At 33.0% G+C, this 70,700-nt stretch overlaps 8 protein-coding genes and 2 pseudogenes across 16 annotated transcripts in view; 5 read left to right on the top strand and 5 right to left on the bottom strand.

Moving 5' to 3' along the window:
* The window catches only part of LOC129313488 (beta-amylase-like), a 3,754-nt gene extending 787 nt beyond the window's left edge, over positions 1-2,967 (bottom strand). Inside the window, exons 1-6 of one of the 2 annotated variants that reach the window (XM_054956649.1) lie at positions 2,370-2,967; positions 1,595-1,663; positions 1,080-1,478; positions 700-864; positions 335-598; positions 49-258 (exon numbers count right to left, since the gene is read on the bottom strand). In XM_054956649.1, the coding sequence (XP_054812624.1) occupies positions 49-258; positions 335-598; positions 700-864; positions 1,080-1,478; positions 1,595-1,663; positions 2,370-2,594 (1,332 nt within the window). In that variant the 5' untranslated portion in view covers positions 2,595-2,967. Of the gene's footprint in view, positions 1-48; positions 259-334; positions 599-699; positions 865-1,079; positions 1,479-1,594; positions 1,664-1,998; positions 2,257-2,369 lie in introns of those variants that run through there. The other variant, XM_054956650.1, reaches the window with a different exon arrangement.
* Positions 2,968-6,893: 3,926 nt separating this feature from the next.
* On the top strand, positions 6,894-7,370 carry LOC129313229 (vegetative cell wall protein gp1). Its single transcript, XM_054956194.1, has one exon. The coding sequence runs from the start codon at positions 6,894-6,896 to the stop codon at positions 7,368-7,370; it is 477 nt and encodes a 158-aa protein (XP_054812169.1).
* Positions 7,371-9,778: 2,408 nt separating this feature from the next.
* LOC129314668 (cysteine-rich repeat secretory protein 38-like) lies at positions 9,779-10,785 on the bottom strand (annotated as a pseudogene).
* Positions 10,786-15,201: 4,416 nt separating this feature from the next.
* Positions 15,202-18,822, bottom strand: LOC129313428 (uncharacterized). Of its 2 annotated transcripts, XR_008593942.1 has the most exons (4): positions 16,995-18,822; positions 16,343-16,873; positions 15,904-16,205; positions 15,202-15,813 (listed from the first exon to the last, which is right to left on the bottom strand). XR_008593942.1 is itself a non-coding variant. In XM_054956513.1 (3 exons), exons 1-3 carry the CDS (start codon positions 17,763-17,765, stop codon positions 16,095-16,097), a joined length of 1,413 nt encoding a protein of 470 aa, XP_054812488.1. In that variant the 5' UTR covers positions 17,766-18,822; the 3' UTR covers positions 15,826-16,094. The 2 variants fall into 2 exon arrangements, 1 of the variants encoding a protein (XP_054812488.1); XM_054956513.1 differs by lacking the exon at positions 15,202-15,813 and having other exon boundaries at positions 15,826-16,205.
* Positions 18,823-18,920: 98 nt separating this feature from the next.
* LOC129313427 (uncharacterized) lies at positions 18,921-22,314 on the bottom strand. Of its 3 annotated transcripts, none has more exons than XR_008593940.1 (4): positions 21,316-22,313; positions 20,116-20,646; positions 19,814-20,019; positions 18,921-19,340 (listed from the first exon to the last, which is right to left on the bottom strand). XR_008593940.1 is itself a non-coding variant. In XM_054956511.1 (4 exons), the coding sequence occupies exons 1-3, from the start codon at positions 22,156-22,158 to the stop codon at positions 19,909-19,911; spliced, it is 1,485 nt and encodes a 494-aa protein (XP_054812486.1). In that variant the 5' UTR covers positions 22,159-22,314; the 3' UTR covers positions 18,921-19,340; positions 19,860-19,908. The 3 variants fall into 3 exon arrangements, 1 of the variants encoding a protein (XP_054812486.1); XR_008593941.1 differs by having other exon boundaries at positions 19,821-20,019; XM_054956511.1 differs by having other exon boundaries at positions 19,860-20,019; positions 21,316-22,314.
* Positions 22,315-35,077: 12,763 nt separating this feature from the next.
* Positions 35,078-35,392, top strand: LOC129313228 (B-box domain protein 31-like). Its single transcript, XM_054956192.1, has one exon. It carries the CDS (start codon positions 35,078-35,080, stop codon positions 35,390-35,392), a length of 315 nt encoding a protein of 104 aa, XP_054812167.1.
* Positions 35,393-37,096: 1,704 nt separating this feature from the next.
* Positions 37,097-40,245, bottom strand: LOC129313791 (zinc finger protein CONSTANS-LIKE 12-like). Of its 3 annotated transcripts, none has more exons than XM_054957181.1 (7): positions 39,901-40,245; positions 39,056-39,749; positions 38,625-38,852; positions 38,171-38,517; positions 37,715-37,891; positions 37,460-37,582; positions 37,097-37,358 (listed from the first exon to the last, which is right to left on the bottom strand). In XM_054957181.1, the coding sequence occupies exons 2-5, from the start codon at positions 39,653-39,655 to the stop codon at positions 37,765-37,767; spliced, it is 1,302 nt and encodes a 433-aa protein (XP_054813156.1). In that variant the 5' UTR covers positions 39,656-39,749; positions 39,901-40,245; the 3' UTR covers positions 37,097-37,358; positions 37,460-37,582; positions 37,715-37,764. The 3 variants fall into 3 exon arrangements, with proteins under 3 accessions (XP_054813156.1, XP_054813157.1, XP_054813154.1); XM_054957182.1 differs by having other exon boundaries at positions 37,694-37,891; positions 38,198-38,517; positions 39,901-40,244; XM_054957179.1 differs by having other exon boundaries at positions 37,694-37,891; positions 39,901-40,236.
* Positions 40,246-47,555: 7,310 nt separating this feature from the next.
* Positions 47,556-56,042, top strand: LOC129313349 (uncharacterized; annotated as a pseudogene).
* Positions 56,043-58,698: 2,656 nt separating this feature from the next.
* Positions 58,699-67,645, top strand: LOC129313640 (peroxisome biogenesis protein 22-like). 2 transcript variants are annotated; one of them, XM_054956912.1, is made up of 8 exons: positions 58,699-58,995; positions 60,443-60,679; positions 60,816-60,863; positions 61,301-61,357; positions 61,454-61,555; positions 62,162-62,227; positions 66,917-67,018; positions 67,143-67,645. In XM_054956912.1, the coding sequence occupies exons 1-8, from the start codon at positions 58,891-58,893 to the stop codon at positions 67,245-67,247; spliced, it is 822 nt and encodes a 273-aa protein (XP_054812887.1). In that variant the 5' UTR covers positions 58,699-58,890; the 3' UTR covers positions 67,248-67,645. The 2 variants fall into 2 exon arrangements, with proteins under 2 accessions (XP_054812887.1, XP_054812888.1); XM_054956913.1 differs by lacking the exon at positions 60,816-60,863.
* Positions 67,646-70,549: 2,904 nt separating this feature from the next.
* The window catches only part of LOC129314567 (uncharacterized), a 5,242-nt gene continuing 5,091 nt past the window's right edge, over positions 70,550-70,700 (top strand). For both annotated transcript variants that reach the window (XM_054958047.1, XM_054958046.1), the window contains exon 1: positions 70,550-70,700. This exon is cut by the window's right edge and continues 452 nt beyond it. In XM_054958047.1, the coding sequence (XP_054814022.1) occupies positions 70,676-70,700 (25 nt within the window). In that variant the 5' untranslated portion in view covers positions 70,550-70,675.

Raw genomic sequence — 70,700 nt, 5'->3', positions numbered from 1 at the left:
TGTTGCTGATTGGATATCAGATTAAGATTAGAAATTGGAATAAATTACCTGCTGAACAAGTTCCTGGGGGCCACTTTTTGCTTCAGAGGTTTGTTCCAAGTTCCTCATCTCAAGACATGTAAAATTCAATATGGCATTGTGTCGAGAGAGCATCCTTGCTATAGGACGGTATCCATCTCTATCATTTAAATTGTAATATCCTGTAGTAAGTTCAGCAGCATGACTTTCTGTTTTGTACCACCAGTGGATTCCAGCCACCTGTTTCGATGATATACTATCAGATGAATGAAGCAGAAAAAAGAATTGGTAATGAGATATATGTTACAGAATTTACTTTTGCAGCTAACTTCACTTTGCAGCCTACGAACGCTTTATTGGCTTCATCTAGGATCTCATCACCATGGTTCAGCAACTTGTTGGAATACCATGTCAGAAAAAATTTCCCCTTCTCTGTGAGGTAAGTCCCATTTGATCTGAAAAATTCTGTAGATTCTGGTTTGTCATTATATTCCCCTGCATTATCCGGTAGCTCCCATTCAGGATGACCAGCTTTTAAAGCAGCCTCTTTGAAATCAGCTCTAAGATATTTGTCATAGCACTGTAGTAATAAGATGTACACATTTTCTTCAGCACTATAATAAACTATGATGGCCCTATCCACATTTCATAAGCTGCTACTACAGTAAAACTCGTACTCACTTGAAATTCTCCAATACCAGGAAACTTCCATCCCTGACTTTCTGCATAAGAGGGGTATCTGAGTTCTCCAGCAGGACCAAGTCCTACTTCAATGTCAATAAAGAGTTCAGATTCCAAAAAGTCCGCCATATTCTCTCTAAAGCTCTTCAGGTAATCACTATAAAGCTGCATTAGATTTAGACCACCAATTTTAGTATCTGCAAGCATAAAAGTTAAAAATCCAAAACTGAGCTTGCGATCATCAATTTTTCCCACCCTCACTAGTTAGACTCCTGAGAAATTATGTCAGACAAAGCAAAGGCATATTCTGCAGTGAAACAAGACTCATAGGATATTTAAGACTACTGGTAAGATTTTGATTTGATTTCCAAAAGGCTAACCTCAATGGCTGTTCTTCCATGAAATAGAATCTTGTTATCCACACCAAGACTAAGATATTCCTTATTCCTGTTCCCTGTGCGATTGGTGTAAAAGATGTCAGGGTCTGATTCTCCAACTTCAAGTACCCATTTAGGGAGAGGGATATAAACAGAATCCCCTACATTCCCTCCACATTGGTGGAATGACATTATAGCTTGTAGCTTCAATCCACATTTTTGAACCAGTTCAAACAAGCTCCTATAACCAGACCAATCAAACTGCTTAGGTCCTTTGGATTCTACAATACCCCACCACACATCAACCATGACCCCATCAACTCCTGCTGCACGCAGCTCTTTGAGATGATTCTCGAGCCCATCTCTGTCTTCTAAGGCATTATCAGTTGTAATAATCCCAAGCTGGAAGGAGAAATCAGAGTCCAAAGGGAACACAAAGAAACAGATTAATGCGAGCTAATTTATTGTACTTGTGCTGAACTTGATATCCAGAGACAGAGACCAAGTTCATGACTTACTGGGAGCATAACGAATACTGGCACATAATTTGCAAGCATCGGATTGTTGGGAGTCGAAGTACTCGGAGCCTGCATATTTTTAGCAGAATTACAGAATGATTGTGAGAGGATAAAATTAGACCTTCGACTTCGCGCCCGCGTCAATTCTACGCGAGAAAAAGTTAGGGTTTCCACTCTGGCTTTTACTCTTCGTAAAAAAGAAAAAAGAAAGAATCTATATATATATATATATATATTTAATAGAATTATAAATAAGAGGGGTATCTGAAAATTAAATTATTTGAAGGCGGAAATAATTTAGAACTGGGTATGAATGAAATGAAAGGATTGCGACTTTTTGCTTCAGAAAAAAGAAACACTGAAAACAGGGTCGGGAGATCGATGGAATTGAATTGTCGACTTACTATTAATGCAAGATTATGCAAGAAACCCTGTCTAATCCGACTCTTCGCAAAAAGAAAACGTAAAGTTTTAAGAAAGAAAATAATGTGGATGAAGATGGCAGGTTCATAATAGAATATTGACTCTTCGGGAAGGGCCTTTCAGCTTAAAAGAAAGAGGGGCACAAATGATATTTAAGATGCTAGATCGGGTCATTATTGTATCTGTGTAATGATTTTATATTGACAAGAAAAGAAATGGAGGTGGATGCATAAAAATGTATCACGTGCGAGGATGACGAACCAAGTCTCACCGAGTCATTCTCGGCCACAGCTTAATGATACTGTGCCCTCACTGTCCAATGAGAGAAGTAGAATTGTTGGGATCTCCTTACCTCTGATTCTGCAACTGCTGCTTTGGGAGCCATCGTTTCTAATCTTGAAACTTGTCGGGAACCCCATGTGAGGCCATGTTTAGAGCTCCCGGAACCCGTAATTCGTGTAGCTTCCACACGTTTCACTGCTCTGAAGCCGTCCGTTTTGGGATGAAAATATCTTGCTTGAACCCCAATAATTCTTCTGCCCAGCCCACCTTCCACTGAAAGCGGGACGCTTTTCATGGTGATTTGGGTTGCGTACGAACGCTTCTACTACCAATGTCGTCCTTGTCGCAGATTATAGAAGGAGATTTTCTTCTTTTGGGTGGAGAGCGTTCTTTATTGCTATTTCTAGTTTTCTGCTTTGAAAATGGTGAGTCACTGATACACTATATATTATAGCTCGTTGAGAGTGAGCCGGTGGACGGTAGATGAAATAACAATCAAGAACAAGACGTTGGAAGTACGACTCAGAATCAACACACGAGTGGTGGGTGTTGTTCGTTCCAGCTTCTTGGACCGTTCTTGGAATCTCTTCTTCTTTTTTTCTGCACGTGCTTCGCATAAATCATCGTCTTCTTTTGCATTTGTATGGCTATGGAATCAGTGCAATTACGTGGCTTCCCGATGCGGTTATACCGTTTGGGTGGTCTCTGGGTATGGCGAAACTGAATTGAAGATGTCAAAATTTTTACTTTTTTTTTTATAAAACTTATCTAACATTAGAAATTAAAATTGTTAAAATATTTGAATATTTTTATTGAATAAATTATATTTTTTTAGGATAGTATTCAAATTAAAAATCTCATCAAAAACCTACAATAGCTTGTCAAATAAAAGCTAAAAGAAAAAAGAGTACAAATATTGCTAGCATAATATTTAAGAACTTGGTTATAAATACTATAATGAAAGAAGTATAGGAGTTTGAATCAGGTATTTGACCAAATAAGATTATCTAGTTCTCATACAACCTATCACTAAAATACCTTTAAGAGGGTAAGAAAGTGAAAAAGGCTTTTCATGAGATGAAAAATGAAAACTATTAACTCCACATGAGATCTGTAAATAAATGATTATCTGATAATAAGTAAAAAATATCTATCTCTCCACTAAACATAATGTATTAAACTCATAACTTATTAAATTTTTTTATAAGTGTCAACTTAAAAGTAAATTTCTTATCCCACACGGTAAAGAGATGATGAGAGAAGATATATTTTATATTATAAAAGGGTTATCATTAGAGATATTATTGTTTCTAATGCAAAAGTTTTTATAAAGGTGGAAAATGACTCGGCTTTGATCTGAGTGCGATTTCAATTATTAATATATGTAATTGAAAATAATCAATTAGGCTTGTGGGAAAATCTAGAAATGGAGGTCACAACATGATATTAGTAAATAGTCATGAAATAAAATTTGATATTCTAAAAATGATTCGTGTCCTTTAAAAATAATAAAGAAATCATGAAAAGATGGATATAAATGGAGCGATCGGACTTAGAACAGCTAGGGTGATGTGGCAGACATGCTTAGCTGTGGAGCGCGTTCCTCAATGCTATTTTGACTAGGGGTGTTTACAGGGATGAGACGGGACGGGACCCAAAAATCTTTATCCTGTGCTCCATCCTAAACCAAAAAAAAAAAAAAATTGTATATTTATCCCGTACTCCATTGGTTAAAAATCAGGATAAAATTAAAATGTCTCTTCATCTCAATAAATCAAATCATGTTAAAAAAATTTAAATAATAACATTTATTAAAATTTTAAATTATATAATTTATTAAATTTAAAATTAAAATAATATAAATATATAAATTATAATAATTTAAAGTTAGTTATTGAATTATATTAATCACAACTTTACATTATTATAACAATTATAAGTTATTTTTAAACTATAAAAACAGCAGCAACAGACAAGATAAGCACAATATTAAATTATTATTTTTATTAAATAGATAGATATAAAAATAAATTATATTAATATAATTAATATATTATAAAAAAGATATTATCCTATTTATTCTATGTGATTAAAATTATCAATAAAAATATTTTAAATAAGAATTGTGTATATTAAAATTATAATTGATATAATTGATATATTTAATATATAGTTTTTAAAATAAAAAATATTTATATAATATTTGAAATAAAATAGGATGTTCTGATGATAATTTTATATTTTATTCCATCTTGAATTTTTTTGTTATCTCATTCTGCAAAATTCTCTTTTGATTATTTTCAACTTGGGATGAAATCTGTCAATCGGAATGACAATAGATCAATTGAAATAGGTACATGTTGAATGTTCCTAATTTTGATACAACTCCCTCGCACTTTCACGATACACATTTACCACTTTGTGATTCATCCTCGTTCATCTCAGATTCTTCGGAGTCATCAGCCCCTGCGAATAATGAGCGTTCCTTTGTAGCCTGCGTTGTCCCCCCAAACTTTTTTTTTTTTTAGTACAAGATTACAGTAAAAACCGTACAAAAAAGATTAAAGTCTAGGCATATCAAAAGCTATAAAATTTATACAATTGATAGACAAATTGATGAAGATAAAAATATTAAAATTTTTATAAAGAATCTTATGAATCAAGAGATCAGCTCCGCTCGAACTTTGAAAAGTAACAACTAACAATGAAAGGACCGAATGAATGGTTAAAAAAAACTCAACTGAAGCTTGAACGGGCTTTTATATAGCAGGTCATTGTCTTCCGCCCAACCCACTGTTTCGACGGGTTACGGGATTAGACATGCCTAGCTAGCATGTCGCGCTCAGCCGATTTTCCTATTTTCCTCCACTCCAAGTCTCAAAGAATCATGTCCAGAGACCTCGCCTTCAGGTCTTCAACCCCGTATGTTATTTTTATAAAAAATATAACATAGTACTTAGTACTTTTTAGACAAGAAAAAACCTGTCATTTTTTTAATGAAAGTAAAAAAAATAATTATTTTTATTAATATATAAAATATAATTAAAAATATCTTACAATTTTAATTGAGACATGGATTAGACACAGCCACACAGGTATCAATATCATGAAGTACGTGTTGAGGGACAAGACCATAATATAGAGCGGTTCTAATAATAATTACTTAACACTTTTCAATAAAAATATAAAAGTTAGGTGATATTTTAATTTTTTTTAAATTTTTATATCTTTTCAATTATATTTTTATTAATTATTTTTTATATTAATTTATAAAATATTTTAAATAAAATTATATATATTAATAAAATTTATTAAAGACACTTTACATATTTATTTTTTAAAATAAAAATATAATTTTTTTAAAATATCTTTTATTTATTATTTCACTCAAAAAAAATGTAAAGGGAAGATAATATATAGGAAAGATAATATTAAAAGATATGATTAGTAGAATTTTATTTTTATTAAAATATTTTATATTTTAAAACGTTAATTTTTTTAAAATTGTTTTTTAATTTGAGATAAGAGAAGTACTTCATCTGTCTCTTTATATAAGAGGTTTTTTAAAATTTTTTTGTCTTTAAATATAAGAAATTGTTGACATATTTTTTAATGAATGGAAGACTATACCCTTATTAAATTAAAAAAATATAAGTATTCTCATTAATTTATTTTGAAAAAAAATATTTATTTTTTATTTACAATAATTAGCGACAAAATTAAAATATTACTGTATTTTTAATTAGATAATTAATTTTTATTAGTTTCATAATTCAGTTAAAAATATTTATATATAAAGATGAAGGGAGTATCTTATAACAGCGTTTCAATAATAACAAATGAAATTTCAATACATATTTTTTCCACAAAATTAATAAACAAAGCAGGGATATATAAATATAATTGAAAAAAATTATAAAAACTATCTAATAATAAGGAGCTGTGTTCTGGCTCACGAGGGAGCCTTTTATGGTGTTGGTGTAAAAATCAGTGAACCAACAAGTATTGGCCTAATGAATAAACATTTGACCTATAAACTATAAAATGGTATAATCAAAATTCGTTAACAACATGAAGATCTGGTAAATAATGTATAAATATCTCTACAGACATCTTTCAAGCATGAAGACATGTTTTATTCGTTATCAATTTATAAACCAGAACCCATCTAAACTTTTGTTACCTCTCAAATAAAGAGATGCAGGGAATGGAATGCAGAAAAGCCGCCTGATTTGGGAAACCAACCCATAAGTACAAGTTCACGTGGAATTGGCCTTCACGTGCTCCCAATAACTCCACCCAATCCCTTACTAGCCAGCCAAAACTACCACTCGTCCTCTCTTGATACGGTTCTGTTTGTACTTACTAGCACTTGTTATCGCCTTCTCTCCTTCCCTCCCTCTTCTCTTCTCCCCAGAACGCCATGGGAAAAAGACGAAAAAGAGCAAGCAAGACCCATCACCACAGTCATCTTCTCTCCTGATCCTTAACCGGCGTACGCCTAGCAGCTCTGCCAGGTACTGCTAACCAATCTTTCTCATTCACAACCCTCCCCCCTTCCCCACCGCCTGCCTTTTCAGACAGTACAGTTATTATGTGTTACGTGGGTAAGGCAACCAAGATCTTCATCTTCATTGTCACCGTCCTCGTCGTTCTCGGTCTTGTTTTGGGATTTGGCCTTCTTCGCCGTGCCCACCTCAAAAATGTCAAGTGCTCCGGCGATTCCTGCTTTTCTCCCCCTGCCACCACCTTCCCCGCCCCCAATTTTGCCTCTCCCACTCCCAACTTTGGCTTTACCCCCGCTCCTCCCACCCCTCCGAGTCCGATTCCGCCTTATTCGAACCCTAGCCCGCCTCCTCCGTCGGCACCGATGATGAATCCAAGCCCACCTGCGCCACCGGCACCGATTACGGATCCTAGTCCGCCTCCGCCTGACTCTAACCCCACTCCACCTCCAGCGCCTTTATTGCAGTCGCCGCCTCCGCCGTCGCCTTCGTCTCCGAGCGCAGCGGCTCCTCCTTTGAACCCGACCAGCTCGATGCAAATAGTCAAGGGTCCTGCTCATGCCTAGCTGCATTTTGCGAAATTGAGCAAGGGCGCTTGAGCTTTCTTGCTGGGAAATTAGTTTTGTTCGATTCAAGAGCTTTGCCGTTGATTAATTGGCATTTATTTGTTCTATGCGGTTTTTACGATCAGAGCAAACATTCATATGCTGTCTTGGTTAGATTATTGATTCCTGTTCTGTTCAACCAGCGATCGATGTGCATTTTCTTTTTCCTTTTGTTTTTTTTTTTTCTGACTTTGATTAATGAATAGCGAGAGTGAGGAATCTTTGCTGTCTCGGTTGGCCACGACCTCCGGTAATTGCTCAATTTACTGCCTCTACTTTCTTGTTCAATTCTTTTCGTGATCAGTGTTAATCAATTCGATAATTTTATAATTATGAATTTAACAATTTTGGTGGAAGTGAATTAAAATTCATGAAGTTTTTCTTTTGCAATGTATGGGCAAGGGAATCTGATCTAATGGATCGGCACTGTGCAGTTTTGTTTTTTTTTTTTATCCGCCATTCTCTGCTTTTAATAAATTATAGTTGTTCGTTAGTCTTTGGCTTCCATCAGAGGCAGCAATTTTGTTTCAAGTGGTTATAGCTTTCTTTCTTTCTAATCAGGCAATCCATGCCGCACCTTTTCATCTAAAGGGGATCACATCTCTGAAATTAACTATTATTAAATTAAGGTTTAAATTTTCCTTGTGTATAAAAAAAAAGCTTTAATAATAATTTACTGAACTTATGAATGAAAAGGGATCGTAAGAGTCAGGGAAAAAAAAAAAAAGTACAAAAGACAAGCTGAAGAATATTGGAAACAAAAGAGAAAAAAAAGTTGTATCTTTTGAAAATAAAAAAGAGTATTTTGCCAAAAAAAAAAAGCCATATCCGATATGATATATTAACCAACAAAAAACAAAAAAACAAAAAACAAAAAATGCTGGCCATGGTCCCCTTACTCCTTGGAATCCAAGATTTGCACAGGAATATTTGATTTGGAAAACTATTCTGTTAATAATCGTTAAATACTTAGATCCATGTTTATTACCAAGCATCTCTGGTATTCCATTTCCATTGAACCCTGTATTGACGATGTAGCGGGGTATTTCTGGATACTCAAGCAGTACTGATAATTACAAAATACTCCCATTGCAAAGCGGGTCAAGAAATTTTTCATTGCTGTTTGACCGTGGAGGAATCAGCTATTCTGCAAGGTGTCACAAGGGTCCCGCTATTTATTATCAATTACAGTAATTAACAATTAGTACTGCCTCCTGACAAAAATAAAATTTTATTAATAATACTTTTGTAATAAATTAAAATATATTTTTAATCCTCCATCTTCATATAGGATTTTATTTTGACCTCTTATTTATCATTTAACTTTAATATTATTAATTTCATCACATTAAATTTATATATTAAATTTTTAAATATTAATAAAATATTTTAAAATGTTAATAGATTAAGTTTAATTTTCTCCTAATAACAATGAATGGCACAAATTGTTAGAGGACAGAAAAAAATATTTTTTAATTAAATGATCAAATTAAAATTTTATATAAAATTAAAAAATTAAAAATATACTTTAACCTTTTCAATATTACTTTTTTCATTATATTTTTATCTTCTTACTATTCTTTTATGCATAAGTATTAATAAAAGCCAATTTTAAAAATTTATATTTTTATTTTAAAAAAATAAAATTATAAATTATATTTAATAAATTTTATTGATATATAAAATATTAAAAATGTCATATAAATTGAGACAAATTGAGACGGAGGAATAATAACCATTGATAATACTGATAATAATAATAGCAAACCATATATATAGCTGCTGTCTTCTGCGTCATTATTAGTAATTATTAGACACGCATGGCAGTGAAATGATTCGGATCCCATCGCTGTCACTGAACTTGGTTACTCCTCTAATCTTTTATATATATTATTCATATCAATTTCATTAACATCAATGTAATAAATTTAAAAAATAATATTATATTATTTTTTATAAAAAATAATTTTAAAAATATTTTTTAAATATTATATAAAAAGATATATCATGATTTATAAATAAAATAAAATAAATTTTTTAAAATGTAATTTATAAATGCGACTGAAGTAAGTAGTTGAGCATACTACTTCTGGAGGGTATATTCTGGTATATCATGTTGCTAGACAAGTTAATCGATTTGATATATAATCGATTTTTTTAAAAAATTCAACATACCGGACTGGGTCCAAAACTCACCCCCAGGCCGACGACAGTGAGGCCCAGATCATGGCCCTACCAAAATTAGGAGGCCATTACCCTTTTGCTTATTCATTTTGTACCATATTTTGGCTCTGCATTCTTGGAGCAGAGTTTGCTCATTTATTTGATTTGAAGAATAAAACGTGCCTATGAATATTTGCAAATAACAATAACCAACAAAATTAAGTTACATCGACATTTTATTCTTCAAATCAAATAAATGAGCAAACTTTATTCGATAACATCCACACGGGAATCAATGTTCATGAGTATACACTGCTGACGAAGATCGAAGCCTAGCGTCACAACAATAATGTTGATAGTAACCCTGCTAATCTTCGACCCACCCGACACGAAGTTCTACACTTTGAAGAAAGGGTAAGTCTCATATCGCACGTTGCAGCTTCCGCCTGCAACTCTGCCACCTTGTTTCCCATCACAACAATTGGGAAGTTCACTGATTGCATCATCAAGGCACTTCTTGCAATCCTCGCTAGAAAGGTCCCTGGTGCACTGAGTCAACCCATACACTGTCATGTTCTTCGATTCTTCAAGGTTTGCCTGTCCCGCTGCATACATCTTAGGGTTCGCATGAGCTTCCTCAGCAAGTCGGCTCAACAACTCCTTCGTCTTGTAGTTGAAAGCGTCAGGATCACTTACGTTTTGCACGTTCAACAAGTACAACTTGTTTGCGTTATCAATGCGGCCAAAAAAATCTTGGTCCGAATACTTGAACAAGCAGTTGTCGTACCAGATTATGGCACCCTTGTTGTAGGAACATCGTTTGAGGAGTCCGGCGGTTGCTTGGGAGATACAAGTTTTGCAGTCTAGGGGAGAGACATCCCCACGGCAAAGAGAGAGGCCGTAGGCTTGCTGGTTCTTGCATTGGCCAATGGATGCGAGACCGAAACCAGTGAGAGGGGTTTTGTAAGTAAGAATCGTAATGAGCGTTTTCAAGTTGGAATCGAAAGGCGTGTTGGCGGTGAAGTTTTGAGGGTTTGAGCAGACATAGGAAAGAGGGTCGGTTCCGAGAGATGTTCGGAGAAAGACAGCCCAGGTTAGGAGGAGGACGGTGGAGGAGAGCTTTGAAGAACAAGACATATTGGAATTAAGAGGTGATGATGAGCTTTTGATCGAGTGCTGAGAGATGATAATTATGTTGATGAAGAGCTTATTTATAGTGGAAATCTCTGGTTTTGTCTTCGGAGGAAGACGAGTTAAGCAAGTTGACATGTTTTACAGAGCATGCTGAGGCTCGTTTACCTGGCCAGTTTTACAAGGCAATGTCAAAAGTAATTGGCTGCGTGCTTGGTCTCCTGGATTATTTAATTCGCTGGCGTTCTCTATAAGTGTCTGTCTGATCAAGCAGCCCATTACCTGTTCATTACAAAAGTATGCCACCCTATTACTTTTATATATAATATGTAATTTTAAAAGATGCGAGACCCAGCTTATGTGTATTTTGTGTTTAACTTTCAAATTAAAGTTTGCGACGCATGTACGAGTCATTTGTGTGAAGATTTAAATAGTGAGCTTGTTAGGTTTTCTTGGATATGAATGTTTGGTCGTGCCCAAGAAAATTTCCATTTCTTTGAATTTGTCTGGTTATTATGGTTATTTTTTTTTTATGATATTGAATATGTTGGGCTTTGGGCTTGTATGTATGTATTTTTATCGGTGGAGTTAAGTCCATCGCATCTAAATCTGAGTCCTAAAACAAATCTTCAGAATCTTTGTATATCACAAATTAACGCATCCCCAACTTGCATCGCCGGTGTTACAAGAACCCGACCTGACTGGCTAGTTTAACTATTCACAAGTTCAGCCAGGCTATAGTTAAGAACCACCTAGTCAGAGAATCGATAAAAAATCAGTCGAAACAAACAGAACCGATAGGTAGATTGGTTGAACCGGTCCTATTATGTTTTTTTTAAAATCTCAACTCACATTTATAAACTACAATTTACACATATTTATACCTAATAAGCATTAATAAATGAAAAAAAGAACAAATATGCAAGAAATATGTATACATTTTAAAATTATAAATTATGAAATAAACATCTAAAATTTGGATTAAAATGATGAAATATTGATGGATATTGCCTTTTTTATTTTATATTATTTTGAATGAAATTTAAATGTTCATTTTTATTATATATCATTATTTGTTTTTATTTTAAGCTATATTATTTAAAATATATTAATTTAGAGCAGTTGAACCATGGATTATGGTCCAACTATTAAACCATGAACCAATACTTGTTGTGCCTGTTCAATAATCAATTTGGTTTTCTTAACATTGTACATAACCTCCAAAAATCTTGGTTTCATTATTCTCGGGGATTAAGCATATGATATACCTTATCAGTCAGAGAATTCTGTACATTCATGCAAGGGCGTTTACGGGTTCGATCCCACCTCTAATATTAAGCCATTAGTGTCCGCCTCTCTAATTAAAAGAATAAAATAATTAAATAAAAATACCACTAGATAGATGCTTCGTTGCAGCCACAGGGGACATAACTTAGCTGCTTGCATGCGCACTCAAGGATGAAATGTCATCAGAGAGCACAAGTTAAGCCCATAGAGCCCGACTAGGCCTTCCTCCTATGCTGTCCAAGGTCTTCTTTCACAATGCTCTTGGAAATGGAAGAAATTAAAGGAAATGAAAATAATTATGTTAGGTGTAATTTTTGAACAAAAATTATGTTAGGTGCAATTTAAAAATGGTAAAAGCGTGAAAATATCGAGCAATATGACAAAAATATCTTTTAACGAAGGTGTGATTTTTTACCATCCCATTACACCTAAGGGCCCCACAACACATGAAACATATTTTTATTATCATGTTATTAAAGCTGGTAATTTAAATTAAGTTAGACAGACTAACTTGATCATCTTAAAAAAATTTAAGGCCAAATTTAAAAAATATTTTTTTAATATTCAAGCTTATTCATATCAACTCGAATAAACTCAACAAAATTTGGAGCAAGCCCTAAATACCCTAATAAAAAATAATATTTTTAATATATATATAATATAATAAATATTAATTAATTTTTTAAGTTTTGTATTATTTTATACTAAAATACTATATGTATTTATTTGTGTGCTTTACTATAGTTATTTTCTAAAAAATTAAAAATATTTATATTTTCATATTTTTATTATTTTAATCAATAAAATATCTCAAAATAATATTTTAATTATATTTTAATATTAATTTTTATATTTTAAGACCCACTCATTTTTTTAAGCTTTGAGTACATCATTTGAATATTCAAAAAAATTATATTTTATATTTTTATAAAATAAGATAATAAATTTAAAGTAAAAAAATTGAATTAAAATAATTTAAAAATAAAATTTAGGCATGTACAAATTCTCGGCTCCACTATTAAATAAATATAATAAATAGAATAATATATTTAAATAATTATTTGGTTATCTTCCAAACTAAACTTAGTTAAAAATTAAAAATAAATGGGAGTAAATACCCCTTCTATATAGGCGTTAAATAATATTAAAAAAATTACAAAAATATTATTTTATTCATAATTAAATAAATTATTTTAGTTAAATTAATGGTGAATATCATTCTCATATTCTTAAAAAAAGTACACTTTATCCAAAAATTATTGAAAGTTTTGAACTGATTGAGGTAATAATTTTAAATTAGTGGTCTAATCATAATTAAATTAAAGTCAACTTGATCTTAATTAAAATAATATAATTTAATTAAACTATATAAAATATTTATATATGACCTTGATAAGAGTAGTATTTGAAAAAATAAGATATTAATTTACAAATAAAGTAAATATTTATAAATAAATTACACATAATACAACAAAACAGTAACAGATTTATTTAAGTATAAAGTTAATAAGTTACTATTTTTTATTTTATTTTTTTAAAATTAAAATAATATTTTATACTTGACAGAGTTATTTAAAAATTAAAATTGATTCAAAAAATAAAAAATATTTTTAAAAAGTTTAAAATATTAAAGTCAATCCAAATAAGCTTGAAGCCTGAAAGTGATAAGGCCAGGCTTGATTATATAGATTTTTTACAAAATGTAGGATATTTTAAGTTCTATTCGAATAAATTCAGCCTTTCTAAATTACCGATCCTATAGGTTATGTTAGAAACAATGATTTAATGAAAGAAGCATACCTAATACACTCCCTCATTTGCTGTTTCCAACGAGGGACCAAAATAGGGGCTAAAGGTTTGGTAGGAAAGATCATTTTGAGTTAAAAGCATTTTTTTTGTACTTTCTTTTTAGAAGTGTTAAACACTTCATACTAATAAGTAAAATATTTTTTTTCTTAAATCATTTTTTAAATGAGCAAAAATCTCCCTCTATTATTGATCTATTAATTATATCATTTTTTGATAATGTGGCATGTTCTTTTATGCTAATTTATTAAAATAAAATTTAATAAATATTAAATTTATAAATATTCATTGCCTAATTATAAATGTCCTTTACTAAGTTCTAAATGTACAAGATTTATGACTTGAATATTTCGTAAATTTCATATAATCTCTTAATAATAAATTTTCTTATATGGATTTAAGCATAATTTTCCCAACTTTTTATGCTGTGCTTGACTCCCTATAAAAAAATATGTGTGTGAGAGAGAGAGAGAGAGAGCCAATAAAAAATGAAGGCATGTAATTTTCATAATCTATAGTACTTGGCTTGGGCAAGAAAAATGAAAGGGGAGAAAAATTATTATATTTAGGGAGAAAAATTGGAGAAAAAACATGTGGGTTTCATGTATTATTTTCTTTTCAATTTTCTCTCTCATTTTTCTCTCATTAACAAATGTTAGTTTCCCCCACTTTTATTTCTCACTTTGTTTTTCCTACTTTTCTTTTTTTTACCAAGCACAACATCGAAGTGTGTTTTGTCTGAACCAAATCTTGAGCACATGGATTATAATCTTATCTCGGAGGTTAGACAGTCTCTTTGAGGAGACTGGAACGCACAGGTTAAGCATATTAGACGAGATGTTAACAGAGCAGTTGATATGTTAGCAGATGACGCCAGGCTTTGACCAGGTTCCTAAACCATCTTCTGCACTGCGAAATGTCCCTGAGCAGGATGCAAGTATCACGGCTTCTATAGGAATTACTTAGGCAGTCCATTGTTTCTGCCCCTTATATATACACACACAGTGACACACATATGAAATCCCATATTTCAGTACATGAGGCATTTTACAACTTTTTTTAAGGAGCATTTAGTATACTCATTAGCATAATGTCTTTGTGAGAATATTATAATTACTTTTAGAAAAAGTTTGTTGTTGTCAACAATGATTAAATATTAGTATTAAATGAGGGAAAAATTTTAACCACTTAGTTTTTAAAAAATTTTACTCCTAACATAGTCTTTCCCCATTGGAAAGAAAAATATACGCACGCACACAACAGTACCAACATTGTATTTAAACCCGGTTACCCAGGACCCCTTCCAAGTAAAGGAAGTGGTGTTGCTGCTGAGACAACTAATTGTTGACAACCAGTTTAGTTATTAGCCTTGATTCACATGATAATTAAAACGGAAAGAGTATAGGGTTGAACCACCTTTGATTTGCTGACACAAGATAAATGTGGAATGGTTGAGACAATCAAGAGAACAATAAATTATAGAAGAAGCAACAAACTTGCATATCTCGATCTGGTTTTAGAATATGCAATCAAAGACACATTTTGGCCCTCAAGCTGCTAGAATTGTAATGAACTAGCAGCATCTCCTTATGTTTAGGGAATTTGAGCACTAGGACATCATATTCAATTTAACCGGTCGCAGAGTACCATTTCCAGATCGACAAAAGCTACATCAATATTGATTCGATCCGCATCACAGTAATAGTCATCATGAGCTCATCACTCATCCGCACCGTCCAGATCTCAACATTGACGGTCAACATTCAACAGTAAGAACTGATGACTAACTATGAAGCCAACAGCTGAACGCTTGTTACGGCCTCAAAACTGCCGACAAAAACCTTTACGGACCCATGATTCAATCTGCCGACATTAGGTTATGATTCTGCCCAAGTGCTCATGATTTCAAACTAGGATATAATATGATAGAGTTCGTGGAATCTTACGAATCATGAGACGAGGTCTAAGGCAAGGGTGCCTGCTGCTGCTGAGTTATTAAGTTCTTGAATGCTTTTAGCTGAAGCAAGCAGACTATAAATCCGTTATTGAATTGATTATTAATCACCTTTGACAAAAAAGAATGCAAATCAAAAAGTAAAACTTTCACTTGTATATTGCCTGGTGTGCTATTAGTGCATCAAAAGTTGAGTAAGCTAGTAAATCTCCTAGCATCTATCGGAATTCTGGACTGATGATGATTCTGCAACCATATGCGGGCATTCCCTTGTACATCTAATCATGTCCTTCAAATATTTCTTTTTGCCGTTCATATCAAAAATGCTTTATACTGTACTTTCATCAATGCATGTAAATCAATTCTTCCTCTTTGCAATCTCTTATTGCAATTTCCATCAAGTCACGAGCGGTAGAGGGCAACACATCGCAGCACTGCCTTCTCGGAGCCTGCAACTGAATACAAAAGAAGACGATAAATCAGAGCCACTATCACCTGTTCATCCTCCTGATACCCCAGGGGGAGTTAATACTGAAGGGTACAATGAACTAATTATGTTTTGAAGAAAAACTAGTACTGCATGATGCTATACCTGTTTTATGTTAAGGTCTAGCTTATTTGTAACCACTTTGATGGCTTCCAGTTTCCTCGGCGAAGCAGAATCGTAAGAGCAGTTTTGGTAATGTTTAGTATAATTACTTATGATCACATCCTCCCCTGAAGACAAACTATCCAGGTAAAAAATGGTGGGTCTTCTGCATGGGTCGGGGTGAGGGTCTTTTTTGTTAAAAGTGAAAGCTCCTGCAAAAGCATTTCCCTTCCTCCACTGCCTGAATGTTTGTTGCACGGTCAGAGCATCCGGCAAGAACATATGGCTCGGGAAAACCTGAACAGCATAACCCCATGACACCGATATTGTCCATGAAAACCACCTGTCATAACAAACTGTTTGTTGCAGCATCCTCTGCGAATCCACATCAGCAGCCTCCAACAAACGTCTTAGAGCTTGTGTTCTTGTCATGTTAGGAAAGATAGGGTCTGTATAATCCATGTGATGGAGGGATAACAAGGGCGTCACAGGGTGTGCAGCCAATAGACCAAACATATCTCCGTGCAAATCAACCTGTTATAATCTCAGTCACAAAACAGGGGAATCAGAGAGGACGATAGGAAAAAAAGGGGGGCCGGGAGAGGAAACTAATTTCTCATAGTTTGAGAAACAGGTATACAATTGTAAATGTTACCTGGTGAAAACCAGGTTCATGGGTTAATCCAACGCCGAGCTCAGTCAGGCAAGAGTACACCCTACTATCACTTCCATACAAATGAGGATACCTTTCTATGCATGAATCAAAAACCTTAGCCAAAACCTTTGCGAGAGACGAACTTATGGCGAAACCTGCTCCACCGAAAGCCATTCCAAAGCCAAAGAATCGGTTCTGCTCGTAAATCTCTGAGTGCGCGCCGATATAGTACCAAAGTTCGTGATCATATTTGGCGAGAGTCTTCAACAAATTGTCCGGAAAGAAAACTGTGTCATCATCCCCAAACACATACCATCGTACATCAGAATGATTCAGAGCAACAGTCTCCGCAACAACGCGTGCCACACGGATTGCCGACCGGGATCCACCTCGGAAGGTGTAACGAAATCTTGAAGTGTCCTCTGAAACGCGGAGAGGAGGAAGAGAAGAGCTAGCATTGTTAGCCCGGTCTTCAGCTGAAAGGCTTTCCACAAATACACATCCCCTCATCTGATTGGGTCTCCACCAGAGCTTCAGATACTCCTTCCGCTTAGGCCATGATTTCATGCTTGAAGCAATTCCAAACACAATATGATCAAGTGACGTCTGCGCAGCCACATCTTGTGAGGAAGAATGCACATGTACAACCATAGAAGTAGAAGTACGGACAGCCAGCAATGACACGAGAAGATAAACGACCCCTAATGAAGAGCAGACCAAAATGAAGCTAACCAAAGACTGGGTTTTGGTGGGGTTTTTCAGATGATGCATATTCTCAAGGAAATTGGATGTGCAGAGCCGATTGATTGTGCTGTGTGAGAAAGAGTTCAGACGCGTTTGAGCTTTATAATTATAGGAATTGCCGCCGGGATACACGGCGTAAGAGAGCAGTTAACTTTGACGTTCTAAGTCAGTTACTTCTCCATGTGTATACATAGGTTAGGTCACTTCCCACGCCCTCATGAATCAGAATCGATGTGAGGTTCATTAGACGCAACAGGAACTAAAATGGGTACGGGTGATGAGAAAACAGAGGAGGACGGCCACCTGTCAAGCAAAGGTCAATGCTTTTGAAAATGACGAAAGAAAGAAAGAAAGAAAGATAGAAATATTCAATTCGCCTGGTCAGTTGAAACTTCACAATTTCCCCATTGGATGATAAATATCGTGACCACCACGACCAAATTCAGAATGGCTAGTTCAATCATCTGTGTGCAAGTGTCTCCTCAGATCTTTCGGCCGCCGATGCCGCACTTGACGAAGGAGATGGAGAAAGATATGATCTTTTTAAAGTAATTTCAACAACAGCTTAGAAGGGAGAAAAAGTTGAGACGGGACCCACTTTTGCTTGATTTGATTTCATCAAACACGTTGCATGCCAAGCTGTAGATGAATTTGGGGGAGTTAGATAGGAAGTTACTGCTTAATCCACCGTCATGTGCGAGAGGGTTTTAGCTCCTCAATTCTGAGCGAGAATCATTCTCGTGCAAATAGCTTGTCAAGAGGTGTGTGTTAGGCTTAGCACTTTTTTGGGCATGTCCGCCACAGCACGCAAAGTGAAAGAGACTCAAGCTTCCCCTGCTTCGGTTTTGATCTCTAACGAAGTTGCCTGAGGATGCTTCTTACTGAGTTGGAGATGTCGTGACACATGGATACGGATCCAAATAAACGTGTACTGCCAAGTAACGCTAACCATTTTTTAGCCTGTGAGTAACGCTAAACCGACTTCATAATTATCAAGATCTAGATCAAATTGAGAGATCCAACAAGCCAACTTTATATAACGAGTAAACGTTATTTTCACGCCACCGACTGGCACGTTTCTTTAACTGCTCTCAGAATTAAAAGACAAGGTGTGGAAAAACCATTTCTCTTGAATGGCCACAATGGAAACAATGCTGAACTGCTGAACTGCTGAACTGAATAAAAGCGTTAAAACTTATTCTTTGCTTAATTTAAGGTCATGCATGATACACTTTCTTCACAGACTAATCACAAGTTTGCATACAGCCGTATAGCCAACTTCCGTACATAGTCCTCAATAAAATCAATTTCCCGTAAAAAAAAAAAAAAATCTAAAAATGATCCTCGATCGACTGGCTTAACACGTAACACTCCAAACTACATGTAGCTTCTTCACAAGTTTCAAGCACCAAAACAGGTGAGAAAAGTATACTGTAAACTAAAGAATTGTAGCTAAATAAAGCATTTGGAAAGTATATTGAAATGAGCCAAGCAGCAAACAGGCCAGGTAGCTGTAGCAAGTTGCAAGAGGTTTATTACTTTGTTAGGGCAGAAGGTCTTTCACCATAATCAGGTCTTCGTCTTCAAGTAAATGGTCTTCTTCTGTAACGAGGACAAGGAAAATGGACATCAAAAAATGTAAGCTTCACCATATACTAACTTTTCCTGAGATTTTACTGAATTACTCGCAACACCTATTGTCTTATAAACAACACTAGGCTCCCTTTCAATTTATTTTTTGTCAACTCAATGTAATTTTCACACAAAATTACCTCACGAGAGAAAAAAATTAAGTGTCTAGTCTTATGTTAAAGATTTACTGACCTACCATATATTAAGAATAAAATCACAGTCACATATTGTGAAAAGAAATACTTCAGACCCAAAAAAATTGCTCGGTAAGATTCTGTGGGTAATTTTCTAAACTTCTAAGATGTAATTTAGTCAAATCTGAGGGGAGATCAGGATAATCTACTCAAAAAGATATTTATCATGTATTGAATTTTATATTTAATTATGCAATTTCCACAAGCAACAACTTTTTTTCCAAGGTAAATTTACGAACAAGCATCAACCTTGTACCAGTTTAACTTCAAGATGATCAGACGCCTCCAGACTCACAGGTCACAAAATATCTGGAGGCTGAGCATGGCAACTCCCAAAAAGAATGCTAGTATCTCATGGAGATCAGTTCGTTGATTCCACACTGTCTAATATGAATGATCATTGTTTCCCCAGAATTTGGCAAGACATTACAGCACTGTCGACGAGGGGCCTTCATCTGTAACAAAACACAAAATGGCAAGTAAAAACAGTAACCCAAATAATCAGAATTAGAATGCAGACAGGGTAACTTCGAGAATTACTTTAGCATTACCTGTTCAATATCAAGCTCTAGCTTCCTTGCAAAAACTCCTATCTGTTTCAGCTGCTTTGTAGGGTTTGATTCAAAACAGTGGCCAACAACGTGTCTAGTGTAGTTGGTCCAAATGCCATTTCTAGTAGTTGTAACACTTTGCAGGAAAAATACAGAAGGTCTTCTACATGGATCCTTTGGATAGTCTCTCAGGTTAAAGATAAAATGAGCATCAGTGATTTTACCCCTATTCCATGGTGTAAAGGTTCTCTGCACTGAAAGAAGATCTGGGAGAAATTCATTGCCAAGAAAAACCTGGATCGCAAATCCCCATGAAACTGAGAAAGTCAACGAGTTTGATCGGTCATAGCAGACAGCTTGTTGCAAGATCCTCTGAGGATCAACATTTGCAGCTGTAAAAAGGTGCTCCAAAGCTTGTGTATTGTTCATACTAGGAAAGAGCGGCTCCACTATATCCAAGTGATGAAGTGACAATAAAGGAGATAATGGATGTGCTGCCAACAGCCCTAACAAATTCCCCCTCAAGTCTACCTGGTATAGAAGTGAATGTTTAGACAGCCATAAAGTTCATCAGTTAATCTGCATGACTTGTAGTGAATGTAGTGTAGTGAAGCTATGGAGGACCTTCAACACAAATAACAGAAATAATAATTGAATGGAATTTCATAGTTAACCAAAGAACAACTCTAAGGAAGAGAGAAACAACCCATATCAATTTGTACCGGCCAATGCCTGACTACTTATATGTAAAGTCCCTTTTTGGTCCTCCAGAGGTAATCCATCAGAAATTGGCTCCATCGACGACATTTTAAATTTTGTTCCAATTTCGTCCCTTCAACGGTAAGGAAATGATACTAAACAATCATCTAAGGACTAAATATTCGATAGACTTCGGAGTAACTAAGTAATTTTTAGCAGGGGATAAAATAGAACTTAGAAATACTTTTCTAAGCTTTGTTGCACAGTTAGATTTTAGTTTTACAGTAACTAGTCAGCCGTTAGTTGCAGTTTAGTTTAGTTGGTTACTTTATCTCAACTTGTATATATTGTAATTACACTCTGTGAATAAGCAACTTTTGGCATTTTCCTAATGTGATAATTCTAAAGTCATGAGTGGAGTACCAACGTGAGTTTTGAACATGGGAAGAAGAGCAGTAACACACAAATGATAGCGAGTGAAAGAAAGAAATCAATTTTCACCTGATGGAACCCAAATTCGTGAGTTAACCCAACGCCGAGCTCTGACACACAAGAATAGATCCTCGCATCGCTTCCATATAAATGCGCATACCTCTTCAAACACGAGTCCAAAACCCTAGCTAAGACCTTGGCAAGAGAATGGCTAATGGCGAAACCGCCCCCACCAAATGCCATCTCAAAGGAGTTCTTTACATTCTGTTCGTAGCTCTCTGAATTGGACCCTATATAGAACCACCTATCATGATCGTATTTTGACAGGCTTTTCACCAAATTGTCCACAAAAAACACAGTGTCATCATCACCAAACACATACCACCTCACATCCGGCTCATTCCGATCAACCACTTCCTTAACCACGCGCGCAACGCGAATCGCCGATCGAAGCCCTCTTTTGAAGGTATATGGGAACTTGGAGGTGTCAGCGGAGACCACCACGGGCGGCATATCGGGTAAAATAGAGGACTCATTGGCGACGGGAGCGTCCAGGAAAGCAAATGCTCGAGTGGAATTGGGGGAATACCAGAGGCGAACATAAGATCTCCTTTTAGGCCAAGACACAGACGATGAAGCGATCGCGAAGACGAGGTGGCAGCGCGTGGTCGGGGAGGCGGTGGCGCGTGAGATTAGAATTGGGGGAGGGGCAAAGGAGTGCCGGCGGTAGAGAAGAAGGTAGAGGTTGAGAAGGAGGGAAAGGATCAAGAGGAAGGATCTGAAGTTGAGAGGGAGCATGTTCGGAGTTCTGAGGAAGTTGGAGGACATCGTGGCTAATGGAATCCTCCTCGCAAGGTTGGGGATGGCGGTGGAGAGTGGCAAGGTGGCTTCTTTTTTCTTTCGTTGGAACATCGGCGAAGAGACTACACTACAGACAAAGAAACTTTCGTTGTTTGTGTTCTCGTTTTGGTCGATAAAACGATGTAATAATATCCGAATAAAATATCCATGTCCTTTAACAACAAGGCCAGAGTGGTCGCCGTCGGTTTAATTTCTTCTTCATTTTGTTGGTCGTGCCGTACCGTTGTATTGTCTGCGTAATTACAAAAGTCTGCTAATTGAGTTGAGGAGTCCTTGTTTTGTTAGTTATTCTCTTTGTTTATCTCTCTGTTTACCAAAAAAAAAAAAAATACACAAACGAAATGTAAGTTGATTATTTTATATTATTAATTCACTAGCAAAGTAACCAAGTTCTTAAATTATGTTTGCTGTACAAAGAGACAGAGTAACTCCAATTGGGCAACCGCGAAGCTTAGCATAGCAAGTTGCAAAAAAATGGGGCCTGTTCTGTTAACTACTTAACTTAGTTTACGTTGTTGTCACCTGCGCTGAAAGCCTGAAACGCTACGTGCGCGCTTACTTTGCTCAGACAACGCAGCACGTTATGTTTTGTGCGACTTTTATTTCTCCCCCGTAAGTTATGCGCGCGATATTGAAGGCGCAGATGATGGACAACGTCAACTTGTCAAGGACATACCAAAGCCCTTTGAGCTACAAAATCAAAAGGGCCTATATATGTGTGCAAGAAAAAAAGCCCACATCTGTACATTTTGGTGCCGATAAATGAATTATTATCCAACAGAACCCTTGTCTTCGTTTAAATGAGAAGAAATACAGGGAGAAGGAAAAACTAATATGAAAAAACTCTTAAAAATAGTTAAAATATTATTATCTTTAAAAATTTTCTTCCTTATTTTTTTGCTTTTTCCTCCATTCAAACAAAGCCTTAGACTATGTTTGTATGCATGAGAGTTTAGATTTAAATTAAATTTTTCATTTGAATATATAAAAATCTACGAATGTGGATTAAATGCAAATCCAAATTCATTTGAATATACATAGGTAGGCACTTCTTAGTTGTTCAAAGTCCTATAAAATTAGGCACCCATCGAAAAGTCTTACATGGGTAAGCACTCCCTAATCGTTCAAAGTCTTGCAAAAACAAGCATCCACCAAAAAGCCTTACGTGGGTAAGCACTCCCTAATCGCTCAAAGCCCTGCAAAAGTAGACATCCATCAAAAACCCTACCTGGGTGGGTACTCCCTAGCTGTTCAATGCCCTGCGAAAGACGGGCACCTACCGAAAGCCCTCCATGGGTAGGCACTTCTTAGCCACTCGAAGCCCGTAAAGACAGGTATCCACCAAAAGCTATACTTAGGTAGGCACTTCCTAACCACTCAAAGCTTTGTAAAGACAAGCACCTCTTGAGAGTCCTAAATGGATAAGAACTTCTTAATCACTCGAAGTCCTATAAAGAAAGCTACCCACCAAAAGCACTACATAAGTTAGCACTTCCTAGTCGCTTGAACCTTGTAAAGACATGCACCAAAAGCCCTATGTATGTAGGCATCTCCTAATTGTTCTAGCCCCTATAAAGGCAAACGCCCATCAATCAAGGGAATTAGGTTTTAGTTTTATCATATAGTTGCTTAAAAGTCCTGCCTTCCAAACAAAATACATGTTTCCTTCTTCATTCGTTTATAAAATGAAAATATCATCTCATAAAATTCTCACTTAAAAAGCAAATGAAGAAAGACGTTTAGTCAGCATATATTTTATTTGGATTATTGTCAATTGTTTACAATATCTTTCTTTCTTTCATTTGCTCATCTCAATTTGCATCACATCACCTCATTACATTGATACATTACAAAAATCAAAAATTATTTCACTATGTTTGTAGGCTCACGTTCCACCATATTCATTTGTATCATTTTATTATGTTTTCATTTGTGTCAGGGGAAATCAGATAATTTTATAAGTATTGTGTAGTTGACCAAAATACATGTTCTATCCTTACTTGTCAATTATGTAAGAATTCAAAAATCACATTTTTTCATATACTTACATAAGAAATAAGTGAAAAGAGGCAACTGTGAATACTGTATTTTACATGGGCATTTTTAAATATAACAATAACAATAGTAAATTTAACCCAAAAATAAAATTTTAATAATATAGATAAAATGAAAAAAATAATGATTAAATAGGAATTAACTTTATGTTAGCCTATATAATCTTCTGCTAGCTAGGATTTTATTTCTTTTGGTTAGTTAAAGCAATTAGTTTGAAAAAAATATTTTCTTTTAAATTTTAAGAAGCAAGAAAATCTAGGATTAAGACAAGATCTTCTATTCTAGATAATATTTTTAAAAAAAATCAAAATTTAAAAAGGGTAGTTAAAACTAATCTAAAAAATAAATTTTTTTTCTAAATTTAAAAATTTAAAAAAAATTAAATTTGAGATAAGATCCTTTATTCTAAGTATTCCTCTTTCAAATTGAAAATATGACATAAAATCATAAATATCATTAAAACAAAAGCAAAAAAAAAAAGAGTTATAATAAAAAATAAAAAATAAAAAAATGAAAGGTTAAAACATTAAAAGTGTTTAACCTTCAGTCATTCAACAATGAGAGACGCCAATCCACGCGTGGAGAAGAGGAGTAGAGGTGACTCACTTCCACAACTCTCCATGGTCACATCTCATAGGTTAGAACGCAACACACAAATGCCTATAGCCTCACACGCAGGCCCCAGTAAGCCCTTCCCTTCATTTAATTTTGAGATTAGACAGGGAGATTTGGCAGTAACAGGAAGGTTTGAAGATGACATTAAAGAAGATGGGCACTGTTGGTGATGAAATCTAACGTCGCGTGATGAAGGAGAAGGCTAAATTAGGTCAGATTTCATAGAATTGATAGTTCAGGTATGTTATTCATCTTCTATAAGAGTAGAGAGCAAGGTAAAGTTCGGGGGGATGGTTTGAGCTTTGAGAGCGCGAGAGAGATTTCTTAGAGTAGAGACTGAGTTTAGAAAGAGTAATTGAGTTTTAGGAAAGGGAATGGAAAGATTGTAAGAGGCACATAGAGAACAAGACTGAAGAAGTGGAAAAGGGAGAACTGATCAGACTAAGGTTGAAAGTGAAAGTGACATCCATCTTGGTAACATATTTGAGATTAACTTTCATGCTTTAAATTTGGGTTCTGATTTCAAGTTTAACTTCTTGCACTACTTTGTAAAAAAATTGATTAGTTTTTGAATGCACAAAATTTAGTTGTAGGTAGGCTGAATTGAAAAATAATCCTTTTATGGTTCAAGAGATTTTTTTTCAGTCATGAATTTGATGGTTAGGAATTAGGTTATGATATATGAACTTGTTTATTCATATTTGAATGAAGATATGAATTAAAGGATTGAAACTACTGCCTTTGATGTTTATCAAAATTGCTTATTGTAGGTTGATTTCTTTAATAAGGGTATTGGGTTTATATTGCTCTATATGTTGATAGATTGTATGTGTTCATGGGCGTGTATTGAAAAAAGCAATAATGATTTGGACTTAAGCATTCAAAGTTTCTAATCTGCTTGTTCTATAGTTTAGGTATCTTGGATATTCATCATTAAAGATCTCTTGAGTACTTATGTGTTACTATGATGAGTTTAGATTATTAATATTTGGTGTCTCTTTGATATTGCTATTCTTGACTGCCAAAATATGTAATTAGTATGGTTGTTGATTGTTGTCCTCTATGTAGTTCAAGTGAGGTTGCTGAAATCAATATTTCTTTCAAACTTTAAATATATTATCCATTCTGGACACATTTAAAGAAAAAAACACAATCTCTAAGTTATAACTCTCTTTGCTATACCAATTAGCTTGATTTGGTTGTGAGCATATTTTTTGTGTCTCAAGCAATGAGAAATTTCCTATGATTGTAAGTTAGATTTTAGATGCATTTTTAGCGTGAAAGAATGTGTGGACTAAGCTAGTTTTCTGATATTATTTTGCTGATAAAGATGAGGCATCAATTTGATTTTAATCATTTTTGGAGAAAAATTAGTACTATTAAGGAATTATACAATGGCCACTCACGTGATTTATTGATTGTCTTCTTAACAGAAGAATTTTGCTGCTTCATTTATTTACTTTTCTTCCTTTTGAATATCACTGAAGCATCAAGCCAAATATCTAAGATCACATGGCCAAGTCAAAAGAAAAAAAACAGTCTGGTCTCTATTCAATGCTTCTATAAATTTTATATTTAAATGAATGATTCTTGAGCATGAACACAAATCTCAATTTTTAGAGTTTATTGTGTGAGATTTTAAAAATCTTCATAGACATTTAAAATGATCTCATGCCATGTAAATCAATAAGATTTTGTAAGTGTGAGAATCAATCCTATGTATTAAACATGGGTTTCAATAGTCCATTATTCAAATTAACAATTTCATTTTTATCTCTTCCCAAATATAATCAATTAAAATCATTTAAATGATATCATGAGAGATTTAAAGAATCTCCGTAGATATTCATCTTAATCGCCTCATTGTGTAGGATAATAAGTCCTTACAAATGTCGCGATTATTAATTTATAAATAAATGAATATTGTAAATAATACTATAATAAATATTTTTTAAATTATTAATTAATTAAATTAACATATTTAAATTATAACCATACTTAGATGGTTAGATCCTTTTGTCACGTAAGATTTTAAAAATCTTTGCAAACATTTATGACAATAGCATTACCGTGTGAGTTAATAAGACTCTGTAGATATAATGATTAAGATTTTTTATCATGCCATTTTGCCATGAGTGATAAAAGTCTCCATCGGCACATTGAATAAATTTTCAATATATATATATAAATGAGAAAAATATTAAGATGAAATATGTAGTAAATAATTAAGATTTCATATTGCAAGATAAAAATAAAAATTTAGTAGGAATTAAGACCAATTGTATGTCCATGAGTGACAATAAGTCTCCGTAGGCACATAGAGTCATTTATAGAAAAGATTTTAAAATTACTTTTCTATGTTGTTAAAATGAATTTTCAAAATAAGAGAAAATATATTATTTTAAAAAAACATGGTTTCTAAAATTAGTATAAAATAATGAAAATATTTTTCAAAATTTAAAATGGGAGTAAGAAAATGAAGTTAAATTATCTTTGTAAATTAAAACACACCAACCCAAATTTTAAAAAATTATTTTGTTTGCAATTAATAAATTATTTTTATTTAAATTTCTCTTTTCATAAAAATCATAAATTTAAAACCATTGTTGTGCTCAGATCATGATCTCTCTAAAAAGAAAAATCTATGAATATAGGAGTTACCATCTAAATTTTAAAAAAATAATTTTAAAAACCCTTTTTTAAAATAATAAAATGGTCTATCATAATCAAAATAGGGTTTAGGAGTTGGCTGTGCATGAGAAAGGTATTAAGCATCCCATATCATACATTCGTGAGAACGATTATCCTAAACTGACTAAACAAAATTAATATGTCTTTAAATAAAATTTTATTACCCTTAATAAATAAAAAATAAAAAGAAAAGAAGAAGAAAAGCTAAATTAATAAAATAGTGATTATTTATAAGTTAGACTTGACCTGAGATAAAACCCTAGAGCCTACATACCTTTTAAAGGGATCAAAGTCCATATAGTTTGAGGGTAAAAATATGTGTCACTTTGTTGGTGACTTATAGAAGAAACATATTTTTTTGAATATTTTTACTTCATTCAAGAAAAGTATTTTTATGTCGAGTAGGTGTTATTTTTTTTAAGGGTTTTTCTTTATTGTCAAAAAAAATCAATTAATATTCCTATAGAGACTTTAAAAATCTCACATGGTCTATTAATTATATTTTCATCTGCAAAGATTCTAAAAACCTCACACGGCATAAGAACATTTTCATTTATATAAAATAAAACTTTTTTTTATTTTCAGAAAAAAATGAGTTCACCCTAGCCTACAAGAAAACCGACGCACATGAACAGATAACATCTAACAAATTCAAGTGGCAATCTTAGCATTAGAATGGCTCCACCTCTATTTTTTCTCATGCGTTTTTTTATTATGGGGAAATGTTTAAATACCAATAATGGGAAGCATTGCCGCAACAACGAATAACTATATCAATAACTAATGATGATGCTATTTGGGAAAAAAAATGGAAAAGATCAAACTACACTTTGCAAAACAAGACAAGAACGCAAGACGGAAAAGAAAGGACAAGGAGAGGAAATATGAAGAATGTCAAAATGTCATGCGCTATAGACCGAGAGTGTATGGCTCTATACTATGCAAAGGATCATCATCATCATCAAATCAAACGTGAACCCATAATGGAAGAATCAAAGTGCATCAAAGACTACAATATTAATTAGTTCCAAAATTTAAAGCCACTATGTCGTGTGTGAAGGATTTTCAAAATGATGTTAAATATATATGGATTTAGATTTGATGACTGTATTTAATATAGGCATTGAGTGTCTGTATCATTTGAATTGTTAAAATCTAAATCAATGGTTATGAATTCGCATTTTATTTGAAATTAATGAATGAGTGAATTTATGTAAATCGTTGATTTAAATTTTAATGGCTCATATGACACAAGCACTCAATGCCTGTATTAAGTAAAGTTATTAAATCCAAATCCAATATATATACCCCATCTAATGATAATAACACTAAGTTATGCATAGAATGGGCAATGCATCAAAATTTAATGATAGCATTATAATGGCTAACTCCATTATCATGACACAACTAAATAGAAACATGAGTATCTAACAAACCTTTAACAAACTTGGTTTGCTAATGATGAGTGGGACAAGAAACGGCTTCTTCCTCCGCCTTCTTTTTTTCCCCCTTGATCCACTACTTTCCTCTCTTTTTTATAGATGAAAATTATGGCTTTCATCTTTAATGGTTGAATTCAATCAAATTATAATTTGTGATTAATTTTATTTGACTTTCACCATTTTAAATCAAGGCACAAATTTAGATATTGGACTTTCATTTAACTTTTCCTAATTGAAGACTGATATCAAGGCACAAATTTGAAAATTTTTTCATTTAATTTTTATTTAATAATTTCTTTTATTATTTTATTAAAAAAGGCTTTTCAATGTTTTTATTTATTCATTTATTTTTTTATGGGGATCCTAACAAAATGGGGTGATCACAACCACTAACACTCATTTCTATCTCGAATTATGTAGATTTTGATCCTCATCATAGGGTATATAAGCTCCAGAGTCAGATTCTAGGTCAAGTCTGCCCTTATAAATAAATAACTATTTTTTAATGTCTTGCATGTGAATGAGAAAGGGTGTTTAAAATAACTTTAAAGCCATATTAATTTAGCACAACTGAATTTAAGTAACCGTTCTTACAAACAGGTGTTATGGGCTGTCTAACACCTTTTCCATACTCAATCAACTCCCGAATCTATCTTGTTTTTTGCAGACTATCCTTTTCCTTTTCTTTTAGAGAGGTTTTCCAAGATTTTTTCTTAAAATTTTGGCGACGAATCCTTTAAATTAGTTTTCATTTTGAAGGCCAAACCTCTAGTCTTGCAAGTTATCCACGTCTCATTTTCAGGCGTGACATTGAGACATTGTTCTTAGTCCTGTGGTTACAATTTTACTGATGAAGGCTCCTCTAAGAGCAAGGGAAAGGTAAAAGCTACCAAGGAGTGGGAGTGCTATCATTTGTATAGCCCTCTTCTTTTGGTTGTGTGTAGCTGTTAGAATTTTTGGAATTAATTTTCACCCATGATGAGTTATAAGTTTTGTCATAATAAGTTGACTAGAATTTGATATTAATTCGTGATTAATAGCCAAAAAAGGAAATGATCCTTTGCCTTAATTGCGATTTTTTCAATCAACATGTTTCCTCCATAATGAGGCTAGTTAATGCTAATTAGATTTTCCTTTTATATAGAAGCCTTCCTTCACTATAAATAGTGATCGAAGGCTGAAGATAGAGATATTCTAGAGCAAACAATTCTTTAGTTCACTCTTCCTCTTTCTCTCTTTCTCTTCGATGCATCTGCTGTGCACCATAGTCTGGACTCTAATGGTCTAAACTTGTGTGGGTAGTCGGGTAGATTCTGCAACACTGATATTTGGTAAGACTCTGACCCGACTCCTTTATTTTGTTATATTATTTAGTTTAATATTCCTTTAATCACACACACACACTTGTCATTGTCAATTTAGAATAAACATTTATTTGGCTGCATTTGCAAGATAGTAATTATGTCAATTTTGGTATTTCATCCTAGGATGATGTGTATGTGTTGAATATATGGTGAAAGACTGAAATACTAATACAAGTATATGGTTTTATCTTGACAAAGAGGTTATGATTGGCCATTGTAGTATTTATAAGATATGAATTGTTGCCTTGTTATTAATGTTAATTGGGAGATTTTGGGGGCCAAATTGTGAACGAGATATTTGTTTGATCGTGTGAATGATTCATAAGGTGTTTGTACGAGCTGGTTCACGAGGTCGATGGGATTTTGGCACTTATCAGAATATTCTTTTAGGAGTATTTTAGAAAAAGAAAAAGATATCAATTGTCCTTAAAAATCGGCAAATTTTTTTATATATTGAAACATGGAATTTTTCAAAGCTCACCTTATAATTAAAACGGAGGTAGCATAGTTTCATATCAAATTCTCTCATAGATGCCTTATGGTTCCCTTAAGAACTAAGATATTATTTTTTTTAAAAGAAAATGACTATCATTTTAAAGTTGAGAATTAAAAGTTTTTTATTCTGTATGTAAATTTTCAAAAATAAAAAATAGCTAACATTCACAAGATGAAACTTAATTTAAACTATTCAAATCTAGAATAGAAACGAGTAGGGTGAACATCAGTTGGTTTAGTTTGGTGTTGAAATATGAAAAATCAATCAACCGCATAATGTAACACCCTCAAATTTACAAACCAATTTTTCACAAATTATTAATTCAACAAATCATTTTTTTTTCATTGAACCCTTATCATACCCTTATCATGGTAGAAAAATTTCTACCATGATACATCTAAGACAATATACCACAGGTCTTAAAATATCTCAAAAAAACAATTAGAACCATGAGGGACAGACATGATCCTCATGGCATGATATTCAAATCAGATCATAAATCAAGAGGGACAGACATAATCCTCTTGGTCATATAAATACTTTTAATAAAAAGGATTAGAGTTTACATGCTTCTCAAAGAAGATATGTCCTAAGTTGGCACAAGATACATTGTATAATCCAAAATAAGAGGCAACGTAAAAGATGGTGTCTCATACACCATAGTTACACCTCTAGTGCTTTCTCGGCCGAACTCGCTCATGTAAAAATGTTAACCACGGGGAATGAGACTTAAAAGTCCCAGTAACCAGAAATTAATATGTAATGATGCATGCGGATGTAACTAATCATGCGATTGCTAAGTGGGCACACAAAACATTTAACCAAAAAATATTTTTAAACAAACCGAACAAGTATTTAATTGCATGACTACACCTTATCTCCTCCTTTCACCATGCTCGGACGCCAAATCACCCGGCCAAAGGTGAGTTGGACCAAGCGACACGCCACTCATTGGGTCCAATGAGGGCTTACCACGTGGTAATAATTAACCGAACATAAATTCCCATTAACACCATACATTAAAATACCCTGACAAGTCATGCATCATTCAAATATCCAAACAGGAATATATATCCGAACAATAATATCTCATCATGATAAATAAAAAATAAATTTTTAACCCACTTGGCAATAATTTCAAACAAGTATATACAGTATTTATTTTCAATAATTCATAATTTTTCCAAACAACAAAACAACACATAACCATTCACAAACACACTCATCACAACACATTAACAATGGTTACCTTGTGTCTTGAATAACAAGTTCCCCTTCACAACTCCTTTTTCACCGCTATCTTTGTCAATATAATCTACATAATTATTTCACAATACTATATATTAATTTTACATTAAAATAAATAACTCTAATTTAAAGAATTAGAAAGTCTTAGATCTATAATCCATATTAATACTAATTTAAGATTTATGCCTCATTTAACTTTCTAAATTCTTTTCTAAAATTCTCGTACCCTAATAAACTATTTTTTTATCCTCAAATCACTTCTAGTATCACAATTTCATCATTCTATATTTTAAAAATTCGTTCAAAAATAAATTAAAAATTTTAGAATTATCCTGAAACCTCAAATCACCTTTCTATAACCTCAAAAATACCTATTCATACTTAAATAAATATTTAATAATCAGAGGTTTATCCCTACATCTCAGATTCCACATAAATTCAACCATATAGATCTAGATTTTAACTCAAAAATTCTTAAACATGAGTTTCAACCTCAAGAAAATATTCTATAATATTTATTATATTCCTAAGAGTTTTAACCTATATTTTAATCTATCATATCTTCAGATTAACTATCCTATAAAAAAAAATCCTAATCAAAATATTTACTCTATCCTACAAAATAATCATATCACTAGAAAGCTAATATTATTTAGAAAATAACTATAAAATTAATTTTGTAATTAAATAAATTTTTAAATGCTAATCTAAACAAGAAAGTTAGAACATACCTGAAGAAAAAAAAAATAATCCTCCCTTGCGAGAAAACGCCGAGCAACGTGAGAGGAAGAGAGAAAAATAATATAAAAATGGGATTGTGAGTCCCAAGATTATATTAAAAAAAACTATAGGTTCGAATTTAATTATTCAAACCTTTGGGCCAAAAGTTGCAATTTTCTCTAAATTGCATCTTAGCCTCTCATGCTTCCTAATGCACACACCCCATCCTTTTTATACATGAAGGCACCTCTTCTCTTCCCTCATTAACCAATGTGGAACTTAGAAACAACAACCTTTCACCCCCTTTTTTTTGTTCCTTCTACCTTCTCTCTCTTTTTTTTTCAACACATACATAAAAAAAATTATTTATGTATTATATCTTAACTAAATATTGCTTATGTGATTTTAAATTTAAATTTTTAAATTCATAATTAAATACCTAACCATAATATTATTTATAAATAACCTCAAATAATATAAATTCCTATTATTATCATCATTTTTTTTCTCAAAACCTAAATTCCACAATTTCTTTATTATATAAAAAATCAGGATGTTACACATAACAATTAAAATTTAGACCAAATTGAACTGAAATAGAATCAAACCAAATTTTAACAATTTAATTTGTTAATTTGTTCAATTTTGGTTTTATATTGGACTGCCTAGACCTATGCTATTATCTTTGTATCCATTGTTTGGCCAAAAAAAAAATATTTGTATCCATTGTATTATTTTAATGAAAAAAACAAATGAATGCATCTATGCGCATAAAAATGAGATTGAGTCACTGTGACTCTGGACCCGACCCCTTCCCCACTATTAACTTTTGCTTGTTTTCTCAAACTGATAAAGGCATATATATGCATGTATGTATGTATACTGAGCTTATAAACAAATTGCATGGAAATAAAGTAAAGTAACAAATTATACATATAATTTATAAGTTAATTATATATGTATGTATGTATGTATGTATGTATGAATGAATGATAATTCGATAGGTTCGGTCTATTTAATTTTAAAATTTGTAGATCAAATTGAACTATTTAACAGAAATTTTTTAAAATAAAAAATTAAATTGAATTGAAAAACTAAATTGACTGAATCAAATAGATCAAACTCAACTTGACTCGATTTGATTTTCGTTCCAGTTTCATTTTGCTGAATCTTAGAGACGAGCGCAATATTCATTCACTCATTTGTTTTTTCCATTTAATAAACACTGTCTGAGCCCTATTATTGCCCATGCCTCCCATTTTACGAAACAAAGCAAAATCCATAAGGGATGAATTTCGATTTTCAGGTTTTATGTTAATTTTGTGCAGCGCTCTCGCAATAATTGAATTTCAGATGACCTCCCAATGGAAAATTCCCATCTTCCCCAACAGTGCCAAATTTAAAGCAGATTCATCCAAGCATCGCTTTCCTTACAGAATAAATGTGCTTACTTAATACCCACTCCGATTGGCTCATTAGTGGCGGTGTGGCGGTGTCAAATTTGAACGGTTATAATTTCTCACACGCACACACCCTTCCTCTTCCAGTATCACCAAAAGCACCAAACTTTGCCATAATCTCTGGATTCACCCAACATTCATATTCGTGGCAATTCACAGGCTTTCTCAACCTCCCCATTTGTCTCAACTCTCCACCAGACATGTGGACACTCACTTTCCAACCTCAGAACAATTTGTGGACAAGGACATCTTCGCTTACACAAGTACGCTTCCCAAGGCCTTTTTTGGATCCAACCTCTCCAGGACAAGAATGGTCCCAAAAAGCCTCCAAATATTTCTACCATTTGTACCATTCAAGTCAAATTGATTATTCCTCTATACTTGAGATTATATGGCCTTACGCGCAACAACGAACCATATGGACTTTGGTGGGTCACTAGCAAAGCTACTCATTCTGGACCATACAATTGCCCTTTCTTCTTTGGCAACCCCGATTGGCTTGCTCACCACTCAACGTCATAAATTATGGCTCCCGTCACCCCATGTCCCCATGGGAGCATCTTTTTATTTCCAAATATTTTCATCACAAGTTTTTCTCCCCCCTTGGTTTATTTACTAGAATGGCCTCCTTCGATTGATTGGAAAAGGACAAAAGGGCTGCAATAAGACACTCATTGCTTTCGTGGCGTAGTGGCATTCACGTCCTTGTCCTTATGCATATGTCCGCCGAACCTGCGTGACGATTCAATGTTCATCGTTCTTACGCTTTCCTATATAAAGCCTCCATTCAGCTACCCTTTTTTCTTCAACAAATCACCGTAAGCTCATATATACAGATATCGTCGTCGTCGTCGTCAACTACTTCTCCTCCTCGTCAAAATGTGCAAGGGTGCAGTAGAGGAAAAGCATGGTGGTTTCTGCAGGAGCCACCTCTGGCCACCTGAAGACGGCACTTCACGTGGCGAAACCGGAGGTTCGATACCATGTGAGCTCTGTGGGTTAAGGGCTTCGCTGTATTGCCTAGCTGATAAAGCGTATCTGTGTAGAAAATGTGACCAGTCAGTTCATAAAGCCAATTTCTTGGCCTTCAGGCACGTAAGGTGCTTTCTCTGCAATACGTGCCAGAATCTTTCACGACGATATCTTATTGGAGCCTCCGTCGAGGTTACTGTGACAAGCAATATCGGAACTTAGAAGGGGAGCGACAGAAAGTGTTCGGGCTGACGAAGACACTGTTTTCTTTTTCATCTTGCGTGATCTGGCTTTTGTATTTGTTGATACACTCGAGGACTAATGCTTTTTCTCAATATCAAGGTTCGACGAAAGAATTTTGTAGGCGTCACTAGATTCTGAGGAAAAGAAGGAAAGTGCAGTGTTTGAGATTTCTTAATCGATCTTCTAGTCTTCTATCATGCAATAGGTTAAAATTTAACGTCTGTATTTTGTTTATTTTCCTTTTGAAGTTTAAGTTAATGACAAAACAAAGACTCAATTGTGAGTTAATTTTTCTTTTCAATTTTTTCTCCAAAATAAAAGAAAATTCCGTAGAAAAGTTGATAAATTAAAACTTTCAAATTTCATTTACGAGAATTAAAAATAATTAAACACTCTGGAAACGAAAAGACGATCTCCACTTTGTGTCTCTCTAACCTCTCTTTTCTATCCCTTTCATCATACAGAAGTCACATTTTAAAATGTTTATTTAATTTTATTTATAAATTATAGTTTTTTAAATAATATCTAAAAGATATTTTTTAAAATTACCCTTCATAAAAAAAAGTAACCGATATTATTTTTAAAATTTATTATATAAAAATATATTTAAAATTTTATATATTTTTATTCTTGGTACTAATACTTTTTTTTGCATTTATGAGATGAATAGAAATAATTTATAAGGAAAATAGGAAAAATATACTGTACGGCAGCAATTGCATGTGCCCTTTACTCGTATACGCACAAATCTTCGAAGGTCCTGTACGGAAGAAAGGGAAAAGGAGAGAATTTTTTTTGGCCTGAAGGGGAAAGGAGAGAATGGAGGAAATTAATGATCCTCCGCTGCTTTTGTCAAGTAACATATCGACCGTTTAAATATATACATATATACTGAGTCAAAACTTTGCATTATTATTGTTTTATTGGGAATGAATTTCAATGCTCATCACAATTTGTGCCGTTCATATTTTTAATTTGAGCAGTCCAAATTTAGAAGTATTGTTTTATTTTTATCTAATATTTATTAAAATAAAAATTATACAAGTTTTAATAAATCTATCAAGCCATCTAAATAATACATATACAGATTTAATTTGAATAATTTAATTTTTATGTTTGATATAAAAACAATAATAACTATCCAATTTAATAGTAAAAATTTTATAATTTTTACAATGTACGTGAAACAATATGAATTTAACATTAAATTTTTTATAATTTTTATTTTGATAATAATAATATTAAAAATAAAAACATTCTCTAAACTGGTATTTTAAAAAAATTATGAGTTAAAAATTTTAAAATTGAACTGTTTAAAATAATTCTAAATAGTTAATTTATAAAAATTTTAATATTGAATTTGACCGGAAGATTAAATTTATATTATCCATGTTGATAACAAAATATATTTGTATTATTTTTATAATTTTTATTTTAATAATTATAAAATAAAAAATAAAATAAAACTTATTAATCTAGACTGTTTAGATTATCTGAATGGTTCAGATGTGATGGGCGACCAAATCAGACTCTGTCTTGTTGGCACTTGGCAGTAGAGAAACAGCTTCTATTAATGGAGGGACCCAAAAGCCCACCGTAGTTTCTGGGCAAAGAGAAGCGGAGTTTTGAAAGCTTTAGTAGTTTATCTGTTCACTTGAATTAATTATAGATTTTCTAATCGAATATTTAATGATCAAATCAATCTTTCCATGGTCAAAAAAGAAACAAAGCTTCCCTTGGTGACGTGGCATAATTTACACCATTATTGAAAGACTATGGTTCCAACGAAAAAAATGTAAAGCGATGCCAAACAAATCGATTATTCACGCAGCACGGAGGCTTGCCAGCCATCATCACTTTTCCTTTTATTCTTGACTTGGATGGTGTTTGTGTAGGACCCATAGCGACACACAAAATTTGGGACGGACCGTTGTGTACCGTTCCTCTGGAATCAGGGAAGACTAATTAAACAGATTGGTAACGAATGGAGAAGAAAATCAATTTGTAAACATTCTAGAAGTTAAAGAAACTTTCAAGAAGCCTTACCTTGAAGATAAGCATGAAAAAAAAAAGAATAAACAAAACCCCTGCTTTCTGCATGCAATTTCCAAATGCAGACCCTTTGTGCACCCTTGCTTTCAGCTGAAGATTGATGCAGGATTCTACAACCTGTTAAATTGAGTAGGCAAAATTATATAGTAATCTAGCTGCATTAAAATGCTATCCCAATTCATAGGATGAACAACAAATATGCTGTTGAAAACAAAACGTTGCACTTACAATCTTCAATGACAACCCTACCAATCAGAATCACACGGCAAGAGAAAAGACGGTGATTGCAGGCAATATGCTTAGAAGTTCCCTGTCACTTGAGGATCATAATCATGTGCTTCACCAGCTTTCACAAATCTACCTTTCACCCGTTTTCTAGTATCAGCTCTTGCTTTGCGAGACGCATATCTTATTTGTCTACTAAACCTGGCCACAATCAATGTGAGGATTTCATCGGGATAAATAAAAAGCTTTCAAAGATATAACTGTGATAAGCGGAATGAACGATAAGATCGTAGCTGAAAAGATGGTTCTAGACTTCTAGGCACATCTATTGACTCGTCAATCTAAGTATACATTGGCTACATTTGCAATTGTCAATGAATATCAATATATAAATGAGGCTATGTGTACTCAGAATTACATAAAGCATACCAAATAATGCTTTTTGAATAAAATGCATACAAAGAGTAAAAAGGCACATACGTCCTGGTTTTCTTCTTCTCGTTGTACCTCATTTTAGCTTTGTCCCTTGCTTGTGGGCACGAGGACCCAAAATTTGGCTCCCACCGGCTGACACCTGTCAGGAATGTTGGTGATAATCCACAATCTTGATAATCAGGGGCACTATTTTCACCACTAATGTTTGATAATGAGGCTGATATGCTTGGATGCACTTGACCATGAGGATATCCTAGATTGACGTTTTGGTTGCAGCTCAGATTCATGGAGATAGGATTTGCATTACTGTTGATGGTGTGCCCCATGTTAACTGACCCGCTTGGCCTGGATGATTGAAAGGCTGCGCAATCTTGTTGAACTGATGAAGATGCCTAAAACAATCATTCATGTGTCTCAATTAATTTTGTGCATCACCAATATATTTATGATGAGGATGCTACGTAATAATAATTAAATAATTAGAATTAAATTAGAGGACCTCTAAGGCATTCTCAATAAGACCGTTAGGTTCGGGAACTGATATGTTCTTTCCCATTAATAAACAGTCAATTTCTCCATTATTCTCAGCATGGTTTCTGGTGGCTTCTTGAGTGTAATCAAGTATTTCATCATCACTTTCGAGGCTGAATGAAAGATCTGCTATGTTGAGACCTGCACAGAGACCATCACCACTAGCAGTTCCAAAATCCTTTAAATTGGGACATTCCTGCAGCTCATGAGTTAGTTTCTTTTTTTAGGCACATGACGGCATAGAAGTTGAACTAAATGTCTCTTGCAAACTACACAAGTCTATATCATTAAGGGACACGGCTCCATGGGTGAGTATTCATGTCAATCAACTGTCCAGCATTCTCGGAAATAAATATACTTAGGTTATAGTGACTAAAACAAACCAACGAAAGGTCATACCTTCGCCAGGTCGGAACCAAGGGGAAATGAAAATGGTTGGTCTCTGCACGATGACAGGAAATTTGTGTTGGGTGGTATAATATTAGAAGATTGTCCCATCCAAGGATCATATTTGACACATGGTTCTATTTCATTCACCTTACCAGTCACCAAATCAAAGGAGGTATCGTTATCTGGTTGCTCCAAACACTTGCTTGATGAGCAGCTGTCATTTCTAGGCAATGTGGTAAATGATCGAGGGGCAGCAACACCAAGACCGCCTGAAGAAGGAGCATCAAGGACAAAGGACCATATTTTTGAGAACTCTGCCGAAGAGGGACAACCCGTGTAAGAACTTAATGCCTGAGACCGATGGCCCAATCGTGAACAGCCAATTTGGTTCCAGTCACAAGATTGACACACAGACATTTCATCATACATGCAGCGGACAATTGCGGGCTGGCAATTGCAGTTATCACAGAGGAGTGAACGAGGATGACGGTGTGACAGAGCATTCGCAGAGTGTACACGACAGTCGCAGTTCAAGCATAGACGAGCAGAATCTGACTCGCAGTAGACCACTGCTCTTACGAACCCACAAAGATCACATAGAGGTTCCATAACTCACAAATTAATCACTCTAAATAAGCTAACGTACTCTACGATGTCTAGTGGCGGGAGTTCAGCATATCCTCCAACCTCGGCGTTTCTTGCCCTTCGGAGATCAAAACAGCATCACAAAACACCAAAACATGCACCCAGTTAGAACACCCCTAAAAAACCTTTCTAGCAGAATAACCCCAGATTCACTAATGCCGTCTAATATTACCCAATGAAAAACAGAAACAGGTGAGCTTTATACGTACAAATTCAGAGCTGCTGGACTCCCGCCCCAGAAGAAACAGCTTGCACACAATCAGCCAAAATTAAGAAACACGGAATCCATCGAAGATTGGCAAGAAAAGAAAATACAGACTCTCAGATAGAGAAATATCTTAGAGCAGCGCAAGTAATGTGTTGTTTTTCCTGGTGATCGTAAAACGAGAGAACTAGGTTGGATTGGTGTTGGACTGAGCGAGCTCACGTAGTAGTGTAGTAGTGTTACTATATACACCACCACGCGAATATCCAGATTTCGTGGGCTACCTGCCAAGTGGTAAAACACGTGCTTTAAAAATTATATGCCCTCAAAATGCTTGTGAATCACATGTCATAAAGCATCCAATAATTGTTCTAGTAGGAAGTGATTCGCTGGGTTGACGTGGAGAAAGGCCAGAAAATCTGGAATGGTCATCCTTCAGATTCGGACCTTGGCAATGCGGCTAGCAGGAAAAGCTGGTAAATAAAATTTGCTAAATGTGGTCAGCCTTGCGATTCGGACAAAAGCCATAGATGATTGGATTTGGATGCACTAATATCTCAAGATAGTTTGCCACTTACTCGCTCCATTCCAAAATAGATATTGATTTAAAATTTTGATCTTATTTTAAAATAATTATCGCTTTTAAATGCCCGTAAAATGCTCTGTCCGATTTTATTTATAATACACCTTTAAAAAAAATTGATTCAAGATATAAAATAATTTATAATAATTAAATTACTTTTTCAATTTTTCCCCTCTTGATTAGGATGGAGATATTCAATATAATTATATTATTATTTAAAATTAAAAGTAAAAATAAAAGTGTGTGTCACTTTTTCATGATATCAAAAAAAATTAATTTTTCTTAAGATGCGCAAAATAGTTAAAGGTGTGTTATAATAAGGATAGGAGGAAGTATTAATTAATTTAAATATCATCTTATTGTTTAATATTAAAAGTAATGATGAATTATACAATATTTTAATTCAGGAGTATTGTGTTATAATAGAGGTCATTTTATTTCAACATATAGATTACTTAACAGCCTTCTTAATATGAGTCTGCAAGTGATGATTATTTTAAAACGGAAAGAATATGTTGTTACGTGCATGTTGATGGGATAAAATTATTTTCATTTTTTTTTAAATTTTCGTTTTAGTAGTTTCCAAAATCAAGGTGAACCAACTTGTTAGCAGCGAAAACTTTCGTGTTACCTAATATTAATAAACGGGCATTTTTTTTTTAACATAACATGTATTTTGTTGTTCGTGCAAAAATTTTCATGAATACATTTTTCTCCCTCCCCGTCAATTCAGAATTTTTGAAGCGGCAAGTTTATAATCGATTTGCCCTGGCCCCTGTATTTATCATTTTCCAGGAACATCAATCATACAAAAAGTAAAAAACTGAATAGATTTAGATATTCTTCGTACCCTCTCTCTCAATATGTCTCTTAATATACTCAATTTCATTCATTGATTTAATTATTCATTTAATTTAATAATATCATATTGCTAATTATGACAATAAAATAAATAGATTATTTACTATTATCTCTTAAATACTTTTACACATAAGTTTTTAATGCTTATTTATGATAATTATTAAATGAATAATATATTTGTTTTAATGTCATAATCAATAATTTGACACTATTGAATCAAATAAATAATTAAATAAATGGATATGATTAGATATGGTAAAGAGAGGATTCCAATCTAAAACTGAACGGCCACCTCACATTGTAAACTAGATTCCTTTTTGCGTGTACTGGTATGTTCTTCTTCCCCTACCATGGCCATTAAGCCAGTTATCGTCATTTTGCACTCCAGTTATCGCCTTGAAATTAAATAAATTATTAAAGTATATTTTTATTCTTATAAATTTACACAAGGTTTTAATTTAATCTTTTAATTTTATAAAGTATTTTTTTAATTCTTTAACTCTAATATCATTAATTTTTAGTGATTATTTTTATATCAATTATTATTATTTTTTTAAAAAATAAACTTAATATGTTAATATTTGATAACGTTTTGTTAATACTTAAAAGTTTAATATAAAAAGTTATCAGATAGAGTCAAAAAACTGAAAAAATACTTTATAAAATTAAGAGATTAAAATAAAATGTTATTTAAAATTAAATCGCTAAATATATACTTTTACTTAAAAGAAAGTATTATCTTTTTTAGATGGGTCAAAAATAAAAAGCTATTAATTGAAAAAATTACAGCTTCTGTTATTTCTTTTTAATGACTAGGAAAATCTAACTTTTTTAAAAAATATATAACAAACAAACAATAAAGGAATACTTTTTCCGTGCACCCGTAAAAAATAAAATCTAATGTCCTCGTTCACGTGGAACATTAATATTTGCTTGATTAAAGTGAATTAAAAAAGAGAAATGACACAAATTAATGAGCTTAACCAAAACAATACAATAATCAAACAGATCTTTAGGTGCGCGTGGCCAAAGCTAGTAATTCAAGTATTGTTTGATAGGCCACTCCAAATAAGCATAAAAAAATTTAGGACTGGACTTAATAAAATAACACATTTTAATATCTGAGCCTATTATAGATATTTTAAAAAATTTAAAAAATTGATATTGTTACACTTTTATTATTTTTTACCTATAAATATTTTAAAATAATATTTAAATGTATTTTAATTTTAATTTTTAAATTTAAGGCCCAAACATTTTTTTAAAAAGTCTTCTACATTTTTAAGTATTACAAAAATTATGTTCCCTCCATTTAAAAATATAAGGTATTTTTAACTGTATCGCACCCCCAATAACATAGTTACTTACTTTTTAACTAACCTTATCTCTTCATATCTAACTTTATTAAATATCCTATAATAAATATAAAGTTATTATCAATAGGAGCACTTAAAAAAACAATAATTATATCTCAAAAAAACTACAAATATATTCTATTTTTGAACATTTAACTCCTCAAAAAATGCTTTACATTTTTAAACAGAGAAAATATTTTATATATATTTTTATAATAATAAAATAATTATTTTAAAGTAAAGATTAAAATTTGTTTTCAAAATGGAAAAAACTTTGACAATTCAAATATTCAAGTTGCCCGAATGAGCCCAAGTTCTAAAAACGTTATGATCAAATTTAATTATATAAACTTTTTTAATAAGTTTAAGCTCATTCAGGCGATTTCAAATGATCAGGTCCCTCCAATTGCCAATTCTAGATATAGTGGGTAAAAAAAGAACTTTATTATCCATGCCAAAACAATAACAATACAAAAACCATAGAGATTGGAAAAGAAGAAGATAACTCTATGTGCCCACGCATGTATATATAACATAAAAATATAGTTCTAAAAATTAAAAAAATTAAAGTAAACATGTTTAAGAATCGGAGGGCCAAGTGTACATTTTGATCCCTTTTTTAAAGTTTTAAAATTAAAATTATAATGTCTTCTTTCCTTTTTCTTTTTATTTATTTTTATATTTTTAACTGTTAATTATTAATAATTTGTCTTTTCTCAATATCAAAAGCTGACATTCTGTCAAAGATTGAAATATTATTTTTGAAGATGAACGTAAATGAAATAATTTAAAGTTTAAATTTTGGAATTGTTCTATATCAATTTGACAGTGACAATTTTTTAAAGGATGTGATTGTGGATTTACGTCTTTTGCGTATTTTTCAAAATGTAATTGTTCTATATTTTCACTAGCTAGATATTACAAGAAAAATAGTGAAGTATTTTGAGAAGTTTGATTTTTTATTAAAGTTTTATTAAAAAATTTAAATTGATTATTTTTCCTCTTATTTTTATTTTTTAAATTCAATCAATTTAAAAAAGTTTAACTCCGCTTTTTAACATTTAAAATCACATCTGACAAATTTTTTATTCTGCAATAATAATAGTGTTGTAAATTGTAAAATATAATTTTACCCTATTTTAAAACAAATTATTTTTTTATAATTTATTACTCTTATACACATTAAAAGTATAAAAATTTATTTTATTCTATAATTTATTATATTGTTCTTACTAAAAATAAAAACAATAAAATATTTTATTTAGAATTTATTATCATGTGTTAAGTTAATTTAGCACAACAAATTTTTTTAAAGGATTGCACACTAATCTTTTTTTTTTTTTTTAATGAGCAAAGAGGGCAAAGCCTAAACTGGGTTGCTAAACCTTCACGTGAGATAGTGACACTCCTTTTGTTTCCATACAACGCATCAACTAAATTAGTAGGAGAAAAAACAAATTCTTTTATATTAAAATCCTACAAAACACTAACACTAGCTAACTAGTTAACACAAGTATTTTTTTGTTTATAAGCATGTTGTATTTGTACTTGCCAATTTATACAAAGTAGATCTTTAATCATCTTTATCATATTATTTCTAATTAAGTCATCAATCATTACCTCCATGAGCATACTAATAGCAGCTAGGGAGTCCCTTTTAATAATCAACCTGTGCATTTTCCTTTCTTTTGCCACCTTTAACCCACACAACACACTCCATGACTCTGCTACAACCATTAAACAAAAACCCACATGCTTGGCATGACCACGAGTCCAATTTCCATCATTTTCCCTTAGTAATATGTCACAACTAGCATTTTATTCAATCAAATTAACAACTCCGTCAAAGTTGAGCTTAATCCAACTAGTCTTGCGTTTCACCCAAACTACTTGGACCTCTTGTCTACACATGCCATGTCAACCAAACAAAACCAGTCAAGTACTTCCACCCCATGCATATCTATTTATTATCAACTCAAGCTTCTCAAACATTTAAAATCCCTCTTCATATAGCAACTTGTTTCTCCAATACCACAATCACCAGTCCCCAATCTCTTATCTTATTTGGATTATTTAAAATCCACTCGTTTTCTTGCCACATAAAAATGAATTAGATACTTCCTCCCTTCTTAAAGCCCTCTAAACCTTCCGTGCCTCCACACAGTCTCTCAAAAACATGCATTATACACTCATCTCCATCATTACACTTACCACACATTAAGGAACCACCCATCATTCTCGCCCTTCTAGTAGAAGTGACTGACATATCATGAGTTGCCAACCACAACAAAACTTGTACTCTCTTGAGTCCTTTTTTACTTTCAAATCTTCTTCCATACAACCTCATCTTCAACATCCACCTCTCCTTTAATCTTCTTATACATATTTGTCACAACATACAAACATTCTATAGACCCTTGCCATCTAATCTTATCACTTTCATTTCAAGCTATAGGTGAAATTATGGCTCGTAACTTCATTAAATCAGCTTCACATAAGTGATCTTTTAAGTACAGCAACTCCCACTCTCCTTTTTCATTAACCAGATCAGCAATATTACATTCAAGCAACCTCCCTTTCGACCTTCTCAACGTCCTTTCATATAAAGTGCGCCCATTATCTAATCAGGAATCAATCCAAAAATTTATTTCTTTACCACTCATACATTCCCACATAATATTTTCCAAAATCTTTGGCCACGAACTAGCCAAATTTTTCCACAAAACAAAATCAGAATTATTGACAACAACATTAGAAAACAAATTCGTTCCCCTCTCATACTTTCATGAAGAACAACATAATACAAGTTATTAGGTTCAGCTAACATATTCTAGCCCACCTTTCCTAAGAGAGCCTCATTTATAATTCCAATTTCCTTCATCCCATAACCTCCTTTCTCTTTCGAGCAACATAATACCTCCCAGCTCAATACATGTACCTTTCTCTTCTTTTATGTAGATACGCCAATGATTGATGCTTGTAAATTGTTTTTATTTTCCTTTATTTTCTTCTTCTTCTTCTTCTTTTGGGATTTATGAAATGAATCTTGTCGTCTTCCTCATTCTAAAAATACGAGAACATAAGGTTTTTGAAGCAATCTCATCATCTTCCTCATTCTCTTTCCCTTGGGCAAAGGGCAATGTGGCTTGCCACATTAGTAATTTCAACATTTGGTTAATCAAACATCAATTAAATGTTAAAAAAGGGTGATATTATTTCATTTTTTTTATACTTGCCCTTTTTAAAATATAAGGGTACTAAGTGCTTATTTGAGAAAATTTTCAAGATATTTTTACCCCCAAACCCTTATAAGTTAGTCTTCAGTGAGCTATCATTGAAATAACTTAAGTTTATTGCCTAATGAAAACCAAAATGAGACTTGAATGTGATTGAAAGGTGATGGTGGGGGATGGCATTGGAAAACCATTTCAAAGGTCAAACTTCAACCTTCATAAGAGATAGGAAAAAATTTCTCTAAGATTTATAATTCAATCGGTAGAATGGGAACTTTGAAACTTAATATCAAAGCAAATGAGTGAGAAATCAATGAGTCTCATGTACACCAGTGTAATACCAAAGTTGGAAGGAAATGCTCGATTAAGGGATGCGTTGTGTAGTGACAATGGTAGCCCCCAGTCGCACCAACCTTTTCGATCAGTCCTACTTTGCAGCTCTGGCATAATTTTATTTTATTTTTTGTTTTTGGATGAGAGAAGGACAATTACATTATAAATATTTTTTTATTAAAAAATATAAAATATTTTTAATCAAATCTCATTCTCAATAAAGTAGTTACTTACTTTCGAACTAGCTATATCTTTTTGTATTTACCTCTATTAATTATCTTATAATAAATATAAAGTCATTCATCAATAAAAAAGACAATGATTACGTCTTAAAAGATTAAAAATATTTTATATTTTTGAACATCTAACTCTTTAAAAAATATTTTATATTTTTGAACAAAGAAAAAGCTGCAAGCAATAAAGAAAGTCCCTAGATCCATTTATTCAAGATTAAAAAATAAATAAGTTTTATATAATTTAAAAATTTTATAAAAAGGAATTTATTTTATAAAAATTTTATAACAAATAAAAATTATTTTATATTTAGTTACAGTAGTTAAAAAATGATTATTACTTAGTTATTTTTAAATTTTATGATATATTCTTTGATTTTTATTTTATAAAAATGTATTATTTAATTATTTTAAAAATTTATCATATCTTTGTGTGTCTTATCTTTTTAAAGCATTTTCTCTCACCTATCTCATTAAATTATTTTTAAAAGCTTAAAATAATTGAAAATTTTTCTTTTCTTTTAGATTCTGATTATTTTCAAAAATTTAAATAAATATTATTAAAGTTCACTAAATGTTAGGAAAAAAAAGTTCACTAAATAATTTTTTTTAAAAAATAAATGATTTTTTTTTCATAAAATAAGTTAAAACAAATGAATCTATATCAATTATCTTTACATAACAGCTTAAAAACTCTACATAGCCAGATCCATTTATTTTTGTCATTTTTTACCTTAAAATTTGAAGTTATACTTTTTTTCACTATTTTCCTTTAACTTGACTTAATTATGTTCATGCGAAAATTTGAAGATTTTTTACATCCTGGTCCCTGCAAATTTTAATTTTAATCTCTGCTTTGAGATGTCACACAATATATGTTAAATTTAATTTAATTTAATTATATCATAACTTCACAGTAAATACTTCTTCTTGGCTTTTTGACCTTTTTGCCAACATTCAGAAGTAATAAATATTACTGCATTCTTTATTGTACTTTTCCCATCTCATTTTCTTTAAAGCTGCGCTGGAGCATTTTCTTTCCCTTTCTCATTTTACTCTTGCATGTCTTCACATTTGGCATCCCCATCCAATCGCACGCTGAAACCAGCCCTTCAATACAAATTCTTAAATTTGCAATATCGGTCCCTTAGCAATTCAAATATTACGCGTTTTCTCGCCTTCGTTTTCACTCAACCCCGCCATCAACCTTCTCTGCCATGGGATGCAGATCCAGCCACCCGCAGAAGTCATGATCTCACCATACGCACAGATTATCCTACAATAGTTTCCTATTTGATGTTTTCCTCACCCACTCTCCTCTGATTAGGTTCTCTATCTGCTATCTTCACGATCTATTGTCCATTTTTTCTTGTCTTGGTCGTATGCATGCTGCAATTTTCTTTGGCTTCGTGTTGAATTCCATATTTGATCTCGTACAGTTTGTGGGGATTCTCGAATTTGGGTCGTCTCAGGCTACTGGTGAAATTAATAATGAGTTTTCAGCGATTTCTAATTAGCTAGGTGATTATTCTGTCTGTCATTGTTATCGTACATATCAATAGCTGTAGTTCTTGAACCGTGGTTCTAATACTTTTTATAAAATCATCGTTATATGTTCGTAGCAGAAGTTTTGTTGTGCTTTGTTTTATTAAATTAAACGTTAGAATATTTTCAATTATGGTCGCCAACAATAGTTTCCATACATTTTGGCTGATTCAACATATGATTATGCTAAACAGACGAATATATATATATATTTTTACCTGGAAGAGACGAATAGTTGAGTGTTTGAACATTTCATTTTGTCAAAATTATTGAGCGGATCATTATCTAAATTTGCTTATGGCAAATACATTACACACGGGTTGGCGGAGACTGAATGTTATGAAACTTGCTGGCTCTGTCAATTTGCCCGGGTGCTTGGAAAAACCCAATTGATTTAGAATAGATTCGTGTGAACTTTATATCTGAAACTACTTATTAGTTGGAAATAATCAAGTCAATATACTGGAAATTGGATCTAGATCCCCCACAACCCCCCCTTTTGATTTAGGAGTTTCTAGAGCAGCTTCTATTTGACAACTTGACCTCATTGTGCATATTTATCTCATGCTTTTAACATTTTGGTTTTATAGGATACAGTATTTTGTTATCTGGTATCTAAATTTGACAAACAACGTTTCAGATTTTCAGATACGTTTTGAATTTATTTCGAAATGATTGATCTCGTTTGTACTATTATAGCTCTTATGTTATATTCAGTTTTCTGATGCAGCTTATGCACGATAAACTTGTGTCATGCAAAGGCGTGTATGTTGTCTCGCCTGTTGATTTACTGTTATTTCCTTTTAGGCAGTCTAATCGAAGTTAAATCCTCTACTGTCTCACATTTGAAGAGAGGGTGATATAAAGGAGTGAGACTGTGTATGGGGTACACTGACACTCTTTACACTAATTCCTTTGTTGTGCCTCTCTCTCTCTCTTCAGCTGCACCAAATGCTGTCAATCTGTAATTGGAGAGAATCTGGATTCAATCTAATCCTGCTCATTAATTAATTGTGGACGACCACTGTATGAATTCTCATGATAGGCCTTTTATACTGTTTGGTTCAATGCATCTCCTTTCTTTTCTATTAGTAAATTTTATCTTTACTGCAAAGTCAGTGTATTTATCTAATATTGTTTCTGTCCTTTCAACTATTGCAAGTTTCTAGGCTTTTGGTATTGTGGAAGAGCTACCACTGCAACTGCATCTTTGTTTTCTGTTTTCATCTATGGTTGGAGGTCTTGTGATTCCTACCAACAGTCCACATTTACGGAAGTCTGGAAGCAGAACTGTTGTCTCTGATCTTGGTAACTTGTTTTATTTGTCAATGGGTGATTGGCTGTGTTACAATTTGAATTTTTCCTATACGCATATTCACTCTATACTTCTTATGCCTGCATGATTCACAGATGAAAGTGAAGCAGAAAACGGTGTTGATGAAGGTTTATTGCATTCAATAGAGTTGAATGATTTGAGGGCTCTCACATTACCAATGACAAAGAGTGCTTCTGCAATAATGCCCTCCCCTATTTTACTTTGGAGATTCAAGGTTTATTTATTTATGAGTTTTATGCAGTGGTAGCTTTTCTCTATTTATTTGTTTTCTTTGACAGAACAAGATGCATTTTTTTCAATGAATGTAAGATCAAATGTTTTGATTTCATTCTTGTAGAGTTATTACTTTTATCTCAATTCTTGTAGAAATAAAATGATGTAGTTGGTTAAAAAAAATGTTTGAGCAGAATCAATCATCAAATTCCTTTTAATGGAGTTTTATATGCACATTACTGTAATCAGGAGTTGTAATTTAACATTAGGCCTACTGTTTTCCTTCTTTTACTTCTTCTTTCTCTCCTTTTTCTTTAATGTTCTGGACATTCTACTTCTTCAGAATCTAATTCAGCTGTATCTCTAGGTACTAATGTTCCTTGGCTGGGGCTTCATCTGCTGTAAGGTCAATCTCTTAGCAACACTTTTCCTTAATAGAACTATGGGATGCGTAAATGACATTAAGACAATAACACCTTTACAAAAATTTCTTATCTATTGCCACTGCCTCATGTGTCAAAATTTCAGATTGGATGGGATTCTGTCATGAGAATGAGTGCTGACAAGCGGGATTTATTTCTGTATGAAGCATTTTTGTATTACAATCCTCTTCTACTTGTGGTTGGTTCTCTCTCTTTCTCTCTCTCTGTGTCCCCCCCCCTTTTTTCTTTTTGCAAGTTCCACAGTCTGTATGCACTTGTGTTGTGAGTATGCTTGCATCTGGTTTAAAGGTAAGGATGCTAAATTTGATTATCTTTATATTCTTTATCTACCATTTCATTTAGTCTTACTTTTATGTTTCAGACTTTGATGGTCTGGCTCTGGGGAATCAACTTATGGTTTTTTTGCTCTAGCTGGTGTCAATTATGCAAAAATATTTGATCTTGATCAGAACCATCTCTCTCACAGAGAAATATGGAAGGTGAAAAATATTTTTCTTTTGAATGAGCTTTCATTACCCTTTTTCTTTGTCCTAGTTACTGGTGCTCTGGACATCAGGTACTGTTATAATATTGCTATGTTGGTTTGTTTTCATCGCTTTCTTCTCAGTTTTCTCTTCCCTTCCCCCCTTTTTTCTCTTCTTTTTTTAATTACTTAGTCTTGAATGCTTGACCGACCTTTGGACTTATATGTTGATGATTGCAGTGTGCCATGTGGATGACAATTGTTGTTCCAACCAGTATGACAGCATATCTTTATCTTTATTCTCATGGAGAAGTCTCGTATGCTGCATCTCAACCAGTGTAATAGATGCATCCACCCTTATTAGTTGTTGATTGTCACTTTTTTATTCTAGTGTACTACTACTGATGTATTGTCTCTAGGTAATCACATTTTGATGTTTCTTTATACGTTTACACTTTCTTGTTCACAAACTAATTATTGTTGATCATTAAATTGTTTGAGAATTTACTATGCTTGTTTGTGGAATGCCAGTCTTTGGTCATGAGTGCTGTTTATGTCATTGCCACAAGACTGCAGGGATGTCCTGCATCTAGTTTGTTGGAGCATGATTTTCTTGATAAGCCAAGTTTTCACATTGGGATGGGTGCTCCTATTATAGTAATGCTGTTCCCCCTGTAAATGTTCTGCATATATTTTACTTATTCCATCATGTTGATACTATATATTAGAATGTCCTGAAGAGGGTATCTCAATTGTTGAACACTGCATAATTGAAGCTGTCTATTATAAAAATGAATGAGATGTTTGACATCCATAGGCCCGTGTCTGCTTTTTACATTTCACAAGAGAAATGAATAGTTAGTCGCTTTGGAGTTAATCTTGATGCAGAAGATAAGCGCTTTTTGGGATTGCTTTGAATTGACTTGTACTCTCCTACAGGTGCTTTTGTATGCTGCTGTTGTAATGATTCTGATATTCCCGTTTGATATATTTTATCTTTCATCCCGGTATTACTTTTTGAGGACACTCTGGCGTATTATTTTACCATTACAGGTAAGTTTACTTAAATTTGGATATTTTCTGTTTGTATATTCCTTCATGCACTATCTTGAAATTACTGAATGCTAAAAGTTGGTGAATGTTGCTATAAATTGTTGGTCTAGTCTTCCAAGAGTTTTTGGTCATTGGTGTTAGGTCTTGACATATTAGGGTCCTTGATTGTAGATTTTGTTTTTTTTCCCCCTTTTGTTATTGTTTTGTTTTCTAAGTGTCCTTTTGGTAACTGGGATATTCCTCCAAATGTGAAGGTATATTGATAAACTTTAGAGATAAAAAAGTAACAACAACAACAACAACAACAACAAGCCTTTATCCCATTAGGTGGGGTCGGCTACATGGATTGCAAGACGCCATTGTGCTCTATCATTTATTAAGCTTTTAGAAATATTATTAATTAAGAGATCACGTTCAACAACTTCCAAGAGTGTTCTCTTAGGCCTTCCTCTACCTCTCTTAATCGGACTCAAAGTTATATGTTCCACTCTTCTCACTGGTGCCTCCCTTGGTCTTCTTTGTACATGCCCAAACCATCTCAACCGATTTTCTACCATTTTTTCCTCAATAGGTGCCACCCTCACTTTTTCACGTATGTGCTCATTTCGAATTTTATCTTTACGTGTATGTCCGCACATCCATCGTAACATTCTCATCTCTGCTACTCCAACTTTATGCTCTTGCTGTCCCGTTAGAGCCCAGCATTCACTACTATATAACATTGCCGGTCTGATAGCAGTACGATAAAACTTTCCTTTAAGTTTATTAGGCACCTTACGGTCACAAATAACTCCTTTAGCTTTTCTCCAATTAAACCACCCAGCTTGAATTCTATGTGAAATATCTCCACTGATTTCGCCATCATTTTGGATAATGGCTCCCAAATATCTAAACTTTTCCACTTGAGGTATAATTTGATCTCCCAATTTTACTTCCAAATTATTTTCGAATAGTCCTTTATCAAATTTACAATATAAATATTCCGTCTTACTTCTACTCAGACGAAAACCTTTCGACTCCAATGTCCTCCTCCATAACTCAAGTTTGCAGAAATCAAAGAAACATGCAACCCATGGATGTTGGTGTCCAAATACTTGCTGTTCTAAGCTTAATGAAGTGATAAGTATAGCTTGCTAGACTGTGCATAACAAATTTGTTATAATTAAGACCTAGTTATCGCATGTTTTTGGTGATGGTGCCATCAAGCAAAGAAGCTTTTGGCGTACACACAATGTATACTCTTGTGGTGTTACACCTTTTGAAGAGGTTTTGGGTTGAAACTATTTAATATCTTTCATTGAAGATACTTGGGAATTGTTACAGTAGTAATGATTCTTAGGAGAGAAATATTCATGTGGCTTACATTTTAATTTCTAAGATTTCGACCTAGTTTCACTCCTGCTTCATTCCTTGTTAATTGATGTCTTGGATATTTTTTGATTGGTAACAATGTTTAAATATGATCTGATGTTTTTTCCCTTTTCTTTCTTTTGCAAAAACAGGCAATATCATTCTGTGATTTTTTCTTGGCTGATATTTTAACTTCCATGGCAAAGGTTGCATCCTCTTCTTCTTTTCACCATTATTTCTTATTTTCTTAATAAAATCTGTATTTCCTTTTCCAAGCTAATCTTTTTGATAAATCATTGGGCTGTAGTTACATGTTTGTTTATACTTTATAACACACACTTACTTCTGTAAGTACAAATGCAAGCATTCATCTAGGTATGTTCATCATTAAGTGTAGGGTACAGGGGATCTGCTGAATCCACAGACTTTATAATTGACATGTTATTTATTTATTTATTTAAATATTGACTTCTCTTAATCCCCTGCTCTGTTTTTGGTTATCTTTATGATTTTTTTGCAGGTCTTTTCGGATCTGGAGCGATCAGTTTGTCGAATGGTCCACCGACAGGTTTGATTCTGATAAACTGAAATTGATAAATTACTTTGTCTTGAATTTGTCTGTTCTAGTTTTAAGAAGATACTTCAGTTACGCAATAAGGGAATGATTTTGAAATCTTTGTAGGTTGCCACAATTGCATGGTTAGAAGCTGATTCTGTTTGTGGCAGTCACTCTATTGCAATCCCTTTGGCTCTTGTTTTACCATACCTTTTCCGTTTGAACCAATGTCTCCGTCAGTACAAGGATACTGGGGAGAAAACTACGCTTCTGAATGGTAAGAAGTCTCTTTCTTTCTGTTTCCTTTCTAAAAAATTATATTATTTACAGAAGTTTTTGCAAATTTTGTAAATTTGACATTTTACATTGGCTTGAGTTTTTGGGTCGCTTGCAATTTATTTGATTAAAGCCCGTTTGTTTTAGCTTATTTCATGAAAAAATTATTTATTTTTTGAAAAAAAAATCTATTTTATAAGTTTTTATTATGTTTGTTCAAACTTCTGAAGATAATCAGAATCCAAAAAAAGTAGATTTCTGATTGTTTTAAGAAACTACTTAAATAATCTAATTCTGTAGATGAGAGTGTTTTAAAGAGGTGGGATACGTGAAAATATCATAAAGTTTTAAAATAATATAATAATAAATCATTTTTATGAAACAAAAATAAAGAAGATATCATAAAATTTAAAAATAACTAATTAATAATCACTTTTTTATTTTTATAACCAAACATAAAATAATGTTTGCTTGTTATAAAATAAATCTCTTTTTATAAAATCTCTAAACTACTTAAAAATTACTTATTTTTTATTCTTAAACAAATGGGCCCTTAATCTTTTGTCGAATCCATATCATACAGAGCTTGATAGTCTAGTGGATGTTTTATCAAATCTGTGCATCATGCTTCCAAGTGGTTCAGGACTTCATTTCTGGAATAACTTATCATGGTTTTTCTAGGATGGTTATGCAGCATTGTGTCAATTCTAACTTTTTGCCTATGGTTTCAGCCTTAAAATATTCCACGGCAGTGCCAGTAATTTTTCTTTCTGCCCTCAAGTATCACGTCTTTCCTGATAATTGGACAAACTTATATAGGCCTCTCTGGCTTCTTTCGAGTGTTGTAAACTCATTATACTCTTTCTATTGGGATGTGACTCGAGATTGGGACTTGAGGTATGCCCAATGTTTGCTCTCCCTTGTTCAACAGCTTCTTTTGAATTTAGCTTTTAACTTCAGAGAAATAGATGTTGCTGTCACAGAAAAGTGATGTTATCTCGTGATTAAACATAAATAAAATGTGAGAACTAAGAAATGGCTTAAACCTTTTATCTTGTATAGTAGCATGGCAAATCAGGCATAAACTACTGCATTATAGAGTCTTTTCCTGTTGCTTTCCAATGCGCTGTGCTAGGAGGATGAGCTGCAAGGTGATGATTAGATTTTTTTTTTTTTTGGCACAAGCGATCATTTCATGGGAATTTCGTTCTGTACCAATCCATGCAAAAAGTAGTGGGGATAAAAAATCCATGCAAAAAGCATGTTTATATTGTGATGTTGCATATGATCATCCTAATATGTTTATATCGAACGAGGTATAGGACTAGCGGTGTTGTTGACATCCGTAAAATTTAACATTATCTAATGTCCTTGGTGTCTGTCAAATTAATCAAGTGAAGAAGTTGCAATTATGGAGTTGAAAACCCATATATACATATATAGTGCAATATTTTATTTGATATTACATTTTGTCCGGTGACATGCTGACATATGTCCCTTTTTCAATTCTCAGTTCCTTCACTCGGATATTCAAATTCGGCAAACCGCATCCACTATCATATAGCTTGCATGGAAGGAGATGGGTGAGGACTAAAGGACTGTTATGGAAGTGTGGCCATAGAATTTAAAAGCATTATTCTTCATTATTAAAATAGATGGATAAATTAAAGATGTGTTTTAGGCTTTTAGCGGATGTCAATCAATTTATAATTGCAATAGCTTAGCCCATGGTTAAAAGCAACGTCGTCTGACTAATATCTATCGATTTTGTAATTTATCCGTCTATATGTCTATATTGGGTTTACATATGCTAAAGAAAATAAAAGATTGTTCTACGGTGTCCTAAAGTTGTTCATATGTGCTTGGTCATGCAGGTTTACGTTTGGGTGATTGGAAGCAATCTAATTCTGCGTTGTACATGGACATACAAGCTTTCGGCCCATCTCCGCCATAACCATCTCACTGTGTTCACAATTGCCGCTCTGGAGATTTTCCGTCGCTTCCAATGGATCTTTTTCCGTGTAGAGAATGAGTTGAATAAAACGAATACCAAGTCACATGTTCAGCTCCCAGTGAGTGACATGTCAAGTGAGGAAGAAAAATTTCTTATTTCCGATAATGATCACAGTGTATAGGCAACTGAACAGTACGATGCCTTGGCAGCATTATTTGATATATTATCAATGTTTTGGGGATATTGGCTCTCTTTTCCATCATGTCATTAAAAGTTATTCTTGCTTACAAAATGTCATTCTTTGTTCACAAAAATGGACGGTGTATTGTATTCATTTATTGAAGGTGCTAATTTGGTGATGCTTGGCTCCAGTGTGTACCCATTTCATTGTATCTGCTTGACAGGGTTTCTGGGTTATGGGGACAAGGTGTCTCCGGTGCCTAAGTCGTTCAAAAAAAAATTATTAGACATTCCTAGAGTCTCCTATCATATATCATGTGTTCAATAAAACCAATTTAAAGTAAATAATTATTTTTTAATGTACATACATTCTCTACTTAATAAAATATTTTTGTTTCACATTCTCTATTTTTGGATTAGTTTTTTTTTTAACCAACTGGATTAGTTTCACAAGAGAGAATATATAAATGGCATAGCATTTTGAGAGCATTTAACAATCTTTCGTGCATTCATCAAATAACAGATGATGATAACATTAAAGCTTGCATTGAATAATGAAAATTATGTTATCTTAATCTTAATTCAAACTTTATTTCTTGGCCTAAAAAATTCTTTCTTTTTTTTTTTTTTATGTATCTTGAGAATTGATAAAGAGGATTTCTCACCTTTTCCCAAAACCCAAAGATTTTTTCCAAAAAAGAGGATTCCTCACCACTCGCGAACACATGAGTACATGTAAATGATATAATTACTATGAATATTATACTTAGCGAATGCCCATAATTTTATAGCCTCTTAGGATCTCATCTTATGGTTTGTGTCATTATATCCTGTAGCTCTTAAATGGATGGTATTCTAATATTTATTCTTACAACCTTCAACAGTTTTATGTTACACCATAATGTAGAATAATTTTATTTATAAAATTATAACTCTCAAGCATGGGGTGGGAAGCCTATAAATAGAGGCTTAGTACAAATGATTGTAAACACATCAAAATCTATATGAATGTAAATTCTTCCCATTTTCCATCTCCACATTTATGATATGTGGATTAAAATAGTTAAAGTAGTCTGAGTGTGTGTGTGTAATTAACTTAGCAAATATGCATTGAAAAACAATGTATAATTTTCATTTTACTCGACCGGTAAGTCAAATTATTAAATATCTTGATGATTTTAAATTCATTATATCTTTTTATGATAATTTTATATGCAACATATGGTCCATATATGTCATATGTTTATTATACAATAATATTTACATGCTGCATTTCTTATAATTTTGTAAGCAAAATTAAGTTCCTGCAAGTATATAATGGATATTGAAATGAAGGTTTTGTATAGTTTTATGAAACCATTATATAAGATCATTTTTTTCCTTAAACAATTGAACCTGCAAATATAAGATGTATCATGATGACTTTTAGAATAACTTTTTTTTTTTGGTGATCTCCACAATGCATAAGACAAATATAGTATAGATTGATAATTTAACATATCCAATAAATATGTTAGAAGAATATGTAAGATAAAAATGCATCATGTATAATTTGGCTAAAAACAATCTTTGCTTTAAAAAATATTTACAATGATCACATTTGAAAAATTAATATTCTTAATTGAGATATGATAATAAGTAATATTATTATTGGGGAGAGTTAAATTGATGTCCTCATCAAGGGAGTAAAGTTAATATTGTACTTTTTTTTCTTCTTAACTAAGGTTTTGTCTCATAAGATTATCTTGATAAGGTTTTTAATGAGGCATTTCAATATTTATTATGTAATTTTTTATCCATCACTAGGTTTTTGTTTCATTGAGTTTTTTTTAATAAGATTTTAATGAAGCACAATATTTGTTGATGGACATTTAAAGAGAGCACCATGAATGTTATTGTTAGTGGATGTCCATAGCTTTATAGCTTCTTATGATTCCATCCTATGGTTAATGTCATTACACCCTGTAGTTCTTAAATGGATGGATGGTTTTCTAATATTTATTCCTATAATTTAATGTTGCACCAAAATGTAGAATAATTCTATTTATGAAATTGTAACATTTGGGTACAGGGTTAAAGACTTATAAATAGAGACTTAGCACAAAGGATTTAATCCACATCAAAATCTACATGGGTGTGAATACTTCCAATTTCCTATCTGTACATTTTTCTTTTGCTCTTGTTATATTGCCAAACTTGATAACAAAAGCTTGCGTTTCAAATAATAGCATATTATTCATGTTTCCTTGCACTTTCATAACAACAATCTTAGTAAATCTTACCAAGTGATAGAGAAAAAGTCATATAATGTTAAATTGAAACATATCCCTTGTAATACTTAAAGTTTTTTTTTTTGGATGAAAAGGAGTTTTTTAAAATCAATTTAAAACGGGTGTAATGATTTAACTTGCATTTAAGTGTTGTTACCATTTTTTTAATTTTTTAAAATTCAAACTTATTCCAATTTAATTGAAAAAATACATTAAACGTTTAAAATCTATTTGTAAATACCAGTCTGGGCTTATAGATATTTAACAAAAAAATTCCGGTCTGGACTTATAGATATACATAAGATAAGATTGTTTTTTTTTTTGACAATATTCAAATTATATTCACATTGATTTTAAAAATAAAAAGAAAAAGTTTAACAAATTAACATTCATGTAAAAATTATTCAATGGGTACGTGTAACAGATTGAAAATAAAAATAAGTGTTACTCCTAATCTTAAATCTTAAATTTACATTTTACAATTGTTGATTAAAAAAAATTACATTTTACAATTCAATAAAAGGTGCTGACTGATTAATTTTCACTTTTCTCGAGTTAACCCTCTTCACATGGAATCCTCGAAAGCTCTCTTCCTGTGCCGTAGTTGACGTACAGACGCTGGACAGAGTTTCTCTCTCTCTCTCTCTCTCTCTCTCTTTCGAACAGTGGTCGGCGATGAAAGGCCTGCGAGTCTGAGCAATCCTATTGAACGTCATCGTTCTGGAACTGAGAAATCCTCTTTAGGCGGAGGTGAACCATGGTTGACACCTCGAAAGAAGAGCTGTTTCAGCTCATCAAACGATTGAGAGATTTAATCACGGTCAAGATGTCAAACTTCATATCAATCTTCTTACAGAACCTGGTATTTTTGCTCTCTACAAGCAATTAATTTTTGTCTTGCTCATTTATTTATCTGCCATTTTGGCGGATCTGATATCCCTTATGTGAGGAAAAGAATGTTTAGCTCTCCCATTTATTTTCTGGAATCATAGTTGGTTCAATGCGTTTATTCAATATCTTCTTTTCTGCCTTCCGCCCTTCTGTTTGTGTTTCGTTTTGTTTGCTGCTTTCCCAAGTTGTAGTTGATTGTGCTAGCACTTAATTTTTATTTTCAATAATTATCAACTCTAATTTTGGAAGAATTGTGATTGACGAAAGGGACATGGTTACTCAGAAAAAAAGTATATGGAGAACAGCTCAAAAGCAAGCATAAAAGGCTCAAAGTTTGTTTTATTACCTGATTTAAGCGGGAGCTGAAACCGACCAATGAAAACTACTTCACTATCTGAAGATATCGATGTTTAATGTTATGAAAGTATTTTTATGACCATATGCGTCTATTTAACGCTCGTTTGAGTGAGTTGTAAGTAACTTGATTTTGAAACGTAATTATTAATCTTATCTACTTCTGATCAGACTTTAGTCTAGTCCCATGAAGGCGTGAATGACCTATCTAAATATTGGCCATTAAATTGGCTATCTGAAGAATGAGTACTAATTTTTGTGCCATAGGATCGGCTGGCTCATTTGTTAAGTACATGTAAGAACTTTCTAGACTGGTATGATATATAAAGCGTCAATTTACATGTCTATAGTTGTCTCCGGTCACCATTTCAGGCTTCCATCTTCCTAAGTCTGATGTGTAAGTCATCTCTATGATTCTATTGCAATGTTAGACGAATACATGTTAAAAGCAAAATGTATGATGCTTGAGCTTTAAATTTAAGGTGGGTAGGCTAAAATAGATTGTAATCAGCTAGTGTCTTATTTTTTGTGATTCTGTTATTTTATGATGTTACAGACCCGTAAACTTTGGACAGTTCAAAACTCTGAAAGCTCTAGATCAATTCCATGCACTGCGAAAACCAACAATTTGCTTTTAATCATCCTCTCAAAAAGTGGCTAATTGGATAGATAGAGTTAAAGATCATCAATTTGTTGAATCTGTTCGTAATCATTTTATCTTAGCAAATTAACTAGGCATTTCCATTTCTTGAGTAAGTCTTGGACCACCCAAATCTGGTTTCTATAGCCACAGCTGTGATTTTAAAGCAAAATCCAAGTTTCTTGTAGCATGGTACAGTATTGTTTTAGGGCTTTAGCATCTTTTCTTCATGTGCCTCTGAGTGTAACTTGTTTTGGGAAAGAGAGCAGACCTAGAGCTATATAATTTACAAATTTGGATGTTCCAATGTTTTGTTCTGTTTTTATATAAAACATATATTTTCCATTGAAGTCTCAGTCTCTAGCTAGTCATATCTCAATTTTGTTAAATGGGCAAACTTTCATTATGTTAAACTTGTTATCAGGATTCACGCTCTATTGGAGCAGTTGCCGGTCTTGCTCTTGCAATTTTCTTCACCTGGAGAATGGTGAGATTGCCTAGTGGATCTCAACGAAGGCAACGGAAACGGCCGGCCGCTATGCCTAGTAATTCTGGAGTTAGTGCACCTTCTAATGCTCCGTTAATTCCTTCTGGAGCTTGTTCCACTTCAGATGATGCAAGTGCACAAAATGTTGTAGATGAGTTCTTTCAGCCTGTCAAGGTTATTGTAATTGTCAATTCCCACTGCTTCAGACAGTGCTTAAATCTTTTGATATCAATGCTTAATTATGCTGAGTTGCTTTGTATACAATGGGCAATTTTTAACTTGATTTTTCCTACCTTTTCCCCTTTTCCAGCCAACATTGGGGCAAATAGTTAGGCAGAGGTTAAGTGAAGGAAGGAAGGTAGCTAAACACAAATACTGTTGTGCTTTTTTGTGCCAATTAAGTTTATTTCATGCTTAATGCATTCTTGTTGCCACGGTTTACATGAATCTATCATGAACCCAATTTTATCTAACTTACTCAAAGTAAATTAAACTGCCATGTTATGGAAGACAGACTGGCTGTGCCTGCCAATGGGTTTATAGATTAAGGATGTTTGGCACATGATGGATAAAATCATGTTATGAAGTTTTGAATTGGAACATAATTAAATAAATTATACAAAATTATTTTTGTCTGCTGTTGACTTAACTCTTGTTGTCTCTTCTTAACATGAAATATAAAATTGAGATAAAAGGAAATGCATTTGCCTGCATTCCAAATGTCTGAGGCCCAATCAATCAATGTTTCCTGCCTTCTATTCCAGAATTTTATGGTGTATCATGTCTTGGCTGTAGGTTACTTGTCGCCTTCTTGGGGTGATCCTTGAAGAAAATAGTCCAGAGGAGCTTCAGGTGGTGAAAATTCTCTATTATATATGTGTTTGTGTGTGTGTGTTTACAAATTAAACTGAAGAAATACATCAATGTGGCTTGTGCTGTTCTTGGCAGAAACAAGCAACAGTAAGGTCTTCTGTGCTGGAAGTATTGTTGGAGATAACAAAATTTTGTGATCTATATCTCATGGAACGAGTTTTGGATGATGAAAGCGAGGTGTGTGCAACCTTTTTCTGCGGCATGTTTTTTTCCTCAGCAAATAATACATTATTAGAATCATTTATCCCCTATATCTGTCTCCTATATCTGTCTAAAACATTATTCCTCATGAGCTCACGTCATTCTAAATCATTTATCCTATTGTTCTTCACATTTTACAAGCATAATGGAATCAGTAAGCCAACCTTGCAGTTGTCCAGTGTAGTGGAGAAAAAATTTGTTACTGCTGACAACACTTTGATTGAACTCAGATGTATTGTTGCTTGAAGTGAAAATTCTAGTTTTTTTTTTTTTTTTGCCAATGTGTGTAATCTGTCAGCTTGCTATTATCCTTGTCGACATTATATTAAATCACTTATGACTTTTTCTTGACTTTGATCAGCTTATTGACCCCCAAGCAGTGTATGCTAGTAGCTTTTTACCATGTTGTAATGGCTGTTTTTCTAGAGCTTGTTAAATCCAATCTTATTTTGTGGTTGCTAATATGTTGTGCCAAATTACATTTGATTTCAGGAGATCTTGTAATGCTTCTATGCTGCTACTCTGTTTCCGTATGCCAAACTATTAAAATGTTTATTCTTTATGCATGGATTGATTATGCAGAAAAGAGTTCTTGTGGCATTGGAAGATGCTGGGGTTTTCACTTCTGGCGGTTTGGTCAAGGATAAGGTATGTGAATGTGCACCAAACCAAAGAGTACGGAATATTTATTGATAGAACTTATTTTTCTTCTTGAAGTTGGTTCTAGTCAACCAGTAGAATGTGCAACATACATGCAAATATATGTGTTTGAGGATTTCCTTTTATATGCTGGACGTGTTGATGAACACTCGATTGTGTAAAAAACTCTCTTTCAAAATGTAGTGACAACAACAACAACAACAAGCCTTTATCCCACTAGGTGGGGTCGGCTATATGGATTGCAAGACGCCATTGTGCTCTATCATTTATCAAGCTTTTATGAATATTATTAATTAAGAGATTGCGTTCAACAATTTCCAAGAGTATTCTCTTAGGCCTTCCTCTACCTCTCTTAATCGTACTCAAAGTTATATGTTCCACTCTTCTCACTGGTGCCTCCCTTGGTCTTCTTTGTATATGTCCAAACCATCTCAATCGATTTTCTACCATTTTTTCCTCAATAGGTGCTACCCTCACTTTTTCGCGTACGTGCTCATCTCGAATTTTATTTTTACGTGTATGTCTGCACATCCATCGTAACATTCTCATCTCTGCTACTCCAACCTTATGCTCTTGCTGTCCCGTTAGAGCCCAACATTCATTACTATATAACATTGCCGGTCTGATAGCAGTGTGATAAAACTTTCCTTTAAGTTTATTAGGCACTTTACGGTCGTAAATAACTCCTTTAGCTTTTCTCCAATTAAACCACTCAGACTGAATCTTATGTGAAATATCTCCACTGATTTCGCCATCATTTTGAATAATGGCTCCCAAATATCTAAACTTTTTCACTTGAGGTATAATTTGATCTCCCAATTTCACTTTCAAATTATTGTCGAATAGTCTCTTACCAAATGTACAATATAAATATTCCGTCTTACTCCTACTCAGACGGAAACCTTTCGACTCCAATGTCCTCTTCCATAACTCAAGTTTGCAATTAACCTCTTCTCTTGTCTCTGCTATAAGAACTATATCATCCACGAAGAGCATACATTTAGGAATTTTCCCTTGAATATGTTCCGTCAAAACATTTAGGATCAAGTTGAACAGATAAGGACTCAGAGATGATCCCTGATGTAGTCCAATCTTTATAGGAAAATCCTTTGTTTGACCACTAGGCGTTCTTATATTAGTTTTTACCCCCTCATACATATCTTATATGGCTTTAATATAAGCAATCCGTTCTCTTTTTTTTTTCCAACGCTTTTCAAAGCACTTCTCTTGGTATACGGTAATAAGCTTTTTCCAAATCAATAAAAACCATGTGTAAATCTTTATCTTTACAACGATACTTTTCCATTAATTCTCTTAGTAGATAAATCGTTTCTGTAGTTGATCTATCTGGCATAAAACCAAACTGACTCTCAGAAATACTTGTTTCCAATCTCAACCTGTGCTCAATTACTTTCTCTCACAATTTCATTGTGTGGCTCATGAGTTTAATCCCTATATAGTTAGTACAATTCTGAATATCTCCTTTATTTTTATAAATAGGAATTAATGTACTTCTCCTTCACTCATCAGGCATTTTCTTGGACCGTAAGATCACATTAAATAACTTAGTTAACCATCTCACCCCTTCTTCACCTAAACATTTTCACGCTTCGATAGATATACAATCAGGTCCGTTGGTTCTACCATTTGTCATTTTCTTAAGAGCTTCCTTTACCTCCTTATCACGTATTATTTGATAGAATGACAAATTTTGTTCTTCTTCATCAGTTACTAAATCCTCCAAGTTACTAGATGAACCCTCTCCATCATTGTAAAGTTTGGAAAAGTAAGTCTCCCATCTATTTTTAATTTCATCATCTGTAACTAAAATTCTTCCCCCTTCATCCTTAATGCACCTTACCTGTTCTAGATCCCTTAATTTTCTTTCCCTACTCTTGGCAATCTTATAAATGTTTCATTTTCCTTCCTTCGTCTCAAGGCTCTTATAAAATTATTCAAAAGCTTTAGAACGAGCTTCACCCACAGCTCCCTTAGTTTCTTGTTTAGCCATACGGTACCTCTCCCAATTTTCCTCATTGTTACACAAATGTATGGCTTTAAAACAGTTTTTCTTATACTTAATTTTGTCCTGTACACTATTATTCCACCACCAAGACTCCTTATCTCTTGGACCAAAACCTTTTGATTCTCCCAAAATTACTTTTGCAACCTCCCATATCTTTTTAGCCATATCCTCCCACATGATGTTAGCACTTCCTTGAGATTCCCAAATTCCTTTGTCCAAAAGACTTCGCTTGAAAATATCTTGCTTTTCACCTTTTAATTGCCACCACCTAATCCTTGGTGATACTACTTGTCGACGCTTTTAGATTTTACTCATAATAGACACATCAAGTACTAGGACCCTATGTTGTGTCGTTACAGCATCTCTGGGGATAACCTTGCAATTTTTACAAAGTCTTCTATTTGTGTTCCTAATCAAAAGAAAATCAATCTGTGACCTTGAGGCTCCACTTTTGTAAGTGATGAGATGCTTATCTCTCTTTTTAAAACAAGTGTTGGCAATCTTAAAATCATACGCCAATGAGAAATCAAGAAGAGTTTGTCCTTCATTGTTTAGCTCTCCAAAACCAAAACCACCATGCACCCTTGTATACTGACCAACCTCCCTCCCAACATGCCCATTAAAGCCTCCTCTAATAAAAATCTTTTCACTCTGTGGTGTGTCGAATCAACCCCTCCAAATCTTCCCAAAATAATTCCTTAAGACTGGCTTCTGTCCCGACTTGCGGTGCATAAGTGTTAACAATATTAACAGTCTCGCGTCCAATTATCATTTTTAAGGATATAATTCTGTTTCCAATTCTGCTAACTTCTACAACATTCTTCTTCCACTCCTTATCCATAATGATGCCTACTCTATTGCGTGCACTTACTTTTCCTGTATACCAAAGTTTGAAACCTTGAATATCCTTAGCTTCTTCTCCACGCCATTTTGTTTCTTGTAGGTAAAGGATATTGATTTTCTTTTGAATCATAACCCTTACAACCTCTACAGATTTACAATTCAATGTCCTAACATTCCAAGTAACAAATCTAATTTTGCTCTCATAGACTAACTTCTTTAGCCGCGAATGTCCAGAATGACGCGGTAGCCCTTGTTCATTTAACACTACATCCGGGCGCCGATGCAGTGGCTCTAACTCACTTATCACTGTACTCGAGCCATGCAGCGCGTTACTTACGGGCAATGACCTAGCATTAACATTATAGCGTCTATTGTCCATGTTCATGATAGATTCAACAAAGTTTTACGTTGGCTGTTGATGGCCTAACACAACCCTCCTCTTTTACCTGGGCTTGGGATCGGCTATAAACATAGGCAGAGTTTTCAAAATGTAGTGACATTCAGACAAAAAATAAAATATAGTGACATTGGCTCTGCAGGTGAAACCCTGTATTAACATTTGTATCAAGCTCTTTATGTTAAGACATCTTTATTGATGGTGGCGCAGATGGCAATTTTCTAATTTTAGGAGTATCATTATGGAAATACATTAATATTGGGTTTGGTTCAAAGGAGGGGAGGTTAATGAAGGGGAGGGAAGGGGATTTGAGGGCAAGAGTTTAGGTTTAAAGAACTCTTGTTTGGTTTAGAAGGAGGGGAGGGGAGGTGTTTAAACAATTTTTGTCTAGTTCAGGAGGGGAGGGAAGGGGAGATAATTATAGAATGACATATGTGCCTTTATGTTATTTTACTCCTTTTCTTTTATAAAAAAGGGTATTTATATCAGAATTTATTTTTTATTTTTGAATCTAAAAATCTTTTATCTCATCTATTTATGATATTCAACTACAGAATTGTTTATGATAAATTCTGATAATTTTTTTTAAAAAGGTTATTTCATTAATTTTAACCAATTATCTAATCAATTTTAAATATATTTTTTAGTAGAAAAATATGTTAGGATTAGAATTGAAGACATATATATAGCAGCTAGTAATAGATAGTCGATGGCACGTAGAAGTAGTATCATGTTTTTTATTTGATTGAAGTAATGATATTTAGAATGTAATGAGAACAATAAGGACATTTTCGTCATAAAATATGCCTCCCTCCAAAAACTCCCAAATTGGAGGGGAGCAACATTAGGGGAGGTGAGGGGAGGGGAGAGAGAAAATTTGCCTCCCCTCCCCTTCAATTTGCCTAACCAAACAACCTTCCTCCCTCCCCTCCCCTCCCTTCCATAAACCCCCAACCAAACGAAGCCTTAGCTCTATGATTACTCTTGGAGAGAATTTTGATGGACATTGGGATGAACAAAGACAGATTCCATGTGGTGTGCTGAATGCTGTACAGAGCCATTAATCTAGGACATGTGGATCTGATGAGAAATGTGCTACTGTTTATCTGCTTGTGGTTTCTTAGTTTTCTTTTCATGATGTCCTTGGACTGAAATGACTAACTGGTCATGCCGTCTCGTGAGTTGTGACTCTCCCAGTCCTGGGTTTGCAGATTGTAGAAATGTTGCAAAATCACATGGTAGAAAATGTAGTGGTTAATGTAATACTCCTGATTTGTTCAACGAATTTCTCCATTGTACCTCATAATTGCTGTGAATTTCGTGGGTCACGTCACCCCTTGCTATTTCTGCCTATTTCTCTGTCGTCTGTTATAACTTTTTATATCTTTTTATCTCTGGTTCCTATATGCAGGTCCTCTTCTGCAGCACGGAGAATGGAAGGTCATCATTTGTTCGGCAGTTGGAACCAGATTGGCACATTGACACAAATCCTGAAGTTATAACTCAATTAGCCGTATGTCAATATTTGTGAACTTTATTTTGCAGTTGTCATGCGCATGTTCTAATGTATATATTCTAAGGTACATATAAAATCATGCTTTTCATCTTCTAATGATTGACAACAAATTATGATGCAGAGGTTTATCAAGTACCAAGTTCATGTCTCTCCCGTCAGAATCGAACGAACTGCTGCAAATGTGTTCGGTGCCTCATCCCTGGAACATTTCTTTGGATCTATATGAGACTTGAACCCCTAAAACACGAATTTCTCCTGTGTACCTGCGTCTTGAATTCCATAGTTACCATAAAAATTTTTAGTTTGCCTGGAAATCTTTGGACACTTGGTAGTTTTCTTCAAGCTTAATAGGTGCTCACCTAAGGTTGTCAGATGAGTGGACTACTGTGTATCTATATGACGCTTTTAAAGAGGCTTCTGTTGTGTTTTTTTAACCTATTGGATTTGAAATTTGTGCATGAGACTGGATCGCAGACATTCTTCCCCCTACCCAAGTGTCAATTGTGTCGACTGTTTGATATCTGTATTTGATCAATCACTAATCAGTCAAATGGTGTGTCGTTGTGGACAATCATTAATCTTTAGTGGATATTGTTACGTCGCTTTGGTGCAGGCGTTTGTACAGTTATGTTTAATATTTGCGATTCTTTTTTTCTTGAGAAAATGACAATAAAATATTTTTGAACTATGTAAATGACAAATGAGGATCATAAAATGTGATAATTATTTTCTAGTTTTTAAAGATATCTTTGTCAAATTTTTTTACATGACATATTTGCCCTGCCAATCTCAACCTAAGTATTGATTCACCTCCCAGTTTCTTCATCTTCCACGGCACCATCATCTGTCTTCCTTCTCCTCCCCTTTGACATGCCCTCACCCCAGGAGTCCAATGCATTGTATGGAGTGGAGGAATAGCTCGACATTGGAGGTAGGTCTGTATCCTTCGCAGCTAGAATGGTCAATGGGAACATCATCGTGATTACTAGCACTCTAAATATAATATTGATGCACCATTCAGTGAATTCATTGATGCAATGCAAGAGGGCTTTTCCCCATTCTTAAGCTTAGATCATATATTCCCATCCTATGATGATTTGTTCATGCGTAGGGTGCCTTGGATGTTAAGGGAAGCCTGAAAAATTGGAGGTTTTAATGTTTGACATGGATTGAATTTTGTGTGCTGGTGAAATATGCTAAGTTAATTACTTTTTTAAAAATAAAATAAGAAATATGATATAACAAAAGTTATTAAATAAATAGATATAAAAATAAATTATAATAATATATAGAAATATATTATTATGTATTGCTTACTCTGTGTTATTAAAATTATTAATATAAAAAATTAATTTTAAATAAGAATTGTACTTATTGAAATTATAATTAATATAAATATAAATTATATTGATATAATTAATATATTTAATACATATTTTTTTAAAAAATAATATATAAATATACATAATATTCAGGACAGGATGGGACGTCCCAAGAACAATCATGTCCCATCTTGTAATTCATTTCTTGTCCATTCTTGATTGTTTTTGGGTTGGGACGAGAATTGTCCTAATATAATTGGAACAAAATCGAACCAATCGGGATAGATATAAGTTAAACACATCTAATGTCACTTATGGATTTCTTCATGTCCTTTGAATTGCCAAACCCTTCGGCTTTCAAGAGATGGGTTGAGTTTTTTCTTTTCCCCTCCTTTGGCTGAGTGTTGATAATGATACACTGGAGTCTTGGGTGCAGGGAAGAAAGATGATGGTGTTGTGGAAGAGGAAGAAATTGGGGGGGGGGGTTTGAGATTGGAGGGGCAAATTTGTCATTTTCTCAAAAATTAAGACGATAGACAAATACTTAGAGGATAGAAAATCATTATCATTTTCCTTTTTTTTTTTGAAATTTTCATAGAAATTAGGATCACTTCTGGAGATTTTATTAGGTTATTTTCAACTACATCAGGGATAGGCTACTAAATAGTACGGCATGCAGGGCCTTTTTATTTCTTACGAGACCTGGGCTACAACTTACAAGCACCGCAGATACGATCGAGTTGATGTCCGATAGTCACAGTTTTTTTATTTTATATTTATTTCCTCATTTTTATTGTTGATTGAGTCTAATAAAACTTGTTTTTCTGTTCAGTTAACGATTTTTCATTAGTTTTTGTAGGTTTCTTATTCTTTCATTATCCTCCCCCCCCCCTCCCGGCAATTTTTTTTTTTTTTGCTTTAGCAATTCCATGTTTGTTATGAAAATGTTATTAATGGAGCATCGCATTGACATTAATGTGGACAGGTACTGGTCTGTCGGAGAGAAACGGAGATTTTGTTTTTTAAATTAAAACTATAAAAGCACGATACATATAATAAAATCATTATCAGAAAGTATAAAGTATAAACTTAATAATGTCTTGAAAAATACTTCTTTGGATCTTATTATAGGACTTTTTTTTTAATTTATTAGCCCTTTAAGAAATATTATGTATTATTAATTATATTTTTTAATATTACTCATATTTAAATTTATTATGAGAGAAAATATACTGTAAATTTTAAAAATTATTTAAATAAAAATAAAAATAAAAATAAAAATTTACTCCTTTTTTAAGAAAAATTAATAATTTAATTATCTTTTCTTAATTTTAATAAAATATTTAAAGTTAATTTATAATAAGCACAGGAAGAAGAGATGATTTAATAATCAAATCATAGAGAATAATGTTTTGGACAACCAAATCAAGGATAATATTATGTAGACAAAATAATATTAAAATTTTTTTGAATTATATAAATAATAATTTAATTTTTAAAAATATTATAATTTTATTGAAATCTCTTAGAACTTTTATGTCAATAAATTTTAAAGTAAAAAAATTATTTTATTTTTATTAAAAATAAAAATTCACAATAATAATTTTTATTTTATAAATTATAAGAGTTGAATAAAAAAATAATAATTTTTTAAGTATAATTTTTGTCATTAAACAATAAGTCTCAATCACAACTTTTATTTAAAAAATAAGAATATTTGTTTATGAATAGTAAAAATTGAAAAAAAATTTAAAAATTTGAATAGGATTTTTTGAATAAAAAATAGCAAAAAAATAAAAAATTATAATTTATCAAGTGTAATTTATATTATTAAAAATAAATCTCAATCATAATTTTTATTTTAAAAATAATAACATTTGTTATATAAATTGTAAGAGTTGAATGAAAAATCATAACTTGTTAAATCTAATTTTTATTATTTAAAGACAAGCTCTCAAAATAATAAACTTCAATAATAATTTTTATTTAAAAATAATAATTTTTATTTTAAAAAATTATAAAAATTAAATAAAAAATAACAATTTGTTGGTAAAATATCTTTTTACATGAATTAATTTCTGTAATTTTTATTTTTGAGGATTTTAGTAAAATTATAATTATAATATTTTTAAAAAATAAATTATCATTTTTTCTGTCAGGTAAGTGCAGGCTAATAATTAATTTAAAATCGGAATAACGCGTCCCCGCGGCCGAGCAGCTGCGGTAGGAATCGAAGTGGTCTGAGGCAATGTCGTCACTCGGGGGCACCGATGCACATCCTTCAGGTTCAGGACCATCTTAACGACGAAACGCTTTGGCAGATTTGGTGTTTATGACTCGCCCGTTCACTCTTGCCC

The sequence above is a fragment of the Prosopis cineraria genome, unplaced genomic scaffold, assembly GCF_029017545.1.
Source record: "Prosopis cineraria cultivar Desert tree isolate PC_DT_omini unplaced genomic scaffold, ASM2901754v1 PC6, whole genome shotgun sequence".
In the NCBI taxonomy this organism is placed as follows: Eukaryota; Viridiplantae; Streptophyta; class Magnoliopsida; order Fabales; family Fabaceae; genus Prosopis; species Prosopis cineraria.
Note: the sequence above shows the minus strand (reverse complement) of the source record. Positions and strands in the feature narration are given on the sequence as shown.

What these genes read in the sequence shown, in the direction of transcription:
- LOC129313229 (XM_054956194.1), top strand. Translation starts at nt 6,894, where the DNA reads ATGTGTTACGTGGGTAAGGCAACCAAGATCTTCATCTTCATTGTCACC.
- LOC129313428 (XM_054956513.1), bottom strand. Translation starts at nt 17,765, where the DNA reads ATGCATCATCTGAAAAACCCCACCAAAACCCAGTCTTTGGTTAGCTTC. An exon ending in ATGAACCTGGTTTTCACCAG is followed by an intron (nt 16,874 to 16,994) that starts GTAACATTTACA and finishes AGATTATAACAG; the next exon opens with GTTGATTTGCACGGAGATAT. An exon ending in TAGACCTTAACATAAAACAG is followed by an intron (nt 16,206 to 16,342) that starts GTATAGCATCAT and finishes TTTTGTATTCAG; the next exon opens with TTGCAGGCTCCGAGAAGGCA.
- LOC129313427 (XM_054956511.1), bottom strand. Translation starts at nt 22,158, where the DNA reads ATGTTCCAACGAAAGAAAAAAGAAGCCACCTTGCCACTCTCCACCGCC. An exon ending in ACGAATTTGGGTTCCATCAG is followed by an intron (nt 20,647 to 21,315) that starts GTGAAAATTGAT and finishes CTTCTATACCAG; the next exon opens with GTAGACTTGAGGGGGAATTT. An exon ending in TAGAGCTTGATATTGAACAG is followed by an intron (nt 20,020 to 20,115) that starts GTAATGCTAAAG and finishes GTTTTGTTACAG; the next exon opens with ATGAAGGCCCCTCGTCGACA.
- LOC129313228 (XM_054956192.1), top strand. Translation starts at nt 35,078, where the DNA reads ATGTGCAAGGGTGCAGTAGAGGAAAAGCATGGTGGTTTCTGCAGGAGC.
- LOC129313791 (XM_054957181.1), bottom strand. Translation starts at nt 39,655, where the DNA reads ATGGAACCTCTATGTGATCTTTGTGGGTTCGTAAGAGCAGTGGTCTAC. An exon ending in TTATTGAGAATGCCTTAGAG is followed by an intron (nt 38,518 to 38,624) that starts GTCCTCTAATTT and finishes TGATTGTTTTAG; the next exon opens with GCATCTTCATCAGTTCAACA. An exon ending in GAGAAGAAGAAAACCAGGAC is followed by an intron (nt 37,892 to 38,170) that starts GTATGTGCCTTT and finishes GATTGTGGCCAG; the next exon opens with GTTTAGTAGACAAATAAGAT.
- LOC129313640 (XM_054956912.1), top strand. Translation starts at nt 58,891, where the DNA reads ATGGTTGACACCTCGAAAGAAGAGCTGTTTCAGCTCATCAAACGATTG. An exon ending in GGTTAAGTGAAGGAAGGAAG is followed by an intron (nt 60,864 to 61,300) that starts GTAGCTAAACAC and finishes TCTTGGCTGTAG; the next exon opens with GTTACTTGTCGCCTTCTTGG. An exon ending in GCGGTTTGGTCAAGGATAAG is followed by an intron (nt 62,228 to 66,916) that starts GTATGTGAATGT and finishes TCCTATATGCAG; the next exon opens with GTCCTCTTCTGCAGCACGGA.